General features: G+C 39.5%; 2 protein-coding genes across 2 annotated transcripts; one reads left to right on the forward strand and one right to left on the reverse strand.

Moving 5' to 3' along the window:
- Positions 1-24867: 24867 nt before the first annotated feature.
- Positions 24868-28208, forward strand: LOC113306157 (cyclin-SDS-like). The gene is made up of 6 exons (XM_026555129.1): positions 24868-25965; positions 26087-26254; positions 26560-26726; positions 26975-27103; positions 27311-27491; positions 27777-28208. Exons 1-6 carry the CDS (start codon positions 24868-24870, stop codon positions 27849-27851), a joined length of 1818 nt encoding a protein of 605 aa, XP_026410914.1. The 3' UTR covers positions 27852-28208.
- Positions 28209-28621: 413 nt separating this feature from the next.
- LOC113303383 (nijmegen breakage syndrome 1 protein-like) lies at positions 28622-35644 on the reverse strand. Its single transcript, XM_026552414.1, has 13 exons — positions 35491-35644; positions 34985-35038; positions 33918-34182; positions 33652-33740; positions 32386-32516; positions 31852-31898; positions 31637-31745; positions 31252-31338; positions 30413-30584; positions 29749-30164; positions 29204-29265; positions 29009-29111; positions 28622-28919 (listed from the first exon to the last, which is right to left on the reverse strand). The coding sequence occupies exons 1-13, from the start codon at positions 35525-35527 to the stop codon at positions 28863-28865; spliced, it is 1629 nt and encodes a 542-aa protein (XP_026408199.1). The 5' UTR covers positions 35528-35644; the 3' UTR covers positions 28622-28862.
- Positions 35645-72089: the final 36445 nt, after the last annotated feature.

Genomic DNA, 72089 nt, shown 5'->3' on the forward strand with positions numbered 1-72089 from the left:
GCTAGTTCTACAAAATTATCTGCTATGCTGGGAGCATGTAAAGAACGCTGTGATACACGTGGTATGGGATATAAAGGAATAGACGCTCCAAGTGATGGTAAGATAAAAAAAATTATGTGCTAATGACAAATTCCCATGTGAAAATTTCACAAATATCAAAAGTGAAACACTACCTTCAGCAGCTGGTGTTCCTAAGGACAAAGATTGTCAACCTTCAAAACAGCTCATATGAGAACAGTCCAAAACTTTCCCTTTAACTGTTATTATTTTGGAAACAAAGTTCATCTTGAAAGAAGATGTCGTTTTCGACTGCGGAATGAAAAACTTCATAACATTCTTGTATGGATGTCTAAAGAAGTAATCAAACATGCGTCTCATTATGCTGGTATTAAAGGTCTAGTTTACAATCAATAAAAGTGTTGTGATGGGAAAATTATTGGTTGTAAATATGACACAAAATCTGTTCACAATCGTAACAGGGAAAATGTCATATGAACGTCTGCCTCTTTAAATCACTATGTGAATAAAAAATCATCGAAGGAAGAAGAAAAGTTCAAACTCCTTGCTACTCACTTAAGGAAGTCTTGAATCAAAAGTGTCTGTTCCCGAATACATTAACATCAATAATCGTGTCTCGGAGCTCAAGACCAGTATAAATAGACTGAAACGCAATATTAAGAAGGCAAGAAAAATTGTTGCATTAGGTAATACTAGTTCTTCTCTTATTAATTCTTTTAAAAGGTATGGTGATGCTTCTGAAGACTGTCAAGAAAGAAAAAGGGAAAATGTCAATACCCTTAATGAGATATTTGCTTGTCAAACTTCGACTTGACTGCTTAATTATGAGCATCCCCTTTGAGACCGTGTGAGGATGCTTATAAATCTCAAGAAGTATTTCTTCTTGGCAAGATGGTCTCTGTTGTATCTGTTTTATTTTGATCATTTTACTATTGAGCCTTGCTCCGGTTAATTATTAATTTTATAATATTTTTGATCAGTAACTGTTGATGAGCTATTTGTATCTGTTGTTGCTCACTTTGATATCCTTAGTTTGTCTTCCATATGACAGTCAATTTGTTGTTTATCAACAATAATCTTATATTCTTTTCTCTTGAGCTAAGATTTTCTGTCAATGTGTTTAGAATTTGGCTTTGATCTTTTTCAAAACTACTTCTAAATTAGGCTCCATCCCTCTTGGTCCTGAACCTGGTTCATAACCATGAGCATACATACACCTAGACCATTACCGAACGTAAGTGAGTAACTAGGGTTTCCCTATGTAAGTCTCAATATATATATATATCGTGAACTCTTTCTATGATATATACTCGTTCGGTAACATTAAAATTCTCTTGTGAGATTATGTTGCACACAATGTATGGATGCAAAAAGGAAGACAAAGCTGAAAAGGGCAAGTTTCTTGAGTTTCACGAGGAACCTGTGTTCATAGCATGCTATCATGTTGTTGATCATGAAAACAAACATCCAGTTCAGATGTCATCTCAATTGGTAGGAAATCTTCTTCGAGATTTTGATGTCGTATGTGAACAACTTGGTATTACAACAAAGAATATTGAATTTCTGAAAAACGAACTGAAGAAAGCAACTAATGAACTAGTTTGTGTTCGATCTCTGGTTTCTGGTCATGTATGATGACCTTCGGTTGCGTTCTTCCTATGAGTTATATTTCTTTATGTCTAAGAAACTTCTTATGAGAATTTATTCTTGTGTTTTAGGAAGGATAACTAGGGTTTGGAATAACAATTATTGTGATTACACATAGCTATTGCCAACGATTTTCATCTTGCGATGTTGTTAGATTTATTTATTTAAATTCTAAAGTTTATTTGGAAGATGATTTTTCAATATTGATCTTTATGGTTTTGTATATTGCAACTTGTTATGGGATATGTGTGTTTACGTCCGTGAACTGTGATTGTCCCATATTTTGCTCAAAAGTTAAGCCTGTTATATGTCTTTATTGATAAAAGATATAATGAACTTTTGACAACAAAAGTTAAGCATATTATGTCATTATGAAAATATTGATGAATATATGATGAACTTTTATCTGGAAAGATTAAATCTATTATATGTCTTTATGTAAATATTGATGAAAAATAGAATGAATCTTTGAATATTCCGCAGTATTGGTCTTTCCCCGATCCACATATTTGTGTAAATACTGTGCGGATCCGTAAGTTCTCTTATGTGAGCATTTCCGAATAAATTAATCATGGGTTCTCTCGTGGAAAATTTAACTGAGTTTTCTGGATACAAGTTCATGTTGTCATGTGGTTTGTTAATGTCCAAAGAAATCCTTTTTTGCTTGTGAAAGTATGGTCGCGCTTGTTGTTCTTTCGGGAATGACATTTTATGGGGGAGAGTTCTTAATTGAACTTGTGCTTAATTTCCAAATCTCTGTGGGGAGTGCGGTTGCGGAATATTGTAGGAGTTTTTTTGTATCTTTATTAACTCCTTGATGAATGCATTTAGTTTCGACTAGTTTTCGTACCTTTGCATCTAAAAAAAGTTGATATGTTTTCTTTGGTCATAAAGTATCTCAATGAGAATTTCATTAGGATCCCACTAGTTTTCGTACCTTTGCCAATTTATATTGACAAAAAGAGGGAGAATTAATGTGTAGTTCACACTACAAATACATATGGTTTACAAATCATTATGTAAGGGGGAGTGGTTTTCATGTAATATGAAGTATTGACTAAGGGGGAGTGATACATATCACCATAGTATTGTTGTCAAAGTTGTGATACAATTGGACTTTGATGTTGTGTAATGATACTGTGACATTTTATAACAATGATTGAGAGCAACTGTTTTCTCATTGTTATAGCTACGGATTTTCGACAACTATGATGCTGATTTGAACACGTTCAGAATCACTGGAGTACTTGGAAGTGACGAAGATTTCGAGTAATGTTGAAGAACCAAGGAAATCAAGCATTTGGATGAGAAGCTACAAAGTTTATTTATTTTATAATCCATATGTATTGATAGTTTTGTCACTAAAATTGACAAAGGGAGATTGTTATAGCACTGCTCGGTCGAACTCGCAAGTGTTGATATCTCAAGCTTGTTTGTCAAGTTTAATTGTCAAAACTATAAGTCTTGATTTCTAGTCTACTTATAGCTAAGTCTCGGATTAGGATAACAAGTGTAGTTGAGCATTAGACTTCACGACGTTCATCGATTGAAGACGAAGAACTACTAAGGGGAGCTTGTGGAACTTCATCAACAAAACGTATGTGGAGACTTGAACTCATCTATCACTTAAAAGTCTATATCTACTCTATCTCCTATTTGAGACAAAAGTCGTATAGCTATATAGACTTCGATAATACACATTTGATATTTCGAACTGAGTTTAACTCGCTTACATATTTATTGAAATATGTGTTGGTAAGCTTTCGTTTTAACCAAGTTCATCTTATATTCTTGACAAAAGTCAAAATATAATCATGTAAAAATCACCTTGTAACGTCTTACATGATTTGTGTGAGACAGTCATTTGATGTAGACTCGAAATGTTACGTATTGATCTTTCGATCACTTGAAAATTGCTTTGAAGCTAATAGTTTGTGTGAGACAGTTATTGTCGTCTTCCAAGAATGTTTCAATGGTTGAAATGAGAGTTTAGAACGATTAACCATGACTGGATATAAACACAGTATGCGTACTTTCATATGTGTGGTCCAAGACCAGCAATCTAGTATGCATACCCGTATGCGTACTGGTTGGTTAGGTGAAGTCCGGGAGCTATAGTATGCATACCCGTATGCGTACTAGCGAAGTCAGTTGAAGTCAGGGAACTTTAGTATGCGTACTCGTATGCGCACTATATTCAACTGAGTTCGGATGTGAAGGACAATATGCGTACACATTTGCATACTGGCGAACACAGTCCAAGTCCGGCTACCTAGGTATGCGTACCCGTTTGCATACTTGAGTAGGTTATGTTCTAAAATCGGTTTGTTCGTGAACTAATACATTTATATATTAAGGAATTTTGCAAACCGTGGCTATAATGTTCATGAATTGATTCGAGTGAATCAAAATCGATTTTGCTTCAATTGTGTCTTGTATACTTCTATGAGAATATAAACAATTGAACAACTCTAGAACTAGTTTCATATGAGTCATTTGAACTAGTTATGATTAAGATGAATATGGTTGATATGAAAGTGTTCATATGGCTAACTTAGGTTAACTATTGTTGAGCCAACAAAGGTGCACAAATTTAGGTACGGTTACTCATATTTAAATGAAGTCACTTTTCATTTGTGTGTAACAATCTAAGTTTGATCTAACGGTTGAAAGATATTAGCTTGAGTCTAATAAGGTTTCATCTAACGGTGAATATTAAATGCTTTTTTACCAAGGTAGCATTGATTGCAAACCATGATTTGAAGACTATATAAAGGAGAACTCTAGCAACTGGGAAACCTAATGCACACACCTCCTATGTGATACTAGTTGCGACTAGAGTCGATTCTCCTTTAACCTTAGGTTTTTCCGAACTTGAAGACTTCATTGGGATTGTGAAGCCAGATCCAACTATTTTCTCTGTAGTTGCATGTTCTGATCTTGATGTTTTCTATCGTGATTGAGTAATATCTTCTCTAAGATTGGATCGAGATTTAATCTCCGATAGGCAAGATAAAAAAGTAGTCACAAATATCTTCGTCTCATCGTTTGTGATTCTATAATATCTTGTTTCGCTGCCATACGATTAAGATTATTATGAGGTGATTGATATTTTTAGGTTGTTCTTCAGGAATATAAGTCTGGTATATCAATTGGTTCTTGTTCACTTTTATTTATCAATAGACGGAACAAAACTTATAGGTATATCTGTGGGAGACAAATTTATCTATTCAATAGACTTTTCTGTGTGAGACAGATTGGTTTATCAAGTCTTCGACTTTGGGTCGTAGCAACTCTTAGTTGTGGGTGAGATCATCTAAGGGAATCAAGTGCGTAGAGTCCTGCTGGGATTCAGAGACGTAAAGAGCGCAAATGTACCTTGATCAGTGTGAGATTGGTTAGGGCTCAACTACATTCCCGTCCGAAGTTAACTTGGAGTAGGCTAGTGTATATAGAGGCTTAATACAGTGTGGTGTTCAAATTTGGACTAGGTCCCGAGGGTTTTCTGCATTTGTGGTTTCCTCGTTAACAAAATTTATGGTGTCTGTGTTATTCCTTATCCGCATTATATTTGTTTATATAATTGAAATATCACAGGTTGTGCATAAGTTCAATCAATTGTGCATCCAACCTTTGGTTGTTGATTGAATTTATTGACACTTGGATATTGTTTTTTGATACCATCCAAGTTATTTCTTATATTCAATCGAGATCGCAAATTCCTATTTATTTGGTTGCAGATTGAATTGAGAAATTGAGATATAACTCTTTGATATAATTTTCTTAAGATTGAGTCTGACTGTCTAGTTGATTCTCTTGAAAGTATATTGGAGTTAGTCCATACAAATTGCTGAGCGAAATATTGGGTGTGGTTGTTAGACCCCCGCTTTGTCATTGTTAATCTATAAATTAACTAATCTTAATTCATCATCAAACAACGAAAAAAAATTGATTTTTTTCGAAGAAATCAACCGAGAATTTATGTATGTTCATGCACTCGTAGACAGATTATCCACAATCGGTTGATATAGTTCCCACCATAAAACTGATTGTAAAAAACTAAAACTCAAGAGTTTTTTTGTATAAGAATCGGTTTACATGAATGCACCAATCGATTGTAAATCTAGGCATTTCTTCGACTGTTTTGCTTTTAACTTCTTCGTCTGATGTTGGAATTACCTCATTCTTTTTGCGCTCAACTCATATTTCTATGCTCTATAACATAAATATAAAAATTGTTGGGTTTGTGTAATAATTCAAACATGGTTAGTGACTCATTTGATATATGTATTAACTATACCGATTGTGGTTGATGTTCATCACATCAACCCGGAAACGGTTTATGTAGGTGTACCATATCTACCTATTCTCGGGACCATCAACAACAATCGATATACGTTAAAATACGTATATCAACCGATTCTGGTTGAGTTTCAGAAAAAATTGATGAGAAATTTCAGAGATTCATAGTTAAATCACTGATGAATCCCTCTTAAAAGGAACGGATTAAAGGGATTTAAATTTTCGAATTGTTTGTCGCAAAAATATTGTTTGAAAACCCCAAAATATGGAGAATATAATTGTTGTTTGTGATCAGGTTTTAGTTTTTGATTAACATGGAAATTGAAAAAAAAAGTTTTGATTAAAGATCGTTAGTAGAAATGATTTAGGTTTTGTATTTTTTTTTAGGCAATTATAATTATTAAGATTAGTGTAAAAGTTAATTTGGTATTTTATCACACTTTAGACACCACATATCACCTTATCTTGGTTGAGGGAGGAAAATGATAGGCTTTAATCAAAAACCATAGGCCTCAAACTATCTGGGTTTACTAGAGGTGTCGATTGATAATTTCTTGAGCGGATCAATGATTGGTTCGTGAAGTTGTATAATACTTGGTTAATCCTGATGTCATACTACCTAGGAATTTATTTTGGTTCATTTACTGTTGGGCATGGATTTTTCCAAGAAATGTGTGGTGAAATGAGTCTTTGGCTTCTGCTAAAATGGACAAACACATTGATCATGATATAATATCTCAGGTAATAAATATTCTTAGTTTCTCTCTCTCTGAAAAATACGATAAAAGTGTTTCACAAACCCTTAGTACCATTTGCTCGGATTTGATATCATGCAAGAGGATCTGATCTTATCGTCGCCATTGAATCATTCCTCTTGTCCACTAGTTTCTCTTGTGAAGAAATATCAATTGATTTAGTGTTTCTAGGTCTTTTTTTTCATGTTTTCTATTATTATTATTATTATGGTTTGTTTTTATTGAGTTTGAATCTCCTTGGTTTTCACCTATGTTTGGTGGTTCTGATCCATCGGGAAAAATGAGTTTTCTCTGTTTACGAGGAAAATCGTTGAGTTCTCTAGGTTTTATCCATTCAACATATGTTCAAACAGTTTGGCTCTTTTGGTTTCAACAACTTCTTCGGTACCAGCTGTTTGAGGGTGAAAACAGTTTCTGCTGGTTTCACTAATTTCGTGTGATGTGGGTGAGAAACAAGTCTAAACTCTAAACAATGTACTGCAAGGGAGTACATTTATATTCGAGAGATCAATCTGTACAAGTCCGGCCTAAACCAAGAAATGGTCGTTCCATACTTGCTTCGGTCACAAAGTGGAGGAGAAGGGTTGGTTTTGGGGAGGGAAGCGAAGAGAGTGTTGAGACCAGAATAGTTGATTCTGGAAGAGTAGTTGTTTTGACTTGTATCAGAAAGCGTAAGCTAACATATGGGAAAGCTAACAGGTGATTTCTGAGTGTTGTATGCTCCTGACCAGAACCTGTTGTTCGGTGGAAATAAGTAAGACCTATTTATACAAGTCGAAGTGAAACGTACTCTGGTCTCGTAAGAAATGGAAAATGGATGAGTATTTGGGAGGAGGTGGTAACCGGTAACGCCTGGAATTGATGTTCCATAATGAAGGAAAGCGTTTCACCATTACTCCCTGTATTTACTAACCGCCTCATCCTTATGACACTGTCTTGTAACAGGCGTAGTGTACCCGCACGTTGTAAACCACCAAACTAATACCCCAGTGAGCATCCCCCAGTTTGTGACTTGTGTTGATGTCTCGAGTGTTTTTGTGGAAAACATGTAGCATGTTGCTGCTGTTTGGCAAGTTGAGCTTGGGAGACTTGCCGGCTCGGTGGTGACCTTCGACGGTAGAGATTTTGCATCTTGACAGAAAGGGTAGTCGTTGATTATTGCAACCCTTCGTTTGGTATCCGGCGGCATGAAAGCATGGTCGGCATGAATTTAACATGGTTAGGTATGGCCAAGCTAGATTTTGGCATAGTTTAGGCGCGGCCAAAAAATAAGAATTTTGGCATTGTTTGGGCGCGACCGAATTTGGGCTTGGCGTCGGTCTAAAGGTGGCCATGCGTTAGCTGGTAACCTTGGATGGCTAAGATCTGTGTCTTAGATGGAAAGGTGGTCGTCGATTGTTGCAACCCTTCATTTTTGGCAGCCAACGTCATGAAGGAAAGGCTGGCATGGTTGGAATGTCTTTTCGCGGAGATGTGGCTGGCACGGCATGCCATTGGCACATGTGGCATGGTTGGCATGCCTTGGCTTGGAGATGTGGCTGGCACAGCATGCCATTGGCACATGTGGCATGGTTGGCATGCTTTAGCGTGGAGATGTGGCTGGCACGGCATGTCATTGAAACATGTGGCATGGTTGGCATGCCTTGGCATGGAGGTGTGGCTGACACGGCATTCCATTGGCACATGTGGCATGGTTGGCATGCCTTGGCGCGGAGAGGTTGCACGACATGATATTGGTGCATGTGGTGCGGCATGGTTAGCATACCTTAGGTGGCGAACTTGGACGGCTGAGATCTGCATCTCAGATGGAAGGGTAGCCGTTAATTATTGCAACCCTTCGTTTGGGCAGCCAGCGTCGTGCATGGATTGGCATGTGTTAAGCGCGGCCAAAATTAGGGTTTGATACAAATCGTGATGTTTGGATTTGTGCTGCAAGTTGACATGCGTTGGGTGGCGAACTTGTGTGGCTGAGATTTGTATCTCTGAAGGAAGAGCAGTCGTTGATTATTGCAACCCTTCGTTATGGCAGCCAGCGTCGTGCATGGCTTTGGCATAAGTTAGGCGCGACCAAAATTAGGGTTTGGTACAAACTGTGATGTTTGGATTTCCGCTGCAAGTTTCCATGTGTTGGGTGGCGAACTTGTGTGGCTGAGATTTGTATCTCAGAAGGAAGGGCAGCCGTTGATTATTGTAACCCTTCATTTTGGCAGCCAGCGTCGTGCATGGCTTTGGCATGAGTTAGGCGCGGCCAAAATTAGTGTTTGGTGCAAACCGTGATGTTTTTCTTTGGGATGCTAGTTGCCATGCGTTGGGTGGCGAACTTGTGTGGCTGAGATTTGTATCTTAGAAGGAAGGGCAGTCGTTGATTATTCTAACCCTTCGTTTTGGCATCCAGCGTCGTGCATGGCTTTGGCGTGGAGATGCGGCTGGCACGGGATGCCATTGACACATGTGGTGCGGCTGGCATGGTTGGCATGCTTTGGCGCAGAGATGTGGATGGCACGGCATGCCATTGGCACATGTGGTGCGGCTGGCATGGTTGGCATGCCTTGGCGCGAAGACATGGCTGGCATGGTTTGCCATTGGAACGGTGGTGCAGCTGGCATGGTTGGCATGCCTTGGCGCGGAGATGTGGCTGGCACGGCATGCCATTGGCACATGTGGTGCGGCTGGCATGGTTGGCATGCCTTGGCGCGGAGACATGGCTGGCATGGTTTTCCATTGGCACGGTGGTGCGGCTGGCATGGTTGGCATGCCTTCGCGCGGAGATGTGGCTGGCACGACATTCCATTGGCACATGTGGTGCGGATGGCATGGTTGGCATGCCTTGGCGCGGAGACGTGGATGGCATGGTTTGCCATTGGCACGGTGGTGCGTATGGCATGGTTGGCATGCCTTAGCGCGGAGATGTGGATGGCACGGCATTCCATTGGTACATGTGGTGCGGATGGCATGGTTGGCATGCCTTGGCGCGGAGACGTGGATGGCATGGTTTGTCATTGGCACGGTGGTGCGGCTGGCATGGTTTGCATGCCTTGGCGCGGAGACGTGGCTGGCATGGTTTGCCATTGGCACGGTAGCATAAGAATTAGGGTTTGGCATAGATGATGTTGGTCAATGCTAAGGATTCTTCCGTGGAACATGACACATGTATATAAAAAAAAGGTACCCTGGTAATTCTTACGTAGGAATGCTGATTGATTCAATATATGCGCTAATGGTCATAGTGACGTCATGTCAGATGTGCGATTTTACGATTTTAACCCTAAGCTAAAAACCACCATCAACATTAAGTCCCCTTCTTAGCTCGGAACAGGAGCATTGTTGCGAGGTAAGCATAATATGGTGACTGGCAAGGACAAAATCGAAATGACCAGTCGTGAAAGAAATGGTGAAGAAGACCCGGCTAACCTTTTTCGAGTGGTAAGGAGAGTTCGTGATCCTCGTGTTGGAGGCCTCGCATAGATTATGCTTGTGGTGTTTCTGGATAGATCGTGAAATGGTAGGGGTGGTTGTTGGTTGAGATGTAGAATGTCGGCTCGCTATGACGCTCGTTCGGCATGGCACAGACTCTTGGCACGGTGCTGGCATGGCATGGCATGGCGCGAACTATTGAGCACCGTGAGGGAAGGCGTGGCGTGGATTGTTTGGGCATCGTGAGGCATGGCATGGCGCAGACTGTTGGGCATCATGAGGCTTGTTCTTGCTGGCCCAATTGCCTTTTCCCACTCGTGGCTCAAATAGGGAACCCTTTCCTTATTCAAATTCCAAAAGTGTCACACCTATAAAAGGGGTTGCTCTCCTCTTTATTTTGTACCTTTGTTTTCACGTCCTTGTGCTAGCGGCAGAGTGGTAGCGATAAAGCGAGTAAGCATTCCAGGTACGTACTCCAGGGTTTCTCCTTCAATCTCTTTCCTCTTGTAGAAATATTCTGGCGCAAACCCTAGCCATAAGTATATCTTCCATGAACTTGTAGAAATATTTTAGTGGGAACATTGCGGTAGCGTTAAACACCTTGATTATTATGCAATAGTAGGCCTGCACGGCCCAATGACTGCCACCAATTCCTTTCCCATGAAAACCTAGTTTTTAGGGTTTACCTTTTTTCTTGTCGTGGCCGTGCGCATAGTTTCCGCGGTGGGGCGTGTATTTTAGATGGGCGCGTACTTTCCGCTGTGAGATACGGTTTTGGAAAGGAGTGTGCTTTCCGTGGATGCATAGGGCTTGCTAATTTCCATTTCTTCGGTTATGTGTGTCATGACTTGTGGTTGAAAATAGAGTGGCTTGCAACCGAAATGAATTCTTCATTGTTGATAAAGTAATCTTTGTGCTCCCTCCTTCCAGTAGTAATTTTTTTACCCCTTTCTTTTGTTGTAGTTGCTTCGAAAGTGAAGGTGGTTTAAGAAGGTTTTGTTAGGATGTCGCTTGAGAAAAATCCTACCGCGGCTTTGAAAAACGTTGGCAGTTCCAAATCAAACGCGGATGATGAATTCTTTACAACGTCCGACAAAGCCAGGAGAAATCATCCCAAGTTTGTGCCCGTCCTTATGACCGGTTCAGAGGGTGAAGGAGACGTCTGGTCGATTCGACCAGGTTGTGGAATACTGTTTTTCCTTCAGAGGGAAGAGTATCCCGCTACTTCCATCGACTTCAGAATCTTCCAGAGTCCGTTGCGTTATTTCGACAAGTGGGTGCAATTCATGATAAGTCAGGACTGCGCGAAAGCAAATTTGACTAAGGCGCAAATCATTGGTGTTGTCACAGCTTTCACGGCGCTTCAAATCAGGAAGATATCTCGGGCTTAGTCGCCTTCATATCCCGATGGTGTCCCGATACTCACACGGCCATATGCAGGTGGGGTGAAATGACTGTCTCTTTGGAAAGTGTTGTCGTCTTGTTGAACCTCCCCATAACAGGAAATCTTGGTATCATCTTGTCTGAAGATGAATAACAAATGCACGTTGCTCTAGTTGCGAAGTCGAAAGGTTTTGTTCGGAAGGAAAATGAGATGAGATATTTCTACAGCTGGTGGGTGTCTCAATGGTTCCCAGATGAGTTGGAGCCAGATCAAAAGAATAGTACACTTCATGTCGCGACGTTCTTGGTTCTTTGGTTATCCAGGGACGTTTTTGACGACGGGTCTGGTAAGAAGGAAATAAGACAGGGTCTCATTAAGTTTGCCATCAGATTAGCGAAAGGTGTTGTTCTTCCCATTAGCAGCTTGTTTCTCGGTTCTATGTACACACATTTGGATCATCTGGTTGCGGACATGCGCGCTTCAAATGGTTACATGAAAGTGGACTCGTACGTCCATGTTGCTTTTCTCCAGGCGTGGTTGTGGGAGAATTTCGAGAGGTACGCTCCCAAACCGTTGGCTTTACTTACCGAGTCTTGGGGTGGTTCTAGGATACTTCGCTGGGTGAACAGGCGCCCAAGATCTGGCTCAAACCTAGTTGACTTCCTTGACAACTCCTACACAATCAACTTTCGTCCATGGGCTCCGGTGCATGGTTCCATAGTTCGAATAAATACTTTTGCCTCTGTTTCAAATACACTTGTGTCTTCCGAAAAGAACACGAGTGTCTGGGAGATTGTGTTCATGTGAAGTTGCACGCCCGGTCATGTACCGTCTTTCTTCCGAGGATCTTGTCATGCAGTCTCTTACAACATTGACAGGGCGGCTCGACATATGGGATTTGACCAAGGGGTCCCGCTCTCTCGTCAGTCAGTTGTTCCCGAAATCTTGTTGCTAGCTGCTCTTGATGCTAGTGCTCTTGCGCTGGGTATAAGTCTTCCCTTCTTGCTCTCGGTGCGAGATCCGAAAACCACTTCCAAGTACAACATATTCTGGCAAGACGAGTTCCTTGCCATTCATGGATTCCTAAATGACGTAGTAAAGAACACCTGTGGTAAGCCTTCTGCTGCAATCTTAGCAAAACATCCATTGTTAAGAATCCTTCGTCTCCCAAGCGGAAATCTCCAATCACAGACACGGACAATCCCCAGAAGAAGGAGCGAAGGTCGAAAGATCATGCGGGCGGTTTTCGATCGGATTTAACGGCCCTTGTGACTTTCAGTTCTTCCAACGTTCGGGTATGTATTCTTTTCTTGACCACTTAGTCGGGTGGCTCAGATTTTCGTTCTTTCGTTACTGAGACTCTTCATTTATTTCTTAAACAGGGCGTGAATGCCTTTGCCAAGCTTGCACGTAGTCAGAAAACAGTATCTCTCGCAGCAGCGGATGGTAATGCTGAGCCTTTTTGTGGTGAATAAGATCTCGAAAAGGAGGAAAGCTCAGAATCCAGTGATGATGAAAATATCTCTTCCAACAGCAGCACTGAGTCTTCTTCTAGCTGGTCTGAAAACGAATCAGTGAGTTTTCCACGCGTTCTTCTTCTTTCTCTCCCCCCCCTTTTTTTTGAAAGAGGGATAAAACCCGATATCACAAGGAGAATCCGCTTCTGAGGATCACCCCGAGGGTGGAGATACAATCTTGTCTCCAGATGTGGCAGCTGCGCCTGGCGATCCTGAAATGGAGGTCGATCAAGATGACGGGGTTGTTGCGGCTCAAGTAGTGGGTAGCGCTCCAGTGACTATTGGTGCAATTTTGGTTAGGAATCTCTTGTCGGTCGCTGATTCAGTCGTGGGCGCCATCTTCACTCCTCCATACCTGGTTCCTTACCCGGATCACGTACTGATCGGAGGCTTCAGTGTGCCAGCCAAGTATGAGGTGCTATATACCAAGATATGGGAAAGTTACAAGCACATATCCACAGCGAAAAAGGTCACTAGCCGGTTTGTGCTGGCCAAGCGCGTGGAGGAAGCTTTATCTTCAATTGACGACATGTTCAAGGTGACTGGCCATACCATTTATGAGGACGTGGTATTAAGCTGGAAGTTCCATCGTGATGTGTGTGTAGACCATGGTTTCAACGTTTCCTGGTTTGTTGAAGGCTTCTCTAAGATTGAAAAGTCACTGACCACGGCGGTTGAAGGCCCTTCCGCAGAGGAAGTCGCACAGCAGGAGGCGGAGATCGAAAGGTTGTCCATAGAGCTGAAGATGAAACGGGCGGCTCTCGAAAGCGCGGGGGAGGATTTCTCCAAGAAGAGCAAGCCGTTGCTGGATGATTTTCCCTGAATGCATTCTTATCTTCTGAACTTCTCTATTTAGTTTTTTTTTGAAAGGCGGATGAAACCCTGGTTTATGGTTTTGGTTTGAATTGATAGATAACTGTTATCTAAGAGGGTTTTGGATTACTCTTTTTGAATGAATTGTTTTAGAATAATGTTGTCTTGGTTACGATTGCAAGTGACGCAAACATCCCAAGAAAACCATAGAACCGTAAGCGTTGTATGTCGGTAGAGAGCATGAGATGAGACATAACATGGCTATCGGTTTTATCATTCCCTTGAAAACTTGAAGTAGTAAACCATGTATTTTGTCTAGGCAAGACTTACTCGGGTTTTTTGGATCTCTTGATGAAAAATGAATCTTCCGGGTGTAAGTCCACGTTTTGTGGGAAACACCGCTGTGATTGTGGAAAGTCCCCAGTCGTCCCTGAGTCACCTGATAACCGAGTTGACGATCCCTGGGCAGATCGTTTGCTCCTAATCTCTGGGAAGTCCCCAGTCGTCCCTTGTCGTGTCATGACTGGTAACCGGGTCGTTTGGTAACTGAGTCGTCGATCCCTGAGTGGATCGTTTGCTTCTACTGCCTTGACATCTGGGTCGAAGTATGAGATCGAGGATTGAAAATTGACATTGTAACCGAAAGATCAACCTCCCACTGTGGTTGCCAATTGTTTGAGGGTAAAAACAGTTTCTGCTAGTTTCGGTAATTTCGTGTGATGTGGGTGAGAAACAAGTCTAAACCCTAAACAATGTACTGCAAGGGAGTACTTTTAGATTCGAAAGATCAATCTGTACAAGTCCGGCCTAAACCAAGAAATGGTCGTTCCATACTTGCTTCGGTCACAAAGTGGAGGAGAAGGGTTGGTTTTGGGGAGGGAAGCGAAGAGAGTGTTGAGACCAGAATAGTTGATTCTGGAAGAGTAGTTGTTTTGACTTGTATCAGAAAGCGTAAGCTAACATATGGGAAAGCTAACAGGTGATTTCTGAGTGTTGTATGCTCCTGACCAGAACCTGTTGTAAGGTAGAAATAGGTAAGACCTATTTATACAAGTCGAAGTGAAACGTACTCTGGTCTCGTAAGAAATGGAAAACGGATGAGTAAATGGGAGGAGGTGGTAACCGGTAACGCATGGAATTGATGTTCCATAATGAAGGAAAGCGTTTCACCATTACTCCCTGTATTTACTAACCGCCTCATCCTTATGACACTATCTTTTAATGGGTGTAGTGTACGCCGCACGCTGTAAACCGCCAAACCAATACCCCAGTGAGCATCCCCCAGTTTATGACATGTGTTGATGTCTCGAGTGTTTTTGTGGAAAACATGTAGCATGTTGCTGCTGTTTGGCAAGTTGAGCTTGGGAGACTTTCCGGCTCGGTGGTGACCTTCAACGGTAGAGATTTTGCATCTTGAGAGGAATGACGTTGATTATTGCAACCCTTCGCTTGGTAGTCAGTGACATGAAAGCATGGTCGGCATGGCATTAACATGGTTAGGTATGGCAAAGCTAGGATTTTGGCATAGTTTAGGCGCTGCCAAAAAACTAGGGTTTTGGCATTGTTTGGGCGCGACCAAATTTGGGCTTGGCGTCGGTCTAAAGGTGGCCATGCGTTAGCTGGTAACCTTGGACGGCTAAGATATGCATCTTAGATTGAAAGGTGGTCGTCGATTGTTGCAACCTTTCATTTTTGGCAGCCAACGTCATGAAGGAAAGGTTGGCATGGTTGGCATGTCTTTTCGCGGAGATGTGGCTGGCACGGCATGCATTGGCACATGTGGCATGGTTGGCATGCCTTGGCGTGGAGATGTGGCTGGCACGGCTTACTATTGGCACATGTGGCATGGTTGGCATGCCTTGGCGTGGAGATGTGGCTGGCACGGCATGCCATTGGCACATGTGGCATGGTTGGCATGCCTTGGTGTGGTTGGCACAGCATGCCATTGGCACATGTGGCATGGTTGGCATGCCTTGGCGTGGAGAGGTTGCTGGCACGGCATGCCATTGGCACATGTGGCATGCCTTGGCGCGAAGAGGTTGCACGGCATGCCATTGGCGCATGTTGTGCGGCATGGTTAGGACACCTTGGGTGGCGAACTTAGACGGCTGAGATCTGCATCTCAGATGGAAGGGTAGCCGTTAATTATTGCAACCTTTCGTTTTGGTAGCCAGCGTCGTGCATGGATTTGACATGTGTTAGGCGCGGCCAAAATTAGGGTTTGGTACAAACCGTGATGTTTGGCTTTGGGCCGAAAGTTGCCATGCGTCGGGTGGCGAACTTATGTGGCTGAGATTTGTATCTCAGATGGAAGGGCAGCCGTTGATTATGGCAACCCTTCGTTTTGGCAGCAAGCGTCGTGCATGGCTTTGGCATGAGTTAAGCACGACCAAAATTAGGGTTTGGTACAAACCGTGATGTTTGGATTTGGGCTGAATGTTTCCATGCGTTGGGTGGCGAACTTGTGTGGCCGAGATTTGCATCTCAGAAGGAAGGGAAGCGGTTGATTATTGCAACCCTTCGTTTTGGCATCCAGAGTCGTGCATGGCTTTGGCATGAGTTAGGCGCGACCAAAATTAGGGTTTGGTACAAACCGTGATGTTTGGCTTTGGGCTGCAAGTTTCCGTGCGTTGGGTGGCGAACTTGTATGGCTGAGATTTGTATCTCAGAAGGAAGGGCAACCGTTGATTATTGCAACCCTTTGTTTTGGCAGCCAACGTCGTGCATGACTTTGGCATGAGTTAGGCGCGACCAAAATTAGATTTTGGTACAAACCGTGATGTTTTTCTTTGGGCTGCAAGTTTCCATGCGTTGGGTGGCGAACTTTTGTGGCTGAGATTTGCATCTCAGAAGGAAGGGAAGCCGTCGATTATTGCAACCCTTCGTTTTGGCAGCCAGTGTCGTGCATGGCTTTGGCGTGGAGATGCGGATGGCACGGCATTCCGTTGGCACATGTGGTGCGGCTAGCATGGTTGGCATGCTTTGGCGCGAAGATGTGGCTGGCACGGCATGCCATTGGCACATGTGGTGCGGCTGGCATGGTTGGCATGCCTTGGCGCGAAGACGTGGCTGGCATGGTTTGCCATTGGCACGGTGGTGCGGCTGGCATGGTTGGCATGCCTTGGCACGGAGACGTGGATGGCATGGTTTGCAATTGGCACGGTGGTGCGGCTGGCATGGTTGGCATGCCTTGGCGCGGAGATGTGGCTGGCATGGTTGGCATGCCTTGGCGCGGAGATGTGGCTGGCACGACATGCCATTGGCACATGTGGTGCGGCTGGCATGCCTTCGCGCGGAGACGGGCTGACATGGTTTTCCATTCACACGGTGGTGCAGCTGGCATGGTTGGCATGCGTTGGCGCGGAGATGTGGCTAGCACGGCATGCCATTGGCACATGTGGTGCGGCTGGCATGGTTGGCATGCCTTGGCGCGGAGACGTGGATGGCATGGTTTTCCATTGGCACGGTGGTGCGGCTGGCATGGTTGGCATGCCTTGACGCAGATATGTGGCTGGCACGGCATGCCATTGGCATATGTGGTGTTGTTGGGATGGTTGGCATGCCTTGGCGTGGAGACGTGGCTGGCGTGATTTGCCATTGGCACGGTGGTGCGGCTGGCATGGTTGGCATGCCTTGGCGTGGAGACGTGGTTGGCATGGTTTGCCATTGGAACGGTTGTGCGGATGGCATGGTTGGCATGCCTTAGCACGGATATGTGGCTGGCACGGCATGTCATTGGCACATCTGGTGCGGCTGGCATGGTTTGCCATTGTCACGGTGGTGCGGTTGGCATGGTTGGCATGCCTTGGTGCGGAGACGTGGCTGGCATGGTTTGCCATTGGCACGATGGTGCGGCTGACATGTTGGCATGCCTTGGAGTGGAGACGTGGCCGGCATGGTTTGCCATTGTCAGGGTAGCATGAGAATTAGGGTTTGGCATAGATGATGTCGGTCAATGCTAAGGGTTCTTCCGTGGAACATGACACGTGTATATAAAAAAAAAGGTACCCTGGTAATTCTTATGTAGGCATGCTGATTGATTCAATAAATGCGCTAATGGTCATAGTGATGCCATGTCAGATGTGCGGTTTTACGATTTTAACCCTAAGCTAAAAACCACCATCAACACCAACACTTATACCAACAAAATCACTAGTTTCAAGGATTACAGGGGCAGAAATCCCAACAGTTACTATTACAACAACAACAATATTGTAGAAACATAAACACAAATCACTGAAAGTACAACAACAATCACAATATCTCACTCCAAGAAGATTAGCAACAAGACTATAACAACAATCGGTACTATTGATTTTGACTCCTTTCAGTTACTTTGTTACTTTACCAGAAATGGTTCACAGATAGATGCGAATGCAATTAATGCATTGGCATACGGGAGAAACCATGGGAGATGGATGGACTAATCAATGATCCCAACTCTCCTGACTTATGCGGGATTTTTATTTAGTTTAAAAGAAATTAGTTTTTTCCAAACAATACCATCTAAACCTTACAAGAAAATAATTAAAGTTGATGAATTGATTCGTTTAAATCTCTTTTGTAATTGTAGAGTTGTTAGTTTTATTAGTTTTAAAAAGTGTTTAAGCTTTTAGTTTATCTTTGTAAACTCTTGTTGCTCATAAGAACTTGCCGCTTGTTGAAACGAATATCTGTAATGAGACTACCTCGTGTATGTGTTGTTTGAATGAATGAATTTTCCCATAAAAAAATGATCGCTATCTCTCTCCATATATTTGTACCCATGTTTAGTGGAGAGGGGTGTAAAAATACTCAATTTTGGCTTCTTTTATTCTATTTTCATCCTCCAAATATATTAGAGATCATCTAAATATTCTTCAAATTTGAAGAATGGATAGAGAACCTTCAAATATTTTTTATGGTGACAACTCATCCAAACTTTCATGCTTCACTCTTGCCTTATCATCTAATTGCTATCATTTGCCGCTCATTCTTCAAAAAAACATCCATAGTTGATACATAATTTACATCAAAATGCCACTACTATTACTTAATAATAAAAAAATATTTAATGAAGATAATTTTGTTATAAATTACAGAATTAAAAGATGTTGAACACAGACAAGTATAACGAAAATATGTGAGATACCATTTCATTCATGAGATTAGTATGAAATACAATTGTGTAAGGATCCCTATCAATGGCTCTAAGTATTAGAGGTAATGACATGCAACCATTACTAGCCATTAACATATACTTAAGGTGGAGGTTACAAGATAAATAAGAATGTGCAAGGGTGGTGACGGAGATGTAAAAGTGATGGTGTAAATCCACCAAATATATATTTTCAACCTCCCATCCCCCATCCCCACTCAATGGATAACATTGCCTCGCTAAAACCTTGTCAGGAAAGGCCAAAAGGGACAAAACCTAGGCAACGAGAAAATAGTACAAATCATATCAGGTGCTGGACGCATTGAATATTTCCTCATAAAAACCTTGCTAGGAAAATCCAGTGGACAAAACCAAGCGAAGGAAAAAGAGTATCACATACATAAAATTTTAGCATCCAATGTCTGTTACACAGAATTGATGTTTCCCTCTAACGATGTGCACCCATAGATGTATAGAGACTAGTTACATAATGTTGGTATTCGAGTAGAACCACATATTGTTCGTCTTTGTCCAAAATAGTCGGTCTTCAAATGATGTCTCAATCTGGTTGCCTCATCAAAACCTAATCAGGGAACCCATAAGGAAAACACCTTAACTAAAAAAAATAGTACAATTGTGGACATATTAAGAAAAAAAAGTTGGACACACATATTTTGGCATGTTAAGACCTTGAGAAGGAAAACCTGGTGGGACAAAAACCTTGACTAAGGAAAAAGGGCACAACGCGTATAGTCTGAGATATTTAATATCTTCCTGCAGAAGAAGATATCTCAGTTGATTGGTGTGACGATACGGTACCACAAGTAGCTAATCACCAACCATCTTCAACTCAAGAAAATTGTTGCTGGTAATGGAGACCTTTATGTTGCCGTAACTTAATGGAAAATCTCAATTTGAATTGTTTTTGTCCAGTTCCCGACGGTTGATTTTTTGGATCTGATATATCTTTTATTCTTCAAAAATTTCTTTCAAACAATAAATAAATGATCATAGTTGTTGCTGCAAAAAGGATGTTGCGTCGTCTAACAAGTTGGCAAATGGAAACTGATTATCTTTATTTCATTATTTATGAGACTTTGGATAAACCATCAAAACAAAGATCAAATGTTCGAGGTAGTAGCATGATAAGCTTTCTTGCTAACAGATGTACAATATTATTAGCTTCTTTTGTAAAGTAAAATTGACGATGTGGAACTATTTAGAGCGGCCACCACATTAATGTTGTCACTCTCTAAGTGCTGAAAATAAATTTTGCTTGCCTTAGCCCATATATATTATTTCATTTCCCCTAAAGCTTTTGCTTGCACCTTGTCAAATGTAGTTAGTGGGATGTTTGATACTCCTTTGCATTCACCTGCACGAGTTTTCATAATTAGTCCTAGTCCGCTTGAGAAAGGGTATATTTGCTGAAAAGTATATATCTCGACATAAAAGAGTAAAACATTGATCAAGGTAAAAAACATATCATTTTGTGTAGTATCACATACTAAAGAATTGAATAAAAATTATGTTCGGTTTAAATATATGCCTAGCTCAACTTTAGGGGGGAGTAAACTTTTTATTTGAATGCTTCAACAACGATGTTTATTTTTTGAATACTTGCAAGACTTATGTGTTTTTGAAACTTGGAATCAAGCGTATGAATATATAAGTTAGGGAATGTTATTTAATGTAATATCTTTATCTTTTAATTCTTGTAATCTCCGTATGTAAATAATTTCGTCACTAAAACTGACATAGGGGAGATTGTTAGAGCATTTCTCAGTTGAACCCACCAAGCATTGGTATGTCAAGTTTGGATATCAAATTTAGTTCCAAAACTTGAAGCCAATTGATTTTATTACTAAAGTCAACTTCGTTAGGTTGGACTAGGAACATATAAATGTTGAGTCCCTTGTTACTGATGAACAACCTGAAGACGTATTGGTATCAACAATCAGTTCGAGGTTAGTAATAACATAGTTGACTTGTTTAATTTACATCATTTGTTCTTTCAAGTCAGTATTCATTGAAACATAGCATACAAAGTAAAGTTTGTTTACTTGTCTAATATTAGTGACTTGCTCATTTTAATATAATCAACGTATCAAAGAATGATATACTAGTCGTTTTTACAATTTGCATATATGGAGTTATGAAGTGTAGTTTATCTATGAACTTCGTGAATCGACATTACACTAATTGGTAGTTGTTATTATTTATTGTATTGAACTTCGGGATGAATTTAAACCTTAGGATTGTATTTGAAAGAAATTTCATAAACATAGTTTAAGAAAGTAAACTTCCGAAATATGATCTTCCTTCTCCTCCGAGTTTGGGACCTCGTCTGAAGGACGGTCAAACTTTAAGGGCACCGTAAAGGCTCGACGACTAGAGCTAAATCGGTCATCATCAATGAATTAACTCAGATGGAGCCGCCAACACATGAAGAATCTGATTCTGGTATGCCTAGTGAAGAAGAAAGTAATGATGAACAAAGTGATGACAAAGAAGGTGAAGAAAAAAGTGACGACAAATAAGTACATGAAAAAAAAGTGGTAACGAAGAAGTTGATAAACTAAATGGTGGTGAATAAGAAGTTGATAAACAAGAATGACAATAAAAAGAAGTTCAATCACAAGTTCAAAAACAAGTTAAAGATAACAAGGGCAAAGGAAAATCTCCAAAGGTACCACCGGAAAAGAAAGGTGAATACATGCCTAAAACGCAGATGATGTTATCTCGAGGCCCTAATGATCTTGTTTATCGGTTACTCAGTGATAATGGAGAGCTGTTATGAAGGTAGAAACAGAGTTGGGATGCCATCTGCAGAAACCATAGTAATTATCTCAACCTTATGAGTCGCTTGAACTTTTATTCAAGTTTTCATTTATTATTCGTTTAGAGTTTTGATTATTATTTACTAGCGTGTTTTTTAGGATCACTTCCATGTCGTGCGTCTCCTTAACCCAGGAACGTCACATGGTAAAATGGACTTATGGCCATTGGAAAAAAAACACCCGTAATCTTCAATCTAGTAGATGTTACGGGGTAATTAGCTACGGTCAATAATTCGGTGGTTTGATACCCCAAACCTCTTGTTTCTGCTTTCGTCGATAGATACCACGCGGAAACAGATACTTTCCATCTTCCTATTGGTGAAATGAAAATAACTCAAAATGATGCGCATTTGATTATTGGTCTAAGCGTAGAAGGTAAAGAAGTGAGGAGGTCCGAGTATGTGAATGAGATTGAATGGATGACGATTTACGATTTTACTAAGAGAGTGTTTGGTTGAGATGAGGAGATGACTAAGTTGGAAATGTTCATAGGTAAAACAAAACAGATAATACTTCATCTTGTGAGCTTGAGGGAACAATTTTCTAGAACAAAGAAGCTTCTTGAAAAGGGAGAGTTGACTCCAGAGCGTGTAAATGCTACAATCCACGCCTATGTCCTCTACATCTTGGGAGTTGTTATCATCCCAAGCATTTTCGGTTCTCATATGAACACCGACTATATACAGCTATTGGAACCAATAACAAGGTCTGAAATTATTTTTGGAGCTCTGGGTGCCTTGCACACTTGCTAAACGAGCTGAGAAAGTGTTCGAGAGCTGACATGAATTAAATCCGAGGGAATATGACACTTCTACATATAATCCAAGTGGTGAAGTTATTGTATTATGTTTATGTTACTCTTTACTTTTCTCACTTATAATCCTATGTTGATGCGGAAATAGATATATTTTCATTTCCCAAAGCTTGCTAAAAGGGCTCATGTGAACAAAGGGGTGGGACGATAATTGTTATTGAGACCTACACTCCGTCAACGGTGAGATGAAGAATCAATATAAGTAATTGCTTGAGTTGAGACCCAATTGGATAACTTGACGTCTTTGTCGTGTTTCACCCTTACAGAAAAGCATTTGCTAGCAGAAGGATGGTTGGGTGTGAGGAACAATGCTATTTTGTACCTTTTTTTTTACCCCCAAAGGACGTATAAGGTACAACCTGACGAAAGTGGGTACATAATGTGGTGGTGTACAAAATATCCCAAGGTCTAACCACCTCAAGTTTAAATTGGATAAGAACAAATGTAAGTCTCTTAATAACAATACTGAGGTTGTTCACAGACCTTTATCATCATCTACAAATTGGGATGATATGAGGTACAACATCAATGTGGTTGTTGGCTATCCGGAGACATAAGATGAGGCATATCCAACTTACATGCCTTGGTACCTCAATATTTCGCATACTCGTCGTGTGATACGAAGAGATGAAATTCCCTTCATCGAGGACCAAAATAGAGCTCTCGATGTTTTGGTGCGTACTGTTACTCTCTTATTGTTAACTTAATGGTTTTGACATGTTTTGTTAAATATTTCTTGTTTGAAATGAAAACAGAGAAGACAAATCGGGTTTATGATCAAGGAAGCAAGAATATCTATAGCGAAAGGAGAAAGAGTTGAGGAGAATGAAATAATAATTAAAGAATTGAACAGTTTGGAAGATGAAAATGTTGGTGCATCTTTTGAAGAAGCGGTGGAGACGATTCCAAGAAGGAAAGGCAAAGCAAGTAGAAGCGATCGGGGTGAGTCAAACACCGGAAAAGAACGACTGAGGTGGTAAATAACGTGGTCGTGTAGTCGTGGTGGGGATGTTAATGCCGGCGAAAATGATGATGAATAAATGGATTCTTGTTTTCTGAACTTATGTCTTTAACTATGGATGACAAAACTTATGTCTTTAACTTTATGCTTGTTGGTTGAATTAAAACATGTTATATTATATTTGGTAATCTATGAATATTTGGCTGATTTTAAAACTTTTATGTTCGCCTAAGACGCGGCAAAAGAACAACAGTTTCGGCCAAAAATACAGGAATTTTGGTTGTTTTTTAAGCTACAATCAATTGGTGTGTACCTTCATAAAGATCGAGTGTGGCATTTTATTGGAACGTAATTATTCCAGGCATTCAGAAACGGTTCATATAGACATCCATATAGGCCGATTATAAGTCAAAATTTCCAGAATTTGGATTGTTTAATAGAATCGGTGGATGTGGAAAATCCTATACACCGATTCTTCTAAGTAAAAATTCCATTTTTTTCCTATGTTTTTTTTTCTTTTAAAATTGAATGATATGGATAATTGAATTTCGTTTTTTTCTATGTTTTATATGTTTTAAAATTGATGAACGTGGACAATCCTAAAAACTGATTTTACCCAACATGTAGTTGTGGTTTTACTTATAATCAGTGATGTGAAAAATCCTATAAACAGTAAATTGTCATTTTTATGTATGGTTTTTTAGGCATAAACGGTTTGTAGATATACTTTAGTTTCTGCCGATTATAACAAAGACAATTTTTACGTGATTATGCAAGTCTAAAATATCTATGTAGACATCTATATAAGATGATTAACTTGTTATCTTCTATTCATAAGCTCCAAATAATTGAGATAGGCTCCGAACTAGCCTGGTAAAAAAAATGCCATAGACTCCGAACTAACCCGGTAAAAAAGCGCCACGCCACCGATGATATGTCAAGCTTTTTATCTTTCGTTTCTTAGTTACCCCGTATAAATTTCCTTGAGGGTTGATTGGGGTGTGCCTGAAGGGCGCCGTGATCCAGAAAAACAGGTGCACCCTATCACGACTCTGTAACATCTCCAGGGTGCAAGAAATGTGCTGTTGACGTGGCAACTAAGTACTGGATCGTATAAAAGAAGAAAAACTTCAGCTTAATTTCATTTCATTTTAAATTTCACAAACATCAGTCTCTCTTTCTCTTTTCGCGGGTTTATTTGAGAATCAAATCTAGATTTTCTTCTGCAACTGACGAATACCAACGAACGAGAGTTGGAGGTAGCAATGTTTGAACGAATGAAGAAGAATCAACCAGTATCTATTATGAAGAAGCTCCGATCGAAAATTCCTCGTAGAAAACGCTTCCAGATCTCTCCGATTCTCAGTAACTCGTTGTACGGACAAGTCAGCAAACAGCCTGACGATGACTTATCATCAGTTTTTCCACCTGTCGTTTCAAGTCCTTCATGGATATCTGATGAGATCTCTTGTACATCAAACTTGTTTTCATCTGTTGGATCTGAAAAGTTAAAATCGACTCGGAAGAAGAAACAAGTCGTGATTTCGGAAACTACTAGTAATCATCATAATAGTCTTCATGAACAGAAAGAAATTCAAAGAACAGCGAAGGAGAAGGTAGTAAGTGAACTAGTATCAGAATCTAATTCTGGTGTAGACTTCTGCGGTGGTAAAGTGGATGAAAATGAAGGAGGAGACACTGTTTCTGAAGCAATTTCATTCTCCGAAACTTCTTGTATTCCACCGGCACAGTCTCAACGAAAATCGAGAAAAAACTACAGATCGGAGGATTATTCAGGTAATGATTCTGCTAAGAAAGCAAAAATATCTGTGGAAATTCAAGGAGATAACGTTTCGGAGATTTCGTTTGTTAAATCTTCTTCCGAATTGAAAAATCAAAATCAAATCGCCAGAGTAAAAGACGATGAAATCAGAGCGCCGGAGACGTCGACATTTTCTGAAGTATCGCGAGATTATTATAATGTTGAAGTGGAAATCGCCAATTCAGAATCAACAGCGAATCAAAAACCTAATGACACTGAATCTGACTGTAAATCTCTTTCTGAAGATTATCCGTATAGTGATGAAGAATCAGATTACTCAATGACGATTTCCCAGCTAGATTCTGAGATTTTCCCTAGAAATTCTGATGTTGGAGTAGAATTCTCAGATTATACTGATGAATCATCTCTTTTTGATTCTGAATCTCAAACTGATTTCTCTCAGCCTGGAAATTCAAATCCGTCTGCTTATTTCTCGTATTTTCGTCAATACTCAAAGCAATTCTCCAAATTAGGCTCTGCTGTATCTCATTTTAAAGAAGTCCCCTCACAAATCCAGCAAGAGGATTCCGATGAATACACTGTAAGTTTCACTCTCGATTTCTTAATTACTTCATGTAGATATGTCTGATATAAATTACACTATTAATCATGCTATTAACTTCATATCTAATTATCGAGATAAAAATTTTGGTGATTTTCAGTTTTTGAAATTCGAAGATGAAAATCACGAAGACAGTTACAAGAAGCTCAGGAGTAGAGAGAGAAATCATGCGATTCGTAACGACTACTCAGAAGACTACTACTCAACAACAGCATACGGCGACCTTGTTCTTCAACAAAGACATTCAATGGTTAACTGGATAATCGATGTAAGTAATCTGTAATTAATTATTAAGTTAGATTAGATTAACTAGTAGCTCAGAATGGTAGAAGTAGTGTTTTAAATGTGGTTAGTCTATATTCATTGTTTGTTGGTATTTTACCATATAATTGCCATGTGGTTATGCATTTTCACATATTTAAGATTACTGAAGAAGGAATTAATGAAGAAAACATCACGAGTTTCTCAAGAATCTTATGTTGATCTCTGTTTGTATTGGTTAAATAGGCATTTCCAATTCCAACTGTCAAATATATATTATTCTCATTTGTTATCCCATATTAAATTATCCAGGAGTCAGGTGTGAGGCTGCTCAACCTAGAGACAGTGTTCTTGGGGGTGAGCCTCTTGGATAGATTTTTGAGCCAAGGTTTCTTTCAAAACAAAAGGTATCTACAATTGCTTGGAATTGCTTGCCTCACCTTAGCAACAAGAATTGAAGAAAATCAACCATATAACTGGTAATTATTATTTACCAGCTTGATTAACTTTATGTCTCCCCGTGGCTTGTTAATTACTTTTTTGAACATTTGTGAAGAAAGACCGTACTTTGTTGCAGTTCTGCCCAGAAAATTGATCGTTGCATTTTTGTATGTGTGGTTTAATCTGTTACATGAAAGAAGTTTGGCATGCCATATTGCAGTTTTAATATCTATGCATTTCTTGCAACTTCAATTGACTGCAATTGATATTTACATAACATGTGCAGTGTAATGCAAAAGACATTTCGGATTGGGAGCGATGTGTTTAGCAGGTGTGAAGTTGTTGCCATGGAGTGGTTAGTTCAAGAGGTCCTCAACTTCCAATGTTTCTTGCCCACCACTTACAACTTCTTATGGTATTCTTTGCTTCCCTCCTGCCTCCAGTTTAAATTCTTCTACACTAGTGAGACCCATCGCTCCAATCCGCGCCTAGCCTGGCCTAAACCTGACCATTTAGTTTTAGTTCAAAGTTCCAACCCATCTAATTATAAATAGACTCTGATTCTGTAAGGACAAGTATTTCTGGTAGTCAGTTCTGAAAATATAAAGGCCAAATTTGCTAGGTTCTATCTGAAAGCAGCAAGAGCGGATCAGGAAACGGAGGATAAAGCCAAGTATCTCGCAGTGTTGTCTTTGACGGACCCTGAGCTGCTGTGCTACTGGCCATCAACTGTTGCTGCCGGTTTGGTCATTCTTGCAGCTTTGGCATCCAACCAGGATTCCTCCTGCCAATTCATCATGGAGGTATGGTTTATATCCTCCTAACTAAAACTGCTATCAGAATATGCACCTACCTATGGGTTATGCAGTCTCTTTTAGAATTGAAAAGTGATTATTTATGTATGATTATGTTGACCCTAACAAAACAAGGTCAAGATAGCTACACCTTATCAATCAAGGATGTTGTGGTGGATTAGTGAACACCGAAGGATCTGTTTTTTCTGATACAGTTTGCTTTTGAATCGTACTAATTCAGGTGTGCATAAATGTGTCTAAATTTGTTTTTGTTTCAAATGGTTGATTTTGCAGACTCACCACAGAACCAAAAACGATGATCTACCAGAATGCATAAAAAGCCTAGACTGGTTGGTGCAGTATGCGTGATAAATAGAATGACCCATCATCAGACAGGCACTAGCAATCCATACAAGATATAGAAAATACATACGGCAAACAAACGCTCATAACACCATTACTTTTTCTTTTTTCCTTTCCTTTCTTGTAGTTGTTGGTTTGTGACCTTTGTTTCTTTATACTGATAGGAGAAAACCTCTACTAGGTTTCCCATTTTAGGTTTAAAAGCTGATGATTTTCGTCACTAGTTTTGGGGTTTCAATTTTGATGAGGAAAATAATGTATGTTGTGGTCACGAGATCATAACCAAAAAGCAGTCCCCGATGCAAGGACCCTTGGGCCTTAACTAAGACATACTGAAATAGTGAAATGTCTTGCTTATTCTCATGATTCCTGAAAAATATGACGTGAACTATCTATAGTTATATCAACGCTTCGGCTGGTCCTACTGTTATATGATAATGTATAGTTACGAGGCAATGGCAATTTTGTTTCATGAAAATGTACAGGCCTAAAGACCTTATATCACCCTGTTGATGATATTTGTTCTTCAATGACATCCACCCTTGGGCATTAAGAACATACAAGATTATATTAGAAGTCGGTGGTTTTTGATGATAAGCTGATAAATATTTTTCACTACAAGCTTAGGTTTCTAACTTAAAATTCGGGTAATTTCCAAACTAACTTCTCCATATTTTTGCTTCTCAAAGAACTTCTGAGTAGCCCAACAAATGTTCTTTTCTAATGCACTCAAAAATATTGACACTGCAACAGATGTGGCGTCAAAGTGCAATAGATGTGGTAAATTTGGAAATAACATAATGAAACTGATAACATGGTAATGTGAGTACATGTAGCTAGATAGATTACGATGGTAGTTGACACAAGTTTTAAGAAGACCAGTCACTATACAAGATACAAGTAACAAAACTTATCTTGCTTACTTTACACTTCGAAGTTCGAAAACATTGTTAAGCCAATTTAACTCCATCAACAATACTTTACACTTCGAAATATTGCCAAGTCAGTTTAACTCCATCAGCCACGGGTAAGCAATTCACGAATAGAAGTACCAGCTGCTCCACGTCTCCGGGACTAACAAGAACCATCCAAGAAAGAACAGTCTTAGGGAAAAACATGTTGAGAACAGGATGCATAATGCGAAGAATAAATCCATCACATACCTTATCATTATTGAATAAATCCTCAGAAATTGCTTCCATCTGTTTCCGCTTCTTTTCTTCTTTTACATGCTCAGCTACTTCCTCGTTCCCATACTCAGATTCCCTATTACAGGCAACAGATATAACATACTCAAATTATATGCACACATATTTCCTGGGAAATGATTGATAGAAACAAGACGATGAGAAACTAACCTGTAAGGATTCTTTGAGAATGGAATCAGACATCTGTAGCTATTTCCCGACTCTGTCTCTCTCTATAAGTACATAAATTCAAGACACAAACTATTAGAACGCAAATGTTTCCAAATACAGGAGCAAATTAAATTTGCATATTCATCTATGACATACTTGCACAAACATTCAATTGCATACGAATCCCAATGATAATCCCACAACAATAAAAGAAACAACAGTAAACACAACAACTATAACAAAGTTCTATGCAGGAAGGGAAAGTCAAAGGATATGACACACTTGATTTGATTGGGCTGAAAACGAAAAAAAGTTTTTAAAAGCTTTACAGTAAAAGATCGAGTTTAATCTGAATCAAGAACTCAAAATACTCATTTTGTACAAACTTGGGAACTTAATATGTGCTATAGAGTCAAGACAAATACACAAGATCCTGGTTGCAAAACTGCCGGTTCTGATATAAATCAACAGGCATATCGAAAATGGACTTGTCTACTAAGAAATGTACTGAGGTCAGAGAGAGGGAGGAAGGTATAGGCTCTTACTCTCCTGAAGCATTTGAAATTCACCACTCCTCTGATTGTGGTAGACACAAATGAAGCTGGTGGGTTGGTATCTCGAACAATCAAATCTTGCGTATATACAATATCTGAATTTTGTACAACAGATGTGTCATACTCATCATCCTTGTCCATTTTCTCTATCATCACACCATCCTCAACCTTAGAACTTAAACTTTGAAACTTAGATGTTGGACTGTTGGCATGACTAACAGGTGGCATTGCCTCATCACTGATTGTTGGATCATTGGCAATATCCACATTTATAGTTGGTTCATCCTCATTTTTTGGAGTTACTAAATGGGCATTTGCAGTGACACCATGAGTTGTGGCCGTGTCCATTTCTACATCAGAATCTGCTACTATCGTCTCATCGGTGGAGCATGAAGACGAGACAAGTACTGTAAAGACACAATTACGGTAAGTTACTCTAGTTAAAGGGGGTTCCATTTATTTATTTTATCTATGATCAATTTAAGAGAAAAGCGAGGCAGATACAGCCAAGCTAACATACATATGATGGTTAAAAAACCTGCAGAAAGGACATCATTTATGATTTTTTACGTGAACAGAAACTTTGCTCTGATAACGTAGCTGATATTGGTTCTGTAAGGTGACAGATCAAAAGGGAAAAAAAGATAATACTAACTTGGAGGAGATTCCACAGCAGATGGGTCTAGCTGACCAGATAAGATGGCAGATATTAGTTTCACGTCAGTTAATCTAGGTAACGAACGGATATGTTGCTGGCCATTAAACTGATTTTCTGATCGTGCAGGGATCACTAGAACCACACGGTTACTAGCTCCATCTTGTGATGCCTACAAGCAAAGAGTTTGACGATTAAACTTATATGATGAGAGAAAAGGGACACAATTAGAGGAAAATGTATCAACAGCATGCACACAAATAATCTGAAACACACACAAATAACAAGTAGGTACTGGACTTGAAGGCAACTGAAACCCAATAAACCTCTAAATCAGTATACCAGCACAACCCTAATATTCTTCATATACGGGGAGAAAATCTTTTCTATACACACCTATGTACTACCGATGGGAAACATGTACAGATAAGTTAGTCTTAAGGCCTCACAGGATAGACAGCCAAATCGTGATCTATTTTGAAAAGGTTTGTTAGCATCTTTCTTCAAGAGATATATTATATGCCTTAGTGTTCCATCTTGCGAGACAAGAAGGTTTTGGAAGATTGAGCATATCCTAGTTAAATTGAATGAACAAACTGCCCATTGTGAAGGGATCGAACAGAGTATACCAGCTTCTAAGTGATCAATAAGTTATGAACTCGATGTGATTTGTAAAACAACAATAAATCAGATGACTACTTGACCTGGTTTGGTCTTGATCCAAACATTATTCAAATGTTGTTAGCAAAAGCAGGATCCCACTAGTGTCCAATGACGCAAGAGGTGAGCGCATGCCACAACCAAAAAACAGTAACAGAGAAACAAATTGCCAAACTTACTTGGCTAGTCGAACAAAACCCATTAACCGAGAGATATTTCGAGCCAGCTACATCTAATAAGGACTGCAACTGCTCACCAAATGTATACTGCATTTCGTAAATAAAGAACCTTCTGTTAAATGTACAATGGTTGCCATAATACAAAGATGTGGTACAGCAGCAGCAGTAACCGCTAATTATCATAGAAAACAATACCAGATATATGGTCATCACAAAACATAGTTAACTTTCTATGTTCACTATATATTTCATTAGTATATTAAGTTTCTAAACTAGAATGCCTTAAAAGCAGGCAAAATAGTGGGAAAAGGAAATGAAAAGTTGCAAGCATGATACATAAAAGGCAGAAGATTTGGAAAAAAAAATTAGGGATCAAGACTATCACCAAGTATAATTCGCCAAACAAGAAGGTGTAACCCGCCAAACAATTCTCTCGAGATTTGGGATCCACAACTTTAACCGGTGATCCTTCTAACATCAAGGTCGGCAGACAGCTAGCGGAAAAGTATCAGCAACAGCTTATATTACTGACTTTGTATTTTCAACAAACTTAAGAGAAATTTATAATAGAAGCATGCAATAGACTGAGCAGAAACTCACTCGGCAAAGCTTGGAAGTTCAGAAGAGATATTTTTCTCTGCTACCACCTGAAACCAAGAACACGCAGAAATTAACAAAAAATAACTATAATATGAAACCAAACACGAAATATAGACATGAACAACTCTTTCTGTAAGACATGAATGTTCAAAAATAGTTGAGTGAAAACGTCATTACGCATCGCAGTCTAACCTTAGTTTTTGAAGAAAAAAAAAGTGTATCTATAAGGCTATGACGAGTTTCAGGGCATTCTAGGCAAATGTGGAAAAAAATAACAAGACAAGCATTTGAATTTACACAACAATAATAACCTAAAATTCAGATGACTGTAAAACGGGACGAATAATTAAGACAAGCCAGAGAATCAAGAATTTGAGAAGACAACCACTTAATCAGACAAGAAAACAGAAAGAGAAACCAATAACCATATTCACTTGATGCAAGAACGATATAGCACATTCCAGATTACTATGGAAAAGTGATTAGTGGTGTATGATACAAATACAGGATACAAACTTTATCAGTCTCAGGTACCTTGATCCACTTATTGAGGATTACAGGCTTTTGAGCCATGATAGCATCAAGTAGATCCTCTTCGACTGGTGCAGAGTCGTCAACTAGTGCATGTGTGCACCCTGACTTCCAATTATGGGTCGCACTTGCACCTACACATTAAACAAGTACAGATCAGTTGATCTGAAAATTAATAAAAATAATACAGAAATAAGGTGATAAGAAAAGGCTGTATGAGTATCTGCTAACTCAGGCAAATAACTACACTTCATGATGCAAATGCTTCAGGTAGCAAATTCTGTGGAATCTGCAACCATATATAAAACGAGGAAGGGTGATCCCAACGAAGAGAGGAGAAACCTAAGGGAAAACAGTAGTGAGAGAAGAGAACAGGAGCCAGGTGTCTTTTTGCAACTCTGAAATGCCAGAATACACACCCCCAACAACTTCTCCGGCCCCGACTAGTTCAAAAATTACGAGATTTATCTAGTACGTCGATAGAAAGACACCTTTCTGGTGCTGGAAATACTAAAGCCCTATAAATTGCTGACAAGAATTGGGAGATATCTCTTGGTGAAACTCTGGACCTAATTGACGATATTCAAATCAGTAAACCTCTAGAAAAGACTGTAAACCTGAATAGGTTTGGAAGATAGGAAACCTCTTGCTCTGGGTTAGACTCACCGAGAGGATGGGAATGTATAACTTTAATAAGAGGAATATGTCACCAAACGATCAGTTTTAAATTCATTGCGGTTTAGATTTTGTAGAGAAAATAGCGTCACCACGTCATGATAATGTCATTCTAGCCATGTCACTGGATCCTTCCCCTCTAAGAAATTATCCAATGAAATGAATCCACATAAATGTAAATACAACCAACTCTTCACAATTGGAGATGATTTTTCCATTACACCTTAAACTAAAGATAATTTAGTGTTAACTGGAAGCAAGTTCATTAAAATATCTTGTGTTCTACTAGGAATCCGACCACTTCAGCAGTAGAGATGCTCTAAGTGCAGTATAGAACAATGCTATCCTACACCCTTTGACATTGCACTTTCACAACCCATGATTTGAATACCTACCATCACTAAATAACCAATAAGGATGATATAACAAAGCAGAGCCTAAACATATTTTGCGAGACAATAAAGAGCTTTAAGCAAAAGATTAGCTACAAGCACCGTGTTGGCTATTTAATTCACCTGTCGAACTAATAGACATGCTAGAAGAACCATATAAATGATAAATCAAATGATGGAAATATCAGATGGAGATACTAACCAATTGAGGAAATCTGTTCTTGAAGGGATCGATCCACTTTGGGGGGAATCGAGCGATACACAAAAAATATGAGCGGAACAAAACAGAACCTGGAATGAGAAAACAAGTCTAGGTTAAGAGCCAATACAATGAGTTAAGATCCAAGTAATATGTAATTAGACACTATCAGAACAAAAGATACAAGAAGACAGCACAAAGAATGTAATGTAGTATAGGAGACAAACAAGAGCGCTCCAAAAGCACTACTTGTTTCATGACAGAATCACCTGTAGGTTGCATTACCGGTTCCAAATGATATCAGGTCCCCATCTTTTAAAGTTGTTTCTTTATTCGGATGATCATGAACATTTGCCTTGGATCCCTGTTTCTTGTTAATAAATGTTCCATACTTCGACAAGTCTTTAATGTGGACATCTAACGAAAAGTTACTGGAATTTCCATGCAGTGGATCCAATGAAGTCATTGAATTAACAACTACCTCTGCATGGACCCGGGATACTCCTTTGTCAGTATTAATTATCACATCACAACCTGCAAAGTTTAAATAACAAAAGTAAATATCTGGCAACAATAAGAATGACACAGTAGAGGAGTCCATAACTTGGTAACCCTCACTGTGAAACCTCTTATTACTTGATATTTGAAGAAGAACATTATTCGGAATCCTCCAAAGTTGGGAAAGTTATTCCACAACTGTAGTGCGGCCAGCTTGCATACTTACAATCAGAAGAGCAAAAGAACTCAACTCGAAAATCCTTGGTGCAAGAGCAATTTCTAACAATCAAGGTCCTAAAATGATGGAACAGAAGTAGGAAATGGTAATGACTGGATAAAGAGCATAGAGTGATCAACTAGTGCTCTCGATTGACTTGAAGAATGGCACTGCTCATGCTGAACCCGTTGACAGAATTCCAATAGTGCAGTTAAACTCTTTTCTTCGACAGTCAAATTGCTAAGGTAGACCCAGTATAGGAGCGGATTATAAGGAAACCTCCCTGTCACTATGTTCAAGAGAATTTAGCTCAGGAACAAGTCACTTATAATCCAGAAGTCCACTGAGTAACAGTAAACAAGTGTATCAATGCCTATAAACCTCCTGTCACTAGATATACTTTTGTGAATGATAATTTCAGAGAGTTTAAGTATAGACATTGTTTAGTTTCAGGAACAGATAAAACAGACAAGGAAAAGATGAAGAATAAACTGAACTAAAGGGTTCAATCTTGCTTGAATACTGAACAGATGTATGTAATTACTGATAACAAACTAGAACCATAAGCTTCAGTAAATTATAAAAGAAATATATATGTTTCATAAAATGGAATTTACATACCTCTTCGCCCTACTTTATATGTTCCCTTTGAGAAAATAAAGTACTTCTGTTCACCTGCCAACAAGAAACATTTCAGGTTATCAGCTAATCACTACAAAGTAATAATATAAGAAAATCCACATCAAGCAACTGACAAAAAGCTTTATAACTAGAAAAATCAGAAAATGTGCAATGGTCTAGTTAGAAATACTGAATCAACTGTTACAACCCAATGAGTCTAGTTTCGTGGACTTCACATTATATAAACCCTGTACTTTAAAAACGATACAATATAATGTAAAATTTCTGGTCTTTGCCTCCTCCTTCTTGCAATTTTAATGTATTAATAACGGATGATCAGTATATAAAACACATGATACCCTATCACACGAGCACCCAAATCTTCATTTTACAGTACAAGATAAGGGTTATTTGTTAAATGTGAGATAAACCCTAAAAATAAAATTTCCATCGCGAAACCCTAAGAATGTGAATGCTTTTAACTAACATAAAAAGTAAGAAAATACCTGGAAGAGATTCAACGGGAAACAAACCCCAAACCATTTTCAGGATTTTACAATCTTCTCAAAACCCTACTAATATTTTCCAACAGATTTGCGCGCCATTCTTCCTTTTGTCCGCAACAAATATGAAGTTTTAGACATTTAGAAGGCAGACCAGAACAAAAAGAGCAAGGTTAGGGTATCTTTAGTGTCGCCTAGGCCCGCCCATACTGATTTCTTAGGGCATTCGGTCGGGTATCTCGGTCCGGGAGCTAAACAAATGGCCTGGGATAGATATGCCATCTTTTAGTTTATAGGATAGTGGCTCCTCCATTCGAGTTTCTCACCTGTTGTGCAAGGGTCGATCGACTAGACGAAAAAAACTGAGTCAACTTAGTATAATTTTTTTTCCCTCTTGTTCACTGCATGATTCAGTTTAATCACCATTGTTGTTTTTTATCTTCGATCTAACGTTTTTCAGCTTTTAATTTGTTATTTATTTTATGGTTTTATATTTTGGTGTGATTTTTTCTTTCCTCCATTAACAGCATGTAGTGCATCAACCGGTCTTCTGTCATCAAAGGTTTCTTGTTCAAGACGTTGGTACTAATCTCCAAAGGTTTTTTAATGGCAAACACTGCAAAGTTATCAGCATACAATGAGGATATCCAAAAATCCTGGTTAGTAAATCAAAATTTGGTTTATACCAAACTCCGCCAATGGACACTAATTGGAAAATGTCTGCACCTAATTAAAAACAGAATTACAAGTTTTCAAAGAGAATTATGTAAATCCGGTATAAAAAGAAACGTGGTTAGTAATCTTCTCATCATCTGCAATTTAGTGGCTCTTATCAAAATGCCGGAAAATATCTCTTACGATGAAGTTTCGGAGTTGATAGGAAAAACCAATTCAACTAATTTGAATGAAGATGATAGTGTCCGGAGAGTTAAAAGATACCCACACATCAAATTAAGTGAAGGAATCAAACAGTGTGAAAGAAGCCTCGTTGGGAAGATTATGAATGAACTTCCATTATCTGTTGGGAAGGTTGAGTATGAGGCTACTTTACAATGGGGTCATGGTCATTTCATTATCAGGGAAAAAAAAGGGTTTTAACATCTTCACTTTCACATTCAGAAGCTGGAGAGAATACAATGATGTTTTAGTAGAAGCTCCATGGAAGTTAGATGGACATCTAATAGTACTGAAGCAATGGATCCCACTATAGATCGAAGAAACATTGATTTCAACATTCAACAATATTGGATCGACATCAAGAAACTTCCTATAGAATTTCAAAATTCTGAAATGGCTAACCAGATTACAAGCATAGTGGGAAGAGTTCTCAAGTTTGAACCAAAAAATGGATGCCCAGTGGATACAAATATTGTAAGTGCTCTCATTGAATTCAGTGTCACTAATCCTATGATAAGAGGTATTCTTGCAGAAAATGCATCTAAGTACACTTAATGGATACTAATATATTTTCAGAAGCAACCAAGAAAGTTATGCCTTGCAACCCACAATGAAGGTGAATGCGATGACAAAGCCAAGCATGTTCAGATATATAATGCATAATATATTCTTAAGTTTGGTGAGGACTTTTGTGGAAGTTATTAGCCCAAGGGGAAAACAATTCAGACTTTGTAATGGGAGAAGCGACTCATATATCTCCAAAGAGGAGCAACATGAGGAAGAACAACTCTAAAAAAAAACTTTTACTATTCCAGAGGATGGACACTTGGTCTCAACCGTATAGTTTAAAGGGTCTTCAAATGCTCCAGAAAGTTCAAATGCTAGAAGTAGCAAAAGAACCAGCGAATATGGATGCTCCTCTCAGGCAAGATATGTAAGACATGAAGAACATCAAGCTCCACATGAAAGCAGCCAAAACATGAAAGACTATGAAGCTTACTACAATCAGATGTATAACAATGAAAATGGAGATTGAGACAATTATGTCAATCAGCATCAAGGAAACCAAGGATAGAAGAATGACCAGGTTTTAAATATTTTCTCAATCACATTACATTCTTATTTTCATTATATAAACCTCACACTACTAATTTTATTCTTCTGCATATAGTTCACTACTTTTTCATAGACAACCGATTATCTTAATTAGTAGCATTAGCAAAAAAAAAAAATTTAGGATAAAGATTTTAGCTTGGAATATCAAAGGAATAGGAAACAAAAGAACTAGACAACACATAAATGACTACATTTACAATTATAATCCAGACATCATTTTTTTGACTGAGACAAAAGATAAACTAGATAAAGTCCATAAATACTTGTCTCATCCTGGATATCCTCACATTAAATTTCAAAAGACTGTAGGGAAGGATGGTGGCTTAGCTCTCTTGTGGAAACATGGTCTAGGAGTTGAAATATCACATACAACAAGTAATATGATGCATTTAAATGTGTGTTCTAACTTAAAAAACAAAAAGTGGTTGTTATCTTGTCTGTATGATTCTGACAAAAGAAAAGAAAGGGAAGCTCAATGACTGTATTTTCCGAAGCTTGGAGAGAATTTAAACATCCCCTGGGTCATTTTGGGAGATCTCAATATCACTTTACACTCATCAGAAAAACAAAGCTTCGGTACTCAACCCTTTCCTTCATTTAAAATAATTCATGACACCATAAATTATCATGGAATGGGAGACATTCCCTTTACAGGATCATCATTTGCATGGTCCAATCAAAGATCCATACAAAAAAATGTCAAAACCAGAATAAATAGAGCTCTGGCAAACAACAATTGTTTTTTTTTCTTACCTTAATGTAGTCATAAATAACCTCCTTCCTCGTGGATATGACCATGCTCCAATTTACTTCATACACACCCAACAACCAATTCAAAGCAAAAGGATTCTATCAAGTCTAGCTCAATAATCCAACTTCCAAGGAAATAATTGAAGAATGTTGAAACTCTGAGGAGAATAAACATCTGAATGTTACAGAAAAGCTGCAAGCTACAACTATTGTTTTGGGAAAATAGAACCATAATGTATTTGGACAGTAAATACAAAATTTTAAAAAGTCCAGAAGCAACTTCAAAAGGAGGAAAAGAAAAGTAAACAAGATACTAGCATGATTAAAGCTCTTAAAGGTTAGTTGAATTATTGGTATGACAAAAAAAAAATATTGTATATCAGCAAGCTAGAGAAAATATAATCAAGAGAGAATATAAAAACTAGTATTTTTATGCTAAATCAAATTACCGAAGAAGAAGAAATCATATTGATTCTCTATTAAATGAAGATGGAAAATGGGTCTCAACAAAGGATGATATTTAACAGCTTCTTAAAAGAGCATTTCAGCAGAATTTATACTTCAACATATTACATTATAGATAAAAGTATTATACAGTTGATAAACCCCTGCATCATTGATGAAGAAAATCATAAATTAACTCAAGTGACAACTAGAGAAGAAATCAAAGAAGCTATATCCAATATTAATGTTTGGGATGCTCCAGGACCTAATGGATATTAAGTTGGTTTTTACCAACATACTTGGAGCATTGTTGGTGAAGAGGTAACAAAATTGGTGAAAGATTTCTTTAACAAAAGTCAGTTTCCAAATTAGTTGAATGAAACTTTGCAAGTGCTTCTTCAAAAAAAAAAAAAAAAAAAATTGTTACTAAGCCAAGTGATTTGAGACCCATAAGCTTATGTAACATCACTTACAAGATCATCACAAAAAATTTAACCTCAAGACTGAAGCCAATACTTCATAAAATCATATCTTCTTAGCAGGCAGCTTATGATCCAGGAAGAAATATACAGGATAATGTGATAATAGCTCATGAAATGATGCATTACATGAAGTCTACTAAAGCTTATCAAGAGGTTTTTATAAAGTTGGACATGTCCAAAATCATTTGACAAGATGAAATGGGATTTTCTACATCAAGTTTTGGTTCACTTGGGATTTTCTCAAAAATGGTGTCACCTCACTGTACCAGCTCAACTAGAATCGCAATTCTCATCAACGACACTTCAACATATATTTTTTCTCCCACAAGAAGTCTCAGGCAAGGTGATTCAATATCCCCTTATCTTTTTTTTTCTGTGCACGAAAGGTTTCAGTAGATTACTCACAAATTGTGCTAAAGTAAAAATCATAGAACCAGTCACTCCATCCAAGACAAGACCTGCAATTTCTCACATGTTATTTGAAGATGATTGTATTTTGTTCACTAAAGCCACTGGAAGATCTATAAACAATCTAAAGGAGATTATCAACAAGTTCACTTCCTTTGGTCAGATGGTCAATCTGGAAAAATCAAGTGTGTTCGTCAGAAAGAACTTAAGCAAAGAAGCATGTGAAGTTTGTAAGGACCCTCAAGCTCATCAACGCTATTAGACTAGTCAAGAGACGAATTAGCCGATAATAACGATTAGTTAACACGAAAGTTAATTAATATGAATTAATCTACAACGGTTTAGATATGAAATTAGTACCTTTGGATAGATCTCGAAAAGTTACGCGAAATGGACTACTTGAACGCGTCATTCGGATTCCGGAAGAAGAAGATACGAAGCCACGAAGCTGGAGTAGAACTTAGTCAACCTTCCGTTGACCTTTACGTTGACCGACGACCCTTGACCTTTCGACCAGACCTCTAGTTGACTGTACCTTTAATTAAATATTGGCCAGCCCTTAGTAGTTCCATAGACATTGAATAATAAATCTGGATTAGTTAATAATTAATTATGTTTATGTTAGGTTAATAAGCAATTAGGATAACTAATTAAGCGTAACTTAAAACCCGTTTGAAGTTTATCTTCTTTGTAACTTAAGAAAGAGTTGTACAAGAGAAGTAGGAGGTGTTGGTTACGAGAAGAAATAAAGAGAAAGAGAGCATAAGAGGGTTTTATAAAGGGTATGAATTTTGTTTTCATAAGTAGAGATGTTATGTTGGTTGATGAAATAAACTAGTGAAGATGATTTTGGTAGGGAAGAATTTGAAAAGAAAAAGATTATGAGACAATATGTATGGAGCTAGAGTGAGAGAGAGGGTCATAGAAAGTAAATAGTTGTTATTAGGTTTCCATTATAATCAAATAATGGAAGATTATTGATGAAGCTTGTATGGTGTTGATGATGGTGTTAATGGTGTTCTTGGTGATGAAGATGGGTGAATTATCATAATTATGATGGAAAGTGTTAGATTACTTAAGGTAACCTTACTAACCTACTGTAGTATGCTAATGAAGATTCGGGTAGTTGATAGATATTTATTTAGACATGAATGGATTATGTTCTTAATACTTGAAATCATGTTTTTATGTGAAACTCGTGTTTCTATACCCATAATATAGAGATGATATTAGGCACTTTATAGTGAGAATTAGAAATAGTTCTATAAACATGAATTGTAGTACGTTCTGTGGTGATTCCGCAACTGTTAATTTTATTCAATTTGGTTTAGAAACGAGTGAGTTATGATGGTTATAAAATGACCCGTTGGATCTGAATTTCTGTGTAAACAGTCGTGAGGTTTGATATGTATGACTTTGATAAGATAGGTTATAATGCGATTTAGAAATTATTTAGTACGGTAAACTTGTAGAGGGTGACCCCTTGATTCTTAAAAGCCTGAGTTTGGTCCTTTTGGATCTGTATTGATTAATATATAGACCTTGGAAGTTGACCCCACAAACTGTTTATAGTATTCCATGACTTGGTAGAATTTTCAGAAAAGGTGAAGAAGATGTCCGAGTCAGCTTCTGACTCACGCCGAGTCAGACCTAGTTAGTGAGTCAGACCAGTTCGGGTCTTGGAGCGGATTATTGGGCCGGGTTATGGGTTGACATGATGGATCAATGAATGGGTAATGGGCTGGTTTGGTGGGTCGTGCCGGATTAGGCCCAATAGGCTTGGGTTTAGGGACAAAAACCTTATTTTGTATTTTTGGACCACTTATGATCCGAATTAGCTTCCGGTTACTTCTGCAAAGTTGTAGAGTATTTCGAGGGATTTCAGATGACACCCAATTTGACCTCATTTGGATAAGTAGATAATTATTTATGACCAAAATACCCATTACCTTGTTATAGAACCGTTGACAGAATTATAACCATTAGTTATTTCACTTAGCCTATAACTAGAAAGTTGTATGATATTGTACTATGTTTATTGTGTGAGCCTATTGGCTAAGTTCTTAGAGTGCTTGTGTGATTAACAGTTAGTCTATTAACAACGATCGATTCAAATGATGGACCAGTGGATCGTGGATATCGAGGTAGGCGAGGCTTGTCATCAAAAGAGGTGGGAATCGATAACGAACTCTCTTGTATTCATTATTGTTTTACAAATCAATCTCGGTGTTGTAAAATTCATGCATATCATTGTGTGCTTTGTGTGGTATGAGATGTGTGCCAACACAATATCAGTATTCTAATGAGTGTGGTTAGCACGAATATTACCTAATGAGTGTGGTTAGCACGAATATTATTCTTCCTTTATATCCAATATTCTAATGAGTGTGGTTAGCACAAATATTACCTAATGAGTATGGTTAGCACGAATATTACTCTTCCCTTATATGCGGCAACACACATCTCATACATGGATGTTTACTGTTATTTATGGATGTCTTTGAAGAAGTTTCTACATTATGTTTTATTGTCTTTCCTTGTATTATTGACTTTCGATAAAACCTGCATTGTCTTAGAATCATATTAATGATTACTTGAGAGCTAGTTGTTATTTCCTGCGGGGCACTCCTTTTAGGGATGATGTGCTCACTCATTCCCACTTTCAGTTTCAGAGATAGATCAGAGTTGCGTAGCGAAAGCTTCATGAGTTGAGTTCGTTAGTTGGTTAACTTCTACTATGTTTATTATGTTGCATATTATTTCTTTAAACCAAATGACTGTTGTATATGTATCATTTGAGAGGAGTTTGTATATATATTTTTGAGCGGGGTTAGTTTCCGGGTTAAATTTTGTAGAAAATTTCTTAATTGAATGTTTAAGTAAATGATTTAGATTCTTAGTGCCTATTTATTTAGTTAATCTCTTGGATTAGTCAGCTGCTAGCTTAGGGGGAGCTACAGTGTTGGTATCAGAGCTCACTATTAGATATTACATGGGAACAATAGGAATATCCAGTGCCAGTTAGTAAATGAGATTAGTTAGAACTGGGTTGGGTTGTGAGATAAATCTTAATTCACTAAAAACAATCAAGAACTAAAATATTTTTGATTGAATTGTTTGATTATTTTGTATAACATGCCTATTTGTTCGGTTATTGTGATGTGTATGTATGTTACTATATATAATATGAAGTAAAAGTTGTAGGTTGAAACCAGTTACTTTATAGATTAGAAATTTCAAACAGAAAACTAGAGATTAGTTAGTCTCAATTAAATGACACTTAATTAATCTAGCACTGGAGAATAGTGAGGTTGGAAATTCTGGTGTGTTTGTGTTGTCTTTGTTCGTAGGAAACCATCGTCGGGTCTTGCTAACCTGGACAGGCCAACTACAAGCATGGATTACCATTCATGTTAGGAAGACTTGCTTCTATTAGTGAACTCATAGATCCCAAATTTTATTTAGATACCGATAGAGTACCTTTTCTCATAATTAGAACCATTAATCTATTAAAGTAGATATGAAGTTAAGTTGTAAGAGTAGTTAAGACTATAATTCGACTATTAATCTTATTAATGATAATGAATGATAATAGTATTTCCATAATTTTGTTAATAGCAAATTTATAATAGATAATAACATCTGGAAAATTTATATATAGTATAACAGTAAGTTAAAATATCAGATATTCTAGATTTACATGGAATCAAATTTGAATTAGTTATATGGACAAAATGAATTATATATGAAACTTGATATTGATAATTTAATAAAGAAATTAAGTTTATATATAGTTAAATAAATAATATAAAATTAGATAGAGTATGTGAAAGTAGTAATAATGTGTAAAATATATTTTATGAGAAAGATTCAGTATAATATTTTAATATAAAGTGATTAAATAAATAGGTAAAATTAAATAATAACTTAGATTGATTTAATTTATCTTAAATATATAAATGTGTAAGATTAAATTATTGATTGAAAAATGTAAGATTTAAATTATTAATTGCAAAATGTAAGATTAGTTATTTGGATACACTACACCAAATTAAGAAATTACTAAATACTAGACTATAATTTTAGCACGGAGAGTTTAGACATTCTTATTTGTTGGAATCAAATTCACCATTAGTGAGCTAAGAGACAACCATATTGGGAAATAGAATATTAGTCTACGAAACTTAGAGCTACAAATTATAGATTTCAGTTGTAGAAAACCATATAGGTTTGTGTTTCATTCCTTGTTGTTTTGACTCATTTAAAATGAGTTGCCTTCTTTTCGCGCGTTTGTAAGTATGAGCAGTACTTGCATTTGGTCGAGATATAGTATTTCTCTATAAGGTGGGGAGTTTTGAAGACCAGATGGGAAATTCCATTTTCGAGGACGAAAATGAATAAGGTGGGGAGAGTGTAAGGACCCTCAAGCTCGTCAACGCTATTAGACTAGTCAAGAGACGAATTAGCCGATAATAACAATTAGTTAACACGAACGTTAATTAATAGGAATTAATCTAACAACGATTTAGATACAAAATTAGTACCGTTGGATAGATCTTGAAAAGTTACGCGAAATGGACTACTTGAACGCGTCATTCGGATTCCGGAAGAAGAAGATACGAAGCCCCGAAGTTGGAGTAGAACTTAGTCAACTATCTGTTGACCTTTCCGTTGACCGGCGACCCTTGACCTTTCGACCGGACCTCTAGTTGACTGTACTTTAATTAAATATTGGCCAGCCCTTAGTAGTTCCATAGACATTGAATAATAAACCTAACCAAGGATTAGTTAATAATTAATTATGTTTATGTTAGATTAATAAGCAATTAGGATAAATTAATTAAGCGTAACTTAAAACCCGTTTGAAGTTTATCTTCTTTGTAACTTAAGAAGGAGTTGTACAAGAAAAGTAGGAGGTGTTGGTTACGAGAGGAAACAGAGAGAAAGAGAGAATATGAGGGTTTTATAAAGGGTATGAATTTTGTTTTCGTAAGTAGAGATGTTATGTTGGTTGATGAAATAAACTAGTGAAGATGATTTTGGTAGGGAAGAGTTTGAAAAGAAAAAGATTATGAGACAATATGTATGGAGCTAGAGTGAGAGAGAGGGTCAGAGAAAGTAAATAGTTGTTATTAGGTTTCCATTATAATCAAATAATAGAAGATTATTGATGAAACTTGTATCATGGTGTTGATGATGGTGTTAATGGTGTTCTTGGTGATGAAGATGAGTGGATTATCATTATTATGATGAAAAGTGTTCAATTACTTAAGGTAACCTTAGTAACCTACTGTAGTATGCTAATGAAGATTTGGGTAGTTGATAGATATTTATTTAGACATGAATGGATTATGTTCTTAATACTTGAAATCATGTTTTTATGTGAAACTCATGTTTCTCTGCCCGTAATATAGAGATTATATTAGGCACTTTATAGTGAGAATTAGAAATAATTCTATAAACATGAACTATAGTACGTTCTGTGATGATTCCGTAACTGTTAATTTTATTCAATTTGGTTTAGAAACGAGTGAGTTATGATGGTTATAAAATGACCCGTTGGATCTGAATTTCTGTGTAAACAGTCATGAGGTTTGATATGTATGACTTTGGTAAGATAGGTTAGAATGCGATTTAGAAATTATTCAGTACGATAAACTTGTAGAGGGTGACCCCTTGATTTTTAAAAGCCTGAGTTTAATACTTTTGGATCTGTATTGATTAATATAGATACCTTGGAAGTTGACTCCACAAACTGTTTATAGTATTCCATCACTTGGTAGAATTTTTAGAAAAGGTGAAGAAGATGATCGAGTCAGCTTCTGACTCACACCGAGTCAGACCTAGTTAGTGAGTCAGACCAGTTCGGATCTTGGAGCGGATTATTGGGTCGGGTTATGGGTTGACCCGATGGATCAGTGAATGGGTAATGGGCTGTTTTAGTGGGTCGTGTCGGATTAGGCCCAATAGGCTTGGGTTTAGGGACAGAAAACCTGTTTTGTATTTTTGGACCACTTATGATCCGAATTAGCTTCCGGTTCCTTCTGCAAAGTTATAGAGTATTTCGAGGGCTTTCATATGACACCCAATTTGACCTCATTTGGATAAGTAGATAATTATTTATGACCAAAATACCCATTACCTTGTTATAGAACCGTTGACGGAATTAGAACCATTATTTATTTCACTTAGCCTATAACTAGAAAGTTGTATGATATTGTACTATGTTTATTGTGTGAGCCTATTGGATAAGTTCTTAGAGTGCTTGTGTGATTAACAGTTAGTCTATTAACAACGATCGATTCAAATGAATGACCAGTGGATCGTGGATCTCGAGGTAGGCGAGTCTTGTCATCAAAAGAGGTGGGAATCGATAACGAACTCTCTTGTATTCATTATTGTTTTACAAATAAATCTTGGTGTTGTGAAATTCATGCATATCATTGTGTGCTTTGTGTGGTATGAGATGTGTGTCGACACAATATCAGTATTCTAATGAGTGTGGTTAGCACGAATATTACCTAATGAGTGTCGTTAGCACGAATATTATTCTTCCTTTATATCCAGTATTCTAATGAGTGTGGTTAGCACGAATATTACCTAATGAGTGCGGTAAGCACGAATATTACTCTTCCCTTATGTGCGGCAACACACATCTCATACATGGATGTTTACTGTTATTTATGGATGTCTTTGAAGAAGTTTATACATTATGTTTTATTGTATTTCCTTGTATTATTTACTTTCGATAAAACCTGCATTGTCTTCGAATCATATTAATGATTACTTGAAATCTAGTTGTTATTTCCTGCGGGGCACCCCTTTTAGGGATGATGTGGTCACCCATTCCCACTTTCAGTTTGAGAGACAGATCAGAGTTGTGTAGCGAAAGCTTCAGGGGTTGAGTTCGTTAGTTGGTTAACTTCTACTATGTTTATTATGTTGCATATTGTTTCTGTAAACCAATGACTATTGTATATGTATCATTTGAGAGGAGTTATATATATATTTTTGAGCGGGGTTAGTTTTCGGGTTAAATTTTGTAGCAGATTTCTTAATTGAATGTTTAAGTAAATGATTTATATTCTTAGTGCCTCTTTTTTTAGTTAATCTCTTGGATTAGTCAGCTGTTAGCTTAGGGGGCGCTACAAATATATCTGAGGATGCTATAAATAAAGCAAATGGAAGAAGCTAAAAAATATTTGGGTACCCTTTTTCAAACTCCCAGAAGCAAATATAAATTTTCTGATTCTTTTAAAGATAACATAGAAAAATTACAGACATGGAAAGGAAAGCTAGCTTCTCATGATGGTTGAAATACTCAGATTCAAGCATCTCTAAGCATTACAACTAATTACCAAATGGGTTTGTTTGAAGTTCCAGATAAAACCATTGCAAGAATGGACAAAGTATAAAGAAATTACTTATGTTGCAAAAAGAATGCAAAGGGAGGAAATAGTATTTCATGGAAAAAATTTAGGATACCAAAAAGATATGGAGGTCTGGGTCTGAAGAATCTAAAGTTAGTGAATCTTACTTTTCTTGCAAAATTGGCATGGAGATTAATAAAGGAGAAACAAGCAATGTGGTGTCAAATACTATAAGCTAGATACTTCAAATTAAGGTAAGTACCTTTTAACTGATTATACTTCAAAGAAAATAAGTTCTTGGATTTAGCAAAGTATACGAACATGTCTACAAATTAGCAAATCTTATTACATATGGGAGGTTGGTGATGGTTCTTCACTTATGCACACAATCACAAATGGTTTCCTAACCCGGAAGAAGGAAATTCTACTTCCACAATTACTTCTCAACAACAATTGAATACCAATGTAAGGGTTTCAGACTTCATAGATGCAGACACAAATAAATGGAATTTTAATAAACTCAGCAATCAGTTCAACGGTGCTCAGATTCAAAAAATTCTCAATATCAGAATACATGACTCAAGCAAGGACAATTTAAGATTGCCTTTAACCAAATGTGAAAATTTCATAACAAATTTACTTTACAGGGAGATGACCAAAACTCAAATTTTACACCGACGGAATAATCCCCTACAAGAGCATCAGTGGTTGAAGCTGTGGTACATGGATGTTCCCTACAAAATCCAACAGTTCCTATAAAAATGTTGTCATGAAATTTTGCCTGTCAATAAGAAAATTAACAAGTACAAGCAAGACATAAGCAACTTATGTAATTTCTGCAACAAAAAAAAAGAAACAACTACACACCTGCTTTGCAACTGCATCTACCCAGATGCAATGTAGTTTGGGATTTCAGCAGCTCTTCACCAGTCAAAACAAAATCACACATCTCTCAAAGATAGGATAAGTTCTTCGTTCTTTTTTTTTTTTCCTTCTGAACTTTGTCGAGGCTACTAAAAAACATCTTGCTAATGTGTTTGCGTGTACTTTATGGCGCATATGAAAAGCAAGATGTGAAAAAGTTTTTGAAAAAAAAATCTCATCATCCTAGGAGCATTGTGCATAAAATAATTTCTTATATGAACTTCATTAACTTGAATTGCACAGATTCTAAGCATATATTACAAATTAGAAACTTCATTGTCTTAACAGAAGGCTGGAGAAAACTTCCAGAAAATTGGCTCAAAATAAACATTGATACCTCTTTGTATTCTTTCAATACTAATACATGTTTTAATCTGATTGTGCGTGACTTTACAGGGAGGTTCGTGGCAGCAATGGCCTACACATAAAGAGTCAGAGATGTGAATTAAGCTGAGTTCCTAATACTTCTAAAAGCTTTACAACGGATCAAAGACATGGAATATCCAAATGTGATCATAGTATGAGATAATCGGTCAATTATTAATTGTTGTAATAATATAACAGAGGATTCTCAATGGAAATATCATAATATCATCTATGACTGTTGAAGAATCGTAATAAGTTTAGAGTCTTGTAAGGATACTTTCCAAAAAATGTCTTGTAACAATGCAGCTGACAAGCTTGCAAAGTTAACTAATAACTAGTATTAGGAACCAAACTTGGTGGAATGTGCCCCTAAATGTTATTGCAGGTATATTGTCTTTATAAAGCAAAAACTAAGTATGATGTATTGTGTCCATGTAGTTTTCTCTTGTGTACTTGTAACTTTTCTTTTCAATAATATGTCCTTTTTTGCTCAGAAAAAAAAACGGACTCTAATGGTTTAGCGGTGGTTGTTAGCGTTAGGTGTTGGGATATTTCCCAATCGCAGAGTAATCATAGACGAAGCCAAAAAAAATTGTTTGGGGGTGCAAAAATTAGCTTGGGATTGGTTTTTTTTCAGGGGTGCACAGAAGTAAAGTCAGATTTGTAAATAGTCTTAAATTTGATATTTGGCCAAATTAGGTTTTGGAACCAGATGGGATGGGGCACCCCTGCCCCGGGATAGCTCCGCTCCTGGCAGAGTTCATACTTCATAGTCAAGGTAATGTGAGAACCCAATATCCATCAAACGGCTAATAGGGAGGTTGTCAGTCTTTGGAATGTTTAAAGATAACATTTTTTTCGATCGATATATGCTACATCATGACATGTACCGTGTAATGATATGATAATAAATATTAAGATAATTTAACCTTGATGATATATGTGAAAATCAATCTACAAAAGCCTAGATACTATGTTGTTCATTACAGAAACATCGAAAGTTCATGAATCGATTAATGAACACGAGAATGAAGATTCGAAGAACCAACCACTAAATTTTTTAAGATTCGATAATAAAATAAAAAAGAAAATCTAATAAGGGAAACTTGACGACTTAGAAAGATTATTGTCTGATAAAACTCAAGAGTTAAAAAAGGGCAAATACACTACTTTCTAAAAGAAATAGAGCTCGGCACTCTAAAAAGTGATCGGTAACGTCTATGGCAGTTAAAAGAATAATATGTTCATTCTTGAAGGATTATCAGGTCCAGCAAAATCTAAAGTAGATTTTAGTGAAAAGCGGGGATATAACAACCACACCTAATAATTCGTTCGGCAATCTGTATGGACTAAACTCCGATATAATTCCAAGCACACCAACTTAAAAGTGAGACTCAATCTACAAATATATCAAAGATCTTTATCTCATTCTCAATACAATCAACAAATCGAACAGATAGAAATCCGTGAACCTGATTGATATGAGAAATAACTTGGACGGTGCCAAAGACCAATGCCCAAGTGTAAATCAAGTTATATCTAATAAATAAGGTCGTATTTATCAACTACGATTGAACTACGCATAACATGTGATATTTCAATTATATAAATAAATATAATGCGGAAAACAAATAACACAGACACCAGAAATTTTGTTAACGAGGAAACCGCAAATGCAGAAAAACCCTGGGACCTAGTCCAAATTTGAACACCACACTGTATTAAGCCGCTATAGACTCTAGCCTACTACAAGTTAACTTCAGACTGGAATATAGTTGAGCTCTAACCAAGTCTCACACTGATTAAGGTACATTCGCGTTCCTTACGCCTCTAGAACCACGCCCGATTCTGCGTACTTGATTCCCTTAGCTGATCTCACCCACAAATAAGAGTTGTTACGACCCAAATTCGAAGACTTATATACAAATATGTCTCCCACAGATATGTCTATTCTTGGTTTTGTTTCAGCCTTAAGATAAATCAAGGTGAACACGAAACTCAACTAATAATCCGGACTTATACTCCCGAAGAGCAACCTAGAAATATTAGTCACCTCACAATAACCTAACTGGTTAACAGAAGAAGTTATTGCGGAATCACAAGAGTCTGAGATGAAGAACTGTTGTGATTACTTTTTGTATCTTACCTATCAGAGACGAATCTCTAATAAATCTTGGAGAAGATAAAACTCAATACGATAGAACAAGTAAGATCAGAATACGCGACTATTGCTAAAATAGTTGGATATGGTTCACAAATCCCAAATAAAGTCTTTAAGTCGTTAACCTAATAATGTTTTTGGAAAACTTAGGTTAAAGGAAAATCGACTTCAGTTTGCAACTAGGGCACACAGAAGTGTCGGGATTAGGTTTCCTAGATGCTAGAGTTCTCCTTATATGGTCTTTCAAATCAGGGTTGCTTATAATCAAATCTAAGATAGCTTAGTAACAAAGCATTCAGTATTCACCGTTAAATAAACTCCTGACTTAAGATTCAAGCTAAGTCTGCTTAGTAATTAAGCAATCAATCTCCACCGTTAGATGGTATTAGCTTGATACACATAAATGAAATATACTTATATTTAGATATGGATGAACCGTATCCAAACGTGTATACGTTGTTGGCTCGATAATAGTTAACCGAAGTTAGCTATATTAACACTTATAACTTAGCCATATTCATCTAACACTTCTAGATCAAATATGATGATAAATCAATCATGATAAATAATTAAATGAATCTAAATGTGTTTCAAGAGAGTTGTTCAAATGCTCGTAATCTTATAGGAATATTTATATGACCATTTGAAGCAAAATCAGTTTGGTTTGTAATTGTACAAAGTACTTATACAAGAACCAATTCATGAACATAATGCCACGGTTTGTAAAACTAGTTCACATACCTTAATATATTAAATTTCCAGGGACTTTAGTTCACAAACAAGTTCGCAAATGAATCCAGAGTTCATGAGTATGAAAATCACACTTTACCGATTTTATAACATAACCGCTTTGTTTGCAAACTGAGTATGCGAACAAGAGTTCCGGACTTTGGCTTTGTCCAGCTATTCGCAAACAGCGTACACGAATAGAAATTCTGGACTTGGCCTTGTCTTGCCCGTTCACAAACAGGGTATGCGAACACGAGCTCCAGACCTTTTCACAAGTAAACCAGTTCACAAACAGAGTTCGGGAACAATAGTTCCGGACCTTAACTAGACTTGCACAGTTAGTATACAAAGTATACAACATGTATTATATCCAGACATGGTAGTTCTAAAACTATCATTTAATCATTGAAACATCCTTGGAACACAACAATGGTAATCTCACACATGCCACTAGATTCAAGTAATTTTCAAGTGATTAATCGATCAACATGAAACTTCCCAAGTCGACATTAAATGATGATCTCACACAAATCATATAAGATGTTTTAAGGTAATTTTCACATGATCATCTTTTGACTTAATATTTAGTTTCCAACAAATAAATTGTCTCCAACTAAACTCGTCAAGAATATAATGAACTTAGCTAAATCTAAAAGCTTCCAACACATATTTCGAGAAATAGATAAGCGAGATAAACTCGGCTCGAAATATCAAATGTGTATAATGTAAAAGTCTATATAGTTATACGACTTAGTCTCATTAGAAGATAGAATAGAATAGACTTCAGAGTGATACATAAGTTTTAGTCTCCATATTCATTTTTTTGATGAAGTTCCTCCAAGCTCTTCAGTAGATCTTCTTCTTCAATTGATGAACGCCGTGAATTCTAAAGCTAAACTACACACTTTTATCCTAATCTGAGCATAGTTATAATTGAAAAAGTGGGGGTCTAACAACACCACCCAATATTTCGCTTAGAAATCTGTATGGACTAACTCCGAAACACTTTCTACAGAATAAATAGACAGTCAAACTCAATCTAGATAAAAGTATCTCAAGGAGTTAATATCTCAATCTCTCGATTTAATCTTACTCAAGCAAACTACGAGTCTCAATTAAAGACCAAACACCAATATCCAAGGATCAATCAATATCAATCAACGACTGTTAGGTCGGACTTTCCAATTGATTGATCTAATGCACAACATGTATTATTTCAATTATATAACAAATATAATGCGGAAAAGAAATAACACAAACACCAGAAATTTTTTTAATGAGGAAACCGCAAATGCAGAAAAACCCCGGGACCTAGTCCAGATTGAACACACATTGTATTAAGCCGCTACAGACACTAGCCTACTCCAAGCTAACTTCGGAATGAACTGTAGTTGAACCCCAATCAATCCCCACTGATCCAAGGTACATTTATGCTCCTACGCCTCTGATCCCAACAGAATATTGAGCACTTGATTCCCTTAGCCGATCTCACCCACAACTAAGAGTTGCTACGATCCAAAATCGGAGGCTTTAACAATGAACAAATCTGTCTCAAACAGACAAGTCTATCAAAGGATCAATCTGTCTCCCACAGATAAGCCCTAAAGGTTCTGTTCCGTCTTTTGATAATAATCAAGGTGAACGGGAACCAATTGATAATCCGGTCTTATATGCCCGAAGAACAACCTAGATTAATCAATCACCTCACAACAATCTTAATTGTATGGTAGCGAAACAAGATGTTGTGGAATCACAAACGATGAGATGAAGGTGTTTGTGATTACTTTTGATATCTTTCCTATCGGAGATATCGAATCTCAAGCCAATCAATACGATTGTACTCGTACGATAGAAGATGCAAGATCAAATCACACAACTAGGATAAAAGTAGTATCGATCTGGCCTCACAATCCCAATGAAGTCCTTAAGTCGTTTAACCCGGTTTGAGAAAAAAAAACTAGAGGGTTAAAGGAGAATCGACTCTAGTATGCAAACTAGTATCACACGTGGGGTGTGGGGATTATTTTTGCACAATACTAGATGTTTCCTTTATATAGTCTTTCAAATAAGGGTTTTGCGTTGGTTACAAAGCAAACAATATCCATCGTTGGATGAAAACCTGATTTAGATTCAATCTAATATTTCTCAACCGTTAGATCAAAAACTTAGATTGTTATACACACTTGAACTACACGCTTCTAGGTTTGTTAACCGTACCTAAACGTGTGCATTGTTGGTTCAATAATAGTCAACTAAAAGGTTAGCCATATGAGCATTTCATATCAACCATGTTCTTCCTCACCATAACTAGTTCAAATGACTCATATGAACTAGTTAAAAGAGTTGTTCAATTACAAGGAAATCTTATGTACTACACAAGACACAATTGAAGCAAAGATGATTTGATTCACTCGAATCGGTTCATGAACTTTTATAGCCACGGTTTGTAAAATGCATTCCTTAGTCTTTATAAGTTTAAATTCAGAAATCATCTTCAAATATATAACCTTTCTCAAGTCCGCAGACTAGGTTCGCGGACTTAAGCAACCGTTAGAGTTTACAAACTCCAGCAGAAAATCTCGGCAAAGACTTTCCGTCGGTTCGCGGACGCAGCTTGTTCGTCAACTCCAGCAGAATTTCTCGGGATGAGAAGTTCGGAAGTTCGCGGACTGAGTTCGCGGACTTGGCTCACGCCATTCTCCGGTTTCTCTTGATCAACAAAGTTCGCAAACTTTGGTTCAGGGAATAGGACTTATACATAAATGTGTTTCCACAACAATGTTTATGTCCACCATTGATTATGTAATCTAAACTCTCATTTCAATCATTGAAACATTCTTAGAGGACGTTATATAGTTGTTACACCATTTCTCGTCAAAGCAATTTTCGAAGTGATTGAAACATATCATGACTTTCGTTACTAGGTAAAGATAAACTTGATCGAAGCGAAAATCTTACCAACACATATTTCGAGATATAGATAGGCGACGTATACTCGTCTCGAAATACCAAATGTGTATAATCCAAGTCTATATATATAGCATACAACTTCTTGTCTCAAAGAGTAGAAGATAGGGTATATAGACTTTTGAGTGACAGATAAGTTCAAGTCTTCACATACCTTTTTGCCGAGAAGTTCCACCGGTTCCTTGAGTAGTTCTTGTTCTTGTATGATGAATCGCCATGGAGTCCTTGAGCTCAACTAAGACTTATAGTTTTGATCACTAACATTGAAAAACATGCTTGAGATAGCAACGCATGCGAGGTCGACCGAGAAATGCTCTAACAATCTCCCCCTTTGTCAATTTTAGTGACAAAACTATTAATACATATGGAATACAAAAAAGATAAAGAAACTTTAATGGCTCTTATTCCATAGTCTAATCTTCAACATTCCTCGAAATCTTCGTCACTTCCAAGTACTCCAATGATCCCAAAGGTTGTAAGTTTAGTATCACCGTTGTCGAAGATTCGTAGCTATAACAATGAGAAAGCATCGGTCTCGATCATTGTTATACAGTGTCATAGTATTATTACACAGTGTCAAAGTCCAATTGTATCACAACTTCAACAATAATACTATGGTGATATGTATCACTCCCCCTTAGTCAATACTCCAACTCACATGGAAACCACTCCCCCTTACACAATGATCAGAAAACCATATGTATTTGTAGTATGAGCTACATATTAATTCTCCCCCTTTTTGTCAATAAAATTTGCAAAGGTATAAGAACGGGATCATAATGAAATTTCCATAAGAGACATTTCATGACCAAAAGAAGAATACATACCAACTTAATTTAGATGCAATCATATAGCCGAAGCTAATAGCATTCATCAAGGAGTTTAAAGATACAAGATAACCCCTCTAATATTCCACAACCGCACTCCCCACAAAGATATGGCAATTAATCACAAGTTCAAAAGAACTCTCCCCCATTTGATGTCATTCCCTAAAGAACAACAAGAGCGACCTTAATTTCAAAAGAAAAGAAGGATTTTGAAACAAAAAGACACTGACAAGACAAAAACAACTCTACAAAAACTGAACTGGAGGAAACCTACTGGAGTTTCAAACTCAATTTCCCAAAAGGTAGAGATAAGCATAGGGGAAAGAGTTATAGAAACATTTTAATGAACCAAAACAACACCAATAGACTGCCGCAAGTGTTGAAACGTAGCAGTGTCTAATGGTTTGGTAAGAATATCGGCCAATTGTTGTTCGGAAGGCACAAATTCCATACTTATGATACCATTTTCATAGAGATCACGAATAAAATGGTACCTTATGTCAATGTGCTTTTTTCTTGAGTGCTCAACGGGATTCTCAGTGATTCGGATCGCACTAGAGTTATCACAAAAGATCTTCATTATTCCAGTATCAACTCCATAATCAGCTAGCATTTGTTTCATCCATAGGAGTTGAGTACAACATGAACTAGCAGCAACATATTCTGCCTCACATGTGGACAGGGATTGAGAATTCTACTTATTGCTATGCCAAGATACAAGATTCAGTCCTACATAGTAGAAACCCCCTGATGTACTTTTTCTGTCTTTTACACATCCTGCCCAATCAACATCTGAATAAGCAGAAAGGTCATTATTAGTATCAAAAGTGTAAGATAGACCACACCCGGCAGTGTGATTAATATATCGAATGATCCTTTTTGCAGCTGCAAGATGAGATTCCTTTGGATTCGCCTGAAACCTAGCACAACAACCAACACTGAAAGAAATGTCAGGTCTAGTAGTTGTAAGATACAAAAGGCTACCAATAATAGATCGATACATCTTTTGATCCACTTTTGCTCCTTTCTCATCTTTATGTAGTTTACCACTAGTGGGCATAGGTGTCAATTTTGGAGAGGACTTATCCAGGTCGAACCTTGTCACAAGATCTCGAGCATACTTCTCTTGGGATAAGTAGATTTCATCCTTATGTTGTTGAATTTGTAATCCTAAGAAGAATTTTAATTCACCAACATTGCTCATTTCAAATTCTTTAGCAAGGGACACTTGGAAGTCCTTTGCAAAAAATTTAGAAGTTGATCCATAGATAATATCATCTACATAGACTTGAGCAATGACAACATCTTTCCCACTCCACTTGGTAAACAAGGTTTTATCAGCCCCGCCTCTTGAAAAACCTTTTCTAATGAGAGAAGTGGTAAGTTTTTCAAACCAGGCTCTAGGTGCTTGTTTCAACCCATACTGTGCCTTTTTGAGTTTTAGCACATGATCTGGGAAATCAGGGTTTTCAAACCCCTTAGGTTGAGCAACATAAAATTCCTCTTTTAAGATTCCGTTGAGGAATGCGGATTTTATATCCATTTGAAACAGCTTAACCTTAAGAAAACAAGCATGAGCTAACAAAATATGAATGGACTCAAGGCGTGCCACGGGAGCAAAGGTCTCGTCAAAGTCAATTCCTTCAATCTGTGAATATCCTTGAGCGACAAGTCTAGCTTTGTTTCTGACAATCGTACAAAATTCACCAGACTTATTCTTGAATATCCATTTGGTACCAACAATATTAATATTGGAGGGACAAGGTACAAGTTCCCACACATCTTGTCTTTGAATTTGATTTAACTCTTCATGCATTGCATTCACCCAAAAGGGATCGTTCAGAGCTTCATCAATATTTCTTGGTTCTACTTGTGAAAGATAACAACTAAAATTGCACATATTTTGAAGTTGTCCTCTTGTTTTGGCTGTAAAATCTCTTCCTCCAATAATACTGTTGGGATCATGATTTTTTTGAACCCAGAGATATCATGGAGGGACACGTTATTGTTCGTCAGGAATGGCTTGATCAGTGCTCTTCTCCTCGTCACTAGAAATGTCAGGATCAGTAACATTTAGGATAACTTCAACTGCATCTGGAATTTCATTGACTTTCTCAATCGTCTCGGTTGGAGTCAATTCAGCAGGAGGATTATCATGAAGAAAGTTACTAATGTCACCGATGATAACATTAGCAGATTCCATCATGACTTGAGTTCTGAGATTAAACACTCGAAAACCACGACTATCAGAAGCATAGCCAAGGTGAACATGGACCATTTGATAATCCGGTCTTATATTCCCGAAGTACAACCTAGATTAATCAATCACCTCGCAATGATCTTAATCGTATGGTAGCGAAACAAGATGTTGTGGAATCACAAACGATGAAACGGAGGTGTTTGTGATTACTTTTTATATCTTGCCTATCGGAGATATCAAATCTCAAGCCAATCAATATGATTGTACTCTTACGATAGAAGATGCAAGATCAGATCATACAACTACGATAAAAGTAGTATCATCTTGGATTCACAATCCCAATGAAGTCTTTAAGTCGTTTAACCCGGTTTGAGAAAAGAAAACCAGAGGGTTAAAGGAGAATCGACTCTAGTATGCAAACTAGTATCACACGTGAGTTGTGGGGATTAGTTTTGCACAATACTAGATGTCTCATTTATATAGTCTTTCAAATGAGGGTTTTTCCTTGGTTACAAAGCAAACAATATCCATCGTTGGATGAAAACCTGATTTAGGTTCAAGCTAATATTTCTCAACCGTTAGATCAAAAACTTATCTTGTTATACACACTTGAACTACACGCTTCTAGGTTTGTTAACCGTACTTGAACATGTGCATTGTTGGTTCGATAATAGTGAACCAAAAGGTTAGCCATATGAGCATTTCATATCAACCATGTTATTCTTCACCATAACTAGTTCAAATGACTCAGATGAACTTGTTAAAAGAGTTGTTCAATTGCAAGGAAATCTTATGTACTACACAAGACACAATTGAAGCAAAGATGATTTGATTCACTCGAATCGGTTCATGAACTTTTATAGCCACGGTTTGCAAACTGCATTCCTTAGTATTTATAAGTTTAAGTTCAGAAATCATCTCCAGATATATAACCTTTCTCAAGTTCGCAGACTAGGTTCGCGGACTTAAGCAACCGGTAGAGTTTACAAGCTCCAGCAGAAATTTTTTTGGCAAAGACTTTCCGCCGCTTCGTGGACGCAACTAGTTCGTCAACTTCAGCAGAATTTCTCGGGATGAGAAGTTCGGCAGTTCGCGGACTTGGCTCACGCCATTCTCCGGTTTCTCTTGATCAACAAAGTTCGCAAACTTTGGTTCAAGGAATAGGACTTATACATAAACGTGTTTCCACAACAATGTTTATGTACACCATTGGTTATGTAATCTAAACTCTCATTTCAATCATTGAAACATTCTTAAAGGACGTTATATGGTTGTTACACCATTTCTCGTCAAAGAAATTTTCAAAGTGATTGAAACATATCATGACTTTCGTCACTAGGTAAAGATAAACTTGATCGAAGTGAAAAGCTTACCAATACATATTTCGAGATATAGATAGGCGAGGTATACTCGGATCGAAATACCAAATGTGTATAATCCAAGTATATATATATATCATACGACTTCTTGTCTCAAAGAGTAGGAGATAGAGTAGATAGACTTTTAAGTGACAGATAAGTTCAAGTCATCACATACCTTTTTGTCGAGAAGTTCCACCGGTTCCTTGAGTAGTTCTTCTTCTTGTATGATGAATCGCCATGAAGTACTTGAGCTCAACACACTTTTTATCCTAGTCCGAGACTTAGATATAATAGACTGGAAATCAAGACTTATAGTTTTGATCACTAACATTGACAAACATGCTTGAGATAGCAACGCATGCGAGGTCGACCGAGCAATGCTCTAACAATAAGTAGACTAGAAATCAAGTATACAGTTTTAACTTATCAAATAAGCTTGAGATAGCAACGCTTGCGAGTTCGACCGAGTAGTAATCTAACATTTAGTTTATAAATAAGTAAAGATATAAAAAATCAAAAACTAAATAGCTCGAAACAATGTACCGTTTTGTGACAAAAATGGTAACTCTGTCACAACCTGCTAGGATACCAAACAGAATAAATAGTTGTTTGAGGGTGAAAACGATTTCTGCTGATTTCGGTAATTTCGGGTGTGTGGGAGAGAAATGAATTTAAACCCTAAACATTGTACTACAAGGGAGTACTTTAGATTCGAGAGATCAATCTGTACAAATCCGGCCTAAACCAAGAAATGGCCGTTCCAGACTTGCTTCGGTCACAAAGTGAAAGAGACGGGTTGGTTTTGTGGAGGGAAGCGAAGAAAGTGTTGAGACCGGTATAGTTGATTATGAAAGAGTAGTTGTTTCACGACTTGTATCAGAAAGTGGGAAGCTAGCAGATGGAAATCTAGCAAATGTTTTCTGAGTGTTGTATCCTCCTGACCTGAATTTTTTGTTCGGTGGAACTAGGTAATGCCTATTTATACAAGTCGAAGTGAAACGTACTCTGGTCTCATTAAGAAATGGAAAACGGGTGAGTAAATGGGAGGAGGTGGTAACCGCTAACGCTTGGAATTGATATTCCATAAAATAAAGCGTTTCACCATTACTCCCTGTATTTACTAACCTCCTCATCCTTATGACATTTTCTTATAACGAGCGTAGTGTATGCCGCACGATGTAAACCGCCAAACCAATACCCAATGAGCATCCCCTAATTTGTGACATGTGTTGATGTCTCGAGTGTTTTCGTGGAAAAAATGTAGCATGTTGTTGTTATCTGGCAAGTTGAGATTGGGAGACTTGCCGGCTCGGTGGTGACATTCAACGGTCGAGATTTTGCATCTTAAGAGGAAGGCATCCGTTGATTATTGCAACCTTTCATTTGGTAGCCAGTGGCATGAAAATATGATCAGTATGGCTTTGATATGGCCCAGTTTAGGTGCGTCCAAAAGTTAGGGTTTTGGCTTTGTTTAGGCGCGACCAAACTAGGGCCAAAGGTTTCCATGTGCTAGCTGGTAACCTTGGACGGCTAAGATCTGCATCTTAGATGAAAAAGTGGCCGTTGATTATTGCAGGCCTTCATTTTAGTATCCGCATAGGGAAGGCCGCATGGTATGGCGCGGCAAGGTGGTTGGCATGCCATTGGCACATGTGGCATGGCATGCCTTGGCGCGATTTGGTGTGGCCAAAACTAGGGTTTTGTACCAAAGGTTACCTTGCGTTGTTTGGCGACCTTGGACGGCTAGGATTTGCATCTAGGATGGAAGGGTGGCCGTCGACCGTCGCACGCCTTTGTTTTGATAGCCGCATGGGGAGGCCGCCATGGTATGGCGCGGCAAGGTGGTTGGCATGCCATTGGCACATGTGGCATGGCATGCCTTGGCGCGGTTTGGCGTGGCCAAAACTAGGGCTTTGGGCCAAAGGTTACCATGCGTTGTTTGGCGACCTTGGATGGCTAGGATTTGCATCTAGGATGGAAGGGTGGCCGTTGACCGTCGCACGCCTTCGTTTTTTTAGCCGCATGGGGAAGGCCGGCATGGTATGGCGCGACAAGGTGGTTTGCATGCCATTGTCAGATATGGCATGGCATGCCTTGGCGCGGTTTGGCGTGGCCAAAACTATGGTTTTGGGCCAAAGGTTACCATGCGTTGTTTGGCGACCTTGAACGGCTAGGATTTGCATCTAGGATGGAAGGATGGTCGTTGATCGTCGCACGCCTTCGTTTTGGTAGCCACATGGAGAAGGTCGGCATGGTATGGCGCGGTAAGGTGGTTGGCATGCCATTGGCACATGTGGCATGGCATGCCTCGGCGCGGTTTGGCGTGGCCAAAACTAGGGTTTTGGGCCAAAGGTTACCATACGTTGTTTGGCGACCTTGGACGGCTAGGATTTGCATCAATGATGGAAGGGTGGCCATTGATCGTCGCACGCCTTCGTTTTGGTAGCCGCATGGGGAAGGCCGACATGGTATGGCGCGACAAGGTGGTTGGCATGCCATTGGCCCATGTGGCATGGCATTCCTTGGCGCGGTTTGGCGTGGCCAAAACTAGGATTTTGGGCCAAAGGTTACCATGCGTTGTTTGGCGACCTTGGACGGCTAGGATTTGCATCCAGGATGAAAGGGTGGCCGTTGATCGTCGCACACCTTCGTTTTGGTAGCTGCATGGGGCAGGCCGGCATGGTATGGCGCGGCAAGGTGGTTGGCATGCCATGCCTTGGCGCGGTTTGGCGTGGCCAAAACTAGGGTTTTGGGCCAAAGGTTACCATGCATTGTTTGGCGACCTTGGACATCTAGGATTCGCATGTAGGACGGAAGGGTGGCCGTTGATCGTCGCACGCCTTCATTTTGGTAGCCGCATGGGGAAGGACGGACTGGTATGGCGCAGCAAGGTGGTTGGCATGCCATTGGCACATGTGGCATGGCATGCCTTGGCGCGGTTTGGCGTGGCTAAAACTAGGGTTTTGGGCCAAAGGTTACCATGCTTTGTTTGGCGACCTTGGACGGCTAGGATTTGCATCTAGGATGGAAGGGTTTCCGTTGATCGTCGCGCGCCTTCGTTTTGGTAGCCGCATAGGGAATGCCGGCATGGTGGGGCCAAGGACAATGGTGCAGATGGCTTGACATAGTGGGGCTTAGGGTTTGGTACGTATGGCTTGGCATGGTGGGGCCAAGGAAAGGTGCGGTTGGCTTGGCATGGTGGGGCCAAGGGTTTGGCATGCCATTGGCGCATGGCGTATCTAGCATGGTTGGGGCCAAGGAAAGGCACAGTTGGATTGGCATGGTGGGGCCAAGGGTTTGGCATGCCATTGGCACATGGTGCGGCTAGCATGGTTGGGGCCAAGGCAAGGTGCGGTTGGCTTGGCATGGTGGGGCCAAGGGTTTGGCATGCCATTGGCGCATGGTGCGGCTAGCATGGTTGGCATGCCTTGAAGCGGTAGACTGGATGGCATGGTCGGCATGCCTTGGCGCGGAGATGTGGCTGGCATGGTTTGTTATTGGAACAGTGGTGAGGATGGCATGGTTGGCATGCCTTGGCGCGAAGATGTGGATGGAATGGTTTTCCATTGGCACAAGTGTGAGGATGGCATGGTTGGCATGCCTTGGCGCGGAGATGTGGCTGGCATGGTTTGCCATTGGCACAGTGGTGCAGCTGGCATGGTTGGCATGCCTTGGCGCGGAGATGTGGATGACATGGTTTTCCATTGGCACGGTGGTGCGGCTGACATGGTTAGCATGCCTTGGCGCGGAGATGTGGCTGGCATGGTTTGCCATTGGCACAGTGGTGCGGCTGGCATGGTTAGCATGCCTTGGTGCGGTAGCATGAGAATTAAGGTTTGACATAGATGATGTCGGTCAATGTTAAGGTTTCTGCCATGGAACATGACACATAAAAAAAAGTTACCCTGGTAATTCTTACGTAGGCATGCTGATCGATTCAATAAATGTGCTAATGGTCATAGTGACGTCATGTCAGTTGTACGGTTTTACGATTTTAACCCTAAGCTAAAAACCACCATCAACAACAGTTTACTGAATTCATAAATTTAAGGGAAAGAAACACAACAAAAAGGGAATGCAAGCATTTGTATTCATATATCACCCTTAGAAGGTTTTTGTCACTTGTGGTGATTATTAGAGCACTGCTCAGTTGAACTCGCAAGCGTTGTTATGTCAAGCTTGTTGTCAAGTTTAGTTGCCAAAACTATAAGTCTTGATTTATAGTCTATTTATAGCTAAGTCTCGGATTAGGATAAAAAGTGTAGTTGAGCATTAGACTTCACAGCGTACATCGATTGAAGACGAAGAAATACTAAGGGGAGCTAGTGGAACTTTATCAACAAAAAGTATGTTGAGACTTGTACTCATCTATCACTCTAAAGTCTATCTACTCTGTCTCCTATATGAGACAAAAGTCGTATAGATATATAGACTTCAACTATACACATTAGATATTTCGATCTGAGTTTAATTCGCTTACATGTTTCTCGAAATATGTGTTGGCAAGTTTTCGCTTTAAGCAAGTCCATCGTATATTCTTGACGAAAGTCAAAAGATGATCATGTGAAAATCACCTGGTAACATCTTACATGATTTGTGTGAGACGATCATTTGATGTATACTCGGAATGTCTCGTATTGATCATTCGATCACTTGAAAATTGCTTTGAAGATAATAGTTTGTTTAAGACAGCTATTGTCGTTTTCCGAGAATGTTTCAGTGATTGAAATGGGAGTTTAGAAGAAATAACCATGATTGGATATAACACAGTATGCGTACTTGTATGCTAAATGTTGCAAGTTATTCCAAGTCCGGGAACCATGGTATGCATACACATATGCGTACTGATTGATTTAGTAGAGGTCCGAGAACTAAGTACGCATACCGGTACGCGTACGGGTGTGAGTTTCAAGTTTCGGGACTTTACTGAGTTTGGTGGTCTCCGTACCCGTTCGCGTACTGGTGTTTGAGGGTGAAAAAAGTTTCTGCTGGTTTCGATAATTTCGTGTGATGTGGGTGAGAAACAAGTCTAAACCCTAAACAATGTACTACAAGGGAGTACTTTAGATTCGAGAGATCAATCTGTACAAGTCCGTCGTAAACCAAGAAATGGTCGTTCCAGACTTGCTTCGGTCACAAAGTGGAGGAGAAGGGTTGGTTTTGGAGAGGGAAGCGAAGAGAGTGTTGAGACCATAATAGTTGACTCTGGAAGAGTAGTTGTTTTGACTTGTATCAGAAAGCGTAAGCTAACAAGTGATTTCTGAGTGTTGTATGCTCCTGACCAAAACTTATTGTTCGGTGGAAATAGGTAATGCCTATTTATACAAGTCGAAGTGAAACGTACTCTGGTCTCATTAAGAAATGGAAAAAAAGTGAGTAAATGGGAGGAGGTGGCAACCAGTAACGCTTGGAATTGATGTTCCATAAAATAAAGCGTTTCCCCATTACTCCCTGTATTTACTAACCGCCTCATCCTTATGACACTTTCTTATATCGAGCGTAGTGTACCCCGCACGCTGTAAACCGCCAAAACAATACCCAATGAGCATCCCCCAGTTTGTGACATGTGTTGATGTCTCGAGTGTTTTCGTGGAAAACATGTAGCATGTTGTTTTTGTCCGGAAAGTTGAGCTTGGGAGACTTGCCGGCTCGGTGGTGACCTTCAACGGTCGAGGTTTTGCATCTTAAGAGGAAGGTAGTCGTTGATTATTGAAACCTTTCGTTTGGTAGTCAGTGGAGTATGATCAGCATGGCTTTAATATGGCCCAGTTTAGGCGCGGCCAAAAGTTAGGGTTTTGGCTTTGTTTAGGCGCGACCAAACTAGGGCCACAGGTTGCCATGCGTTAGCTGGTAACCTTGGACGGCTAAGATATGCATCTTAGATGAAAAAGTGCTCGTTGATTGTTGCAGGCCTTCGTTTTGGTAGCCGCATAGGGAATGCCAGCATGGTATGGCGCGGCAAGGTGGTTGGCATGCCATTGGCGCGGTTTGGCGTTGCCAAAACTAGAGTTTTGGGCCAAAGGTTACCATGCGTTGTTTGGCGACCTTGGACGGCTAGGATTTGCATCTAGGATGGAGGGGTGGTCGTTGATCGTCGCACGCCTTCGTTTTGGTAACCGCAAGGGGAAGGCCGGCATGGTATGGCGCGGAAAGGTGGTTGGAATGTCATTGGCACATGTGGCATGGCATGCCTTGGCGCGGTTTGGCGTGGCCAAAACTAGGGTTTTGCTCCAAAGGTTACCATGCGTTGTTTGGCGACCTTGGACGGCTAGGATTTGAATCTAGGATGGAAGGGTGGCCGTTTATCGTCGCAAGCCATCATTTTGGTAACCGCATAGGGAAGGCCGGCATGGTGGGGCCAAGGCCAATGGCGCGGATGGCTCGGCATAGTGGGGCCAAAGGTTTGGTACACACGGCTTGGCATGGTAGGGCCAAGGCAAGGTGCGGTTGGCTTGGCATGATGGGGCCAAGGGTTTGGCATGCCATTGTCGCATGGTGCGGCTAGCATGGTTGGGTCCAAGGCAAGGCGCGGTTGGCTTGGCATGGTGAGCCAAGGGTTTGGAATGCCATTGGCGCATGGTGTGGCTAGCATGGTTGGCATGCCTTGGCGCGATAGACGTGGCTGGCATGGTTTGCCATTGGCATAGTGGTGCGGATGGCATGGTTGGCATGCCTTGGCGCGGAGATGTGTCTGGCATGGTTGGTATTCCTTGGCGCGGAGATGTGGCTGGCATGGTTAGCATGCCTTGGCGCGGAGATGTGGATGGCATGGTTTGCCATTGGCACAGTGGTGCGGCTGGCATGGTTGGCATGCCTTGGCGCGGTAGCATGAGAATTAGGGTTTGGCATAGATGATGTCGGTCAATGTTAAGCGTTCTATGGTGGAACATGACACATAAAAAAAGGTACCCTGGTAATTCTTACGTAGGCATGCTGATCGATTCAATAAATTTGCCTAATGGTCATAGTGACGTCATGTCAGATGTGCGGTTTTATGATTTTAACCCTAAGCTAAAAACCACCGTCAACATTAAGTCCCCTGCTTAGCTCGGAACGGGAGCATCGTTGTGAGGTAAGCATAAGATGGTGACAGGCTAGGATAAAAATCGAAACAACAAGTCGTGAAAAGATGGTCAGGAAGGTCCGACTAACCTTTTTCGAGAGGTAAAGAGAGTTTGTGATTCCCGTGTTGGCGGCCTTGCATAAATTGTACTGGTGGTGCAGACCGTGGAGTGGTGAGATGAAAATAGTCGGTTTAGTCTGGCCATGCATCACCTTGGCTGGGTTAGGGAACATCGTGACTCTGGCTTGGCGAGTTTGTTGGTGTTGGCGCGGCAAGTCATGGTGCGGCACGATGGTGCAAGGAATGACGCGGTTTGGCGAGGCAAGCATGGCGCGGACAGCGGTACAAGGCATGGCATGGTTTGGTGAGGCAAAGCATGCGCGTACGGCTTGGTCCAGTAGTGTCTTGTCTTTGCGGGCATGGTTGTCTCTTTTCCTTACGTGACTCACATAGGAAGTTCTTTCCTTATTCAAAACCCCGCAAGTGTTATGCTCGTAGAAAGGGGTGCTATTCCTTTTTTTCATGTCACCTTGTCGGTTTTTTTTTCAAGTCTCGGTGCTGGCGGCAGAGAAGTAACAATGCAGGCAAGCGTATCTTAAACATGTACTTCCACGTTTTCTCACCAAACCCTAATTTACCTCACGTGGCCAGGCATTCCCTTATGTTCGCTAGTAGTAAACGGTTTCATTAGAATCTGATATCACGCCTCAATCCGCTGCTAGTAGGAGGCTTTTCTTTTCGGGACCTCATCCCTCTGCTGGTTATAATAGATGATCTTGAATCCTTCATTTGCACAGGTCTTTCTGAAATCGTGTCTATCCTTTATTTTTTCTCTGGTTTTGTAGCGCATAATGGGATCTTCCAATGACAGACATGTTTCCAATATTTCAGGAAGAAACTTTGGAATCGACGAAAACCAGTCTTCTTCTCATGGGGAGGCGTTGAATAGAATTGAATCTCTGTTTCGTGAAGCTGGCGAAATCATTCGGGACATACCTTTGGAGAAAGAACGGGAAGGCGGCGAAGCATCCCAGTGTGTTGGGAGGATTTGGTGCAACAAAATCTCTTCACGTCCCACTGTTAGGGCGGGACAGTTTGCTTCTCAGTTGAAACGGCGGAAGACCGAGCTTGTGAAACTTTTAGAGGAAAATAAACGTAGCTCCCTTTTCCAGGACGGTGTCATAACCCTTGATTATGATGAATCGGGAAATTCTCCTCGAAAGGTCGCTGAGAAGACTTCCGAGGAAGATGATGATGTTGCGGTTGATGAAACTGAAACAACTTTTGGAGAAACGGCGAAATTGTTTTTGGTGGCATTGGAGAAGTCGTGGTAGCATATGCTGGGTTGGTTTCCGAGGCGGATGTCGGTAAAAATACGGATGATGTTGCTGCTGAGACGACTTCCAGGTGGGATGTTGAGGATGCTATTGCTGATGTGGCTTCTGGATGGAACCTTTGCTGCCCGAAAGATTGTTGGGGAAAGTGTTTGAAAAATATCTGACCGAGGCATTGGCAATTCACACATTAGCTTTCTATGACTAGCTTCTTCTTCTTCTTCATTGTTTCTATTCGTCGCTTAGTTGTCCTGATGTTTTACAGACTTGTTTTTTTTTACCTTCCTTGTATTCACGGCGAAGTTAGGGTTTCTTCAATTAGCATCCCGCTTGCGGTTTCTGTCTTTGAATAAAACTTCTCAATTTTTTTGAAAGACCCAAGCCTTCCCTTAGAATGGGTTGGTGTTTCTGGTTGTGATTGGATGGTTACTGGCTTCTCAATGATTTGGGATTTGTTTGTTATATTTTTCTGAGATTTGGAAAACTCATTCAGAAAAAAATGTATGCCTTTTGAATAAAAACAAAACCCTAATGAAGAATACAAACGGTGCATTCATCTTGGGAAATACAAATATCAAGCGGGAGGAGAAATTGCTGAAGAAAATACTAAAGGGAGAGTGCTGGAAGAGGGTAGTACAGCGTTTTAGGGATTGAAAAGCATGATCCATCGCGAATGAAATATCACACCCCCCAGCTTGTCTATGTTGATGAGCTTGCAGTAACCTCCCAAATGGACGTCTGACACCAAATTTGGCTCGTCTTCTTTTTCCTTGTGTGAATCGGTCCGAACAACTATCTTTACTGTCATCTTCCCAACTTGAAACGAGTTCACTTTGACCACCATATCTCCGATTTGAAACGAGTTCGGGTGTGTGTACCGTTTGAATCTTTGTCTCGTCAGTTTCGATGGCAGCTCCAAATTCTTTGCAAAGCGTTTGAATGACCCAACGCCCCACTCACATCTCTTGACAGCGTCCGCGCCAGTAATCGAGCTGAGTCCCCATGACGAAATAGGGGAAGAAATGACTAGTTGTAGAGAAGATCATTCGGTCAAACTTACTCGCGTTTGGAATCTATGAGTTAGTGCCAACAGGTCATCTCCAGGTGTCCGGGTTCCATCGGTAACTCGTCGATGCGGCAGCAAGTGGGACGGTTTGTTGGAGATTCTTTCGGGCGTTGACATCGGTAGAAGGGATGTTCCCAATTTCGCCTTGTTGTCGAGTACCCACAAGTGCCCTAATATCATGTCGTAACCCAGTTCTTTGACAATGTGGAATTTGATATGCGTTATAGCGTCTCCCATCTTGATCTCGAGGTTAATGTAGCCATGCGCGTTCAAGGCTTCCCCTCCCGGGTTCTTAATCACGGATAGGGAATGGGTAGCCTCTTGTTTCGTAAATCTCGCAGCTTTCAGAGTCTTGAAAGTAACAATGTTGAAGTCAGAGGCCGTGTCGATTAGCGTGTTTTCGAATTCAATACCTCTTAAATAGGACGTGGTCAGCAGTCCCCAGTTGTCCTTTTCGATTCCGCCCGCTGAGAGAGCTTGGGATCTTTGCGTGGCTTCCGTGTAGGGAAAAATCCGTTTGCCCGACACGACACGATTGAGAGCCGTGAAGATATCTTGGCGCTGCACCTTGGAAAGGTAGAGAATTTCGCATACGTGCTGCATCATGGATCGCACAGTCTCGTGCACGGAGTCCTCAGAGACTCCACAATTCCTCACCGGAAGTGGGTCTCGATATACTCTCTCGTTTCCTAGTTGAAGTTCCCCTGCTTCTATATTTTCTTTGAAGATATGCTTCAGTCTATTGCAATTACTGGTTGGGTGGTGAACAAATATGTGGTAGTGGCAGTATTTGGGGTTTGCCATATCGGCCTCAATCGGTGGGCGTCTGGGAGATGGTAGTCTGATAACATCATCTTGAATCCATGATTCTAAGAGATCGATCACCTCCTCAATGGGAAACGGGAAATCCAGGGTATTTCCTTCAGCTTCGTGATGACGCATGGGAGCTTTAGCGGCGGCCTTCCGTGGCGGAGTTGCTCGTCATGCTGGTGCTTCGCATTTAGGCTGCTGGTCTGCAACTGGGGCCTTTCTTTTTCCTCCTTCGATTACTACGCTCACGGAGGAGGGACCAGCATTGTACTGTTTGTTGATGAGACGTCTATTCCCGCGAGTTTTGGGTACGTCTTCGGCTCTGGTTGGTCTAGCTCTTTCTAATAATGCTGGTGTTGTCCTTGATGATCGCCTGACAGCTTCATGGAGATCAGAGAATGTATGGAAACACAGGTTCTCTAGCAAGGCGCGGTAAATGGGAGCCATACTGTTGATGCATGAATTCACCAGTTGTTGCTCGGTCACGTTTGGGTCATGACAGTCTAGTGCTTGAACCCTGAATCTCTTAACAAAATCATTTGGATGTTCGTTGTCCCGTTGGTACATCCTTCCTAGGTCCGAGAAGGTAACTTTTTCAGACACAAAGAAGTACTTCTTGTAAAATGCGGTAACCATGCCACCCCAGTTGGGGATGCTGTTTGGCGCGATGTTGTTGTACCATGTGTACGCTCTTCCGGTAAGCGATTTCGAAAACTCCCTCAGACGAAGAACGTGATTGTATTCATGTTCGCCTAGGGACTCCAAGAAGCGAGAGACATGCTCACGTGTATTTCCAGTGCCATCGTACAGGGTGAATTGAGGAGAGGAGTATCCTCTTGGAAGAGGAATTCTTTGTATTTCAGGTGGGTAAGGAGGTTGATGTTGATGCATGTCTATTTCATCATTCTTGATTCGATTCCGGAGAAGTTGTTCCAGATCCTCTCGTGTGACAAAATTGGACGGCTGACTTCTTTCCAATGGGGTTCTGGCACGAATCTCCTCATCCGCGTCGCGTTCCGCCGAGGTGCTAGCGTCGGGGGTGTTGGAGGCGTTTCTAATCGTCTCTAGAAGGCGTGACTCACGCGGCAGCCGCTCTATCAGGGCTTTGAGAAAGACTAATACTTCTTTCTGTGTCGAAACCATATCCGTCTGGGCTCTGGCGAGAACCTCATGTCGTTCCATAAAATCAGCGATGGTGATATAGGCTCGGCTTCCTATGGTTCCTCCGGTTTCTCGTCATGTTGGTGGGGTAGTTGGAGTCTTAGTGGCGGTTGGAGGCGCCATGCTTGACGAAGCGTTAGGAGCGGTAGCGGCATCTCCGGCCCTGGTGAATGGTGGCGTAACGCCTGAAGGAGCGCTTTCAGTACTGCCAGGATTAACAAGTTGCGCAGGGACATTAGAGGCGGCAGCGGCTCTGGCCCTGGTGATCGGCGGTGTTACACCTGAAGGAGTGTTTTCGGTGTTACTGGGGTCAGTAGGTGGTGTAGTGATGCTGTTGGAAGTAGCGTTAACACCAGGGACAGATTTTGCGTTGGTGTTCTCGGCAGCTGATCCGTATCTTAGTTCTACCATGTTGGAGTTGGAAGTGAAAGGTGATATCGCAAATTTGGAAATCGATATTGCAACCGAGAGATTGATCTCCCACTGTGGTCACCAATTGTTTGAGGGTGAAAACAATTTCTGGTGGTTTCGGTAATTTCGTGTGATGTGGGGGAGAAACAAGTCTAAACCCTAAACAATGTACTGCAAGGGAGTACTTTAGATTCAAGAGATCAATCTGTACAAGTCCGGCCTAAACCAAGAAATGTCCGTTCCAGACTTGCTTCGGTCACAAAGTGGAGGAGAAGGGTTGGTTTTGGAGAGGGAAGCGAAGAGAGTGTTGAGACCAGAATAGTTGATTCTGAAAGAGTAGTTGTTTTGACTTGTATCAGAAAGCGTAAGCTAACAGATGGGAAAGCTAACAGGTGATTTCTGAGTGTTGTATGCTCCTGACCAAAACTTATTGTTCGGTGAAAATAGGTAATGCCTATTTATACAAGTCGAAGTGAAACGTACTCTGGTCTCATTAAGAAATGGAAAACGGGTGAGTAAATGGGAGGAGGTGGTAACCGGTAACACTTGGAATTGATGTTTCATAAAAGAAAATGTTTCACCATTACTCCCTGTATTTACTAACCTCCTCATCCTTATGACACTTTCTTATAACGAGCGTAGTGTATGCCGCACGCTGTAAACTGCCAAACCAATACCCAATGAGCATCCCCCAGTTTGTGACTGTGTTGATGTCTCGAGTGTTTTAGTGGAAAACATATAGTATGTTGTTGTTTTCTGGCAAGTTGCTTGGGAGACTTTCCGGTTCGGTGGTGACCTTCAACGGTCGAGATTTTGCATCTTAAGAGGAAGTTAGCCGTTGATTATTTCAACCTATCGTTTGGTAGCCAGTGGCATGAAAGTATGATCAGTATGGCTTTAATATGTCCCAGTTTAGGCGCGGCCAAAAGTTAGGGTTTTGGCTTTGTTTAGGCGCGACCAAACTAAGGCCAAAGGTTGCCATGCGTTATATGGTAACCTTGGACGGCTAAGATCTGCATCTTAGATAAAAAGTGGTCGTTGATTGTTGCAAGCCTTTGTTTTGGTAGCCGCATAGGGAAGGCCGACATGGTATGGCGCGGCAAGGTGGTTGGCATGCCATTGGCACATGTGGCATGGCATGCCTTGGCGCGGTTTAGCGTGGCCAAAACTAGGGTTTTGGGCCAAAGGTTACCATGAGTTGTTTGGCGACCTTGGACGGCTAGGATTTGCATCTAGGATGGAGGGGTAGTCGTTGATCTTCGCACGCCTTCGTTTTGGTAGCCGCATGGGGAAGGCCGGCATGGTATGGCGCGATAAGGTGGTTGGCATGCCATTGGCACATGTGGCATGACATGCCTTGGCGCGGTTTGGCGTGGCCAAAACTATGGTTTTGGGCTAAAGGTTACCATGCGTTGTTTGGCGACCTTGGACGGAAAGGATTTGCATACAGGATGGAAGGGTGGCCGTTGATCGTCGCACGCCTTCGTTTTGGTAGCCGCATGGGGAAGACCGGCATGGTATGGCGCGACAAGGTGGTTGGCATTCCATTGGAACATGTAGCATGGCATGCCTTGGCGCGGTTTGGCGTGGCCAAAACTAGGGTTTTGGGCCAAAGGTTACCATGCGTTGTTTCGCGACCTTGGACGACTAGGATTTGCATCTCGGATGGAAGGGTGGTCGTTGATCATCGCACGCCTTCGTTTTGGTAGTCGCATAGGGAAGGGCGGCATGGTGGGTCCAAGGCAAATGGCGCGG

This window comes from Papaver somniferum, chromosome 8 (assembly GCF_003573695.1).
Source record: "Papaver somniferum cultivar HN1 chromosome 8, ASM357369v1, whole genome shotgun sequence".
Taxonomy (NCBI): Eukaryota; Viridiplantae; Streptophyta; class Magnoliopsida; order Ranunculales; family Papaveraceae; genus Papaver; species Papaver somniferum.

Excerpts from the sequence above, each read along its gene's own strand:
- LOC113306157 (XM_026555129.1), top strand. The coding sequence starts at position 24,868 with ATGTTTGAACGAATGAAGAAGAATCAACCAGTATCTATTATGAAGAAG. Across the intron at positions 26,727-26,974 it reads GAAAATCAACCATATAACTG|TGTAATGCAAAAGACATTTC; the intron begins GTAATTATTATT and ends TAACATGTGCAG. Across the intron at positions 27,104-27,310 it reads ACCACTTACAACTTCTTATG|GTTCTATCTGAAAGCAGCAA; the intron begins GTATTCTTTGCT and ends CAAATTTGCTAG.
- LOC113303383 (XM_026552414.1), bottom strand. The coding sequence starts at position 35,527 with ATGGTTTGGGGTTTGTTTCCCGTTGAATCTCTTCCAG. Across the intron at positions 34,183-34,984 it reads ATATAAAGTAGGGCGAAGAG|GTTGTGATGTGATAATTAAT; the intron begins GTATGTAAATTC and ends TAAACTTTGCAG. Across the intron at positions 30,585-31,251 it reads GGTTTTGTTCGACTAGCCAA|GCATCACAAGATGGAGCTAG; the intron begins GTAAGTTTGGCA and ends CTTTGCTTGTAG.